General features: G+C 41.4%; 3 protein-coding genes across 19 annotated transcripts in view; 1 reads left to right on the forward strand and 2 right to left on the reverse strand.

The window, feature by feature from the left end:
- Positions 1-1,977: 1,977 nt before the first annotated feature.
- LOC126998907 (neprilysin-11-like) lies at positions 1,978-27,882 on the forward strand. 16 transcript variants are annotated; one of them, XM_050861132.1, is made up of 22 exons: positions 1,987-2,344; positions 2,480-2,535; positions 2,988-3,085; positions 4,695-4,807; positions 4,903-5,040; positions 5,178-5,327; positions 7,827-8,118; positions 8,236-8,344; positions 12,109-12,242; positions 12,775-12,977; positions 15,077-15,268; positions 15,698-15,793; positions 15,997-16,138; positions 17,210-17,424; positions 18,131-18,307; positions 21,401-21,501; positions 21,898-21,956; positions 22,963-23,082; positions 24,297-24,442; positions 25,699-25,863; positions 27,084-27,283; positions 27,530-27,882. In XM_050861132.1, the coding sequence occupies exons 3-21, from the start codon at positions 3,022-3,024 to the stop codon at positions 27,261-27,263; spliced, it is 2,796 nt and encodes a 931-aa protein (XP_050717089.1). In that variant the 5' UTR covers positions 1,987-2,344; positions 2,480-2,535; positions 2,988-3,021; the 3' UTR covers positions 27,264-27,283; positions 27,530-27,882. The 16 variants fall into 16 exon arrangements, with proteins under 16 accessions (XP_050717093.1, XP_050717092.1, XP_050717091.1 ...); XM_050861130.1 differs by having other exon boundaries at positions 1,992-2,344; positions 27,084-27,882; XM_050861131.1 differs by having other exon boundaries at positions 1,992-2,260; positions 27,084-27,882.
- A 135-nt stretch (positions 27,883-28,017) lies between these two features.
- Positions 28,018-36,870, reverse strand: LOC126998913 (rRNA-processing protein FCF1 homolog). Its single transcript, XM_050861153.1, has 9 exons — positions 36,852-36,870; positions 33,921-34,163; positions 33,809-33,890; positions 31,684-31,751; positions 31,037-31,105; positions 30,753-30,873; positions 28,972-29,160; positions 28,604-28,698; positions 28,018-28,220 (listed from the first exon to the last, which is right to left on the reverse strand). The coding sequence occupies exons 3-9, from the start codon at positions 33,809-33,811 to the stop codon at positions 28,181-28,183; spliced, it is 585 nt and encodes a 194-aa protein (XP_050717110.1). The 5' UTR covers positions 33,812-33,890; positions 33,921-34,163; positions 36,852-36,870; the 3' UTR covers positions 28,018-28,180.
- Positions 36,871-45,251: 8,381 nt separating this feature from the next.
- The window catches only part of LOC126998911 (enolase-phosphatase E1-like), a 51,243-nt gene continuing 24,405 nt past the window's right edge, over positions 45,252-72,089 (reverse strand). Inside the window, exons 4-7 of one of the 2 annotated variants that reach the window (XM_050861152.1) lie at positions 54,752-54,884; positions 53,844-53,967; positions 52,576-52,882; positions 45,252-47,205 (exon numbers count right to left, since the gene is read on the reverse strand). In XM_050861152.1, coding sequence (XP_050717109.1) covers positions 52,596-52,882; positions 53,844-53,967; positions 54,752-54,884 — 544 coding nt within the window. In that variant the 3' untranslated portion in view covers positions 45,252-47,205; positions 52,576-52,595. Of the gene's footprint in view, positions 47,206-52,235; positions 52,883-53,843; positions 53,968-54,751; positions 54,885-72,089 lie in introns of those variants that run through there. The other variant, XM_050861151.1, reaches the window with a different exon arrangement.

Here is a 72,089-nt window from a genome sequence, read left to right on the forward strand (position 1 = left end):
CTGGTGGAGAGGGGAAGGGTTGGTAATGGGACTGGTGATTAGGGGAAGGGTTGGTAATGGGACTGGTGGAGAGGGGAAGGATTGGTAATGGGACTGGTGGATAGGGGAAGGGTTGGTAATGGGACTGGTGGATAGGAGAAGGATTGGTAATGGGACTGGGGACCAGGATAGGGGGGGACTGATGTGTAATGGGACTGGTGGAGTAATGGAACTGGTGGGTGGGAGGCAGGGGGGGGATTGGACTGGTTGTGGAGAGAGGGAAGGGTTAATAATGGGACTGGTGAGGGGGAAGGAGGGGTTGGTAATGGGACTGGTGGAGGGAAGGATTGGTAATGGGACTGGTGTGGGGGGGAAGGGTTGGTAATGGGAGAAGGATTGGTAATGGGACTGGTTGGTACTGGGACTGGTGGAGAGGGAGAGGGTTGGTAATGGGACTGGTGGATAGGGGAAGGGTTGGTAATGGGACTGGTGGAGAGGGGAAGGGTTGGTAATGGAACTGGTGGATAGGGGAAGGATTGGTAATGGGACTGGTGGAGAGGGGAAGGGTTGGTAATGGGACTGATGGAGAGGGGAAGGGTTGGTAATGGGACTGGTGGATAGGGGAAGGATTGGTAATGGGACTGGTGGATAGGGGAAGGGTTGGTAATGGGACTGGTGGACAGGGGAAGGATTTGTAATGGGACTGGTGGACAGGGGACGGGTTGGTAATGGGACTGGTGGAGAGAGGAAGGGTTGGTAATGGGACTGGTGGATAGGGAACGGGTTGATAACGGGACTGGTGGAGAGGGGAAGGGTTGGTAATGGGACTGGTGGATAGGGGACGGGTTGGTAATGGGACTGGTAGAGAGGGGAAGGGTTGGTAACGGGACTGGTGGATAGGGGACGGGTTGGTAATGGGACTGGTGGATAGGGGAAGGGTTGGTAATGGGACTGGTGGATAGGGGACGGATTGGTAATGGAAGTGGTAGATAGTGGAAGGATTGGTAATGGGACTGGTGGAGAGGGGAAGGGTTGGTAATGGGACTGGTGGATAGGGGAAGGATTGGTAATGGGACTGGTGGATAGGGGAAGGGTTGGTAATGGGACTGGTGGATAGGGGAAGGATTGGTAATGGGACTGGTGGAGAGGGGAAGGGTTGGTAATGAGACTGGTGGATAGGGGAAGGATTGGTAATGGGACTGGTGGAGAGGGGAAGGGTTGGTAATGGAACTGGTGGAGAGGGGAAGGGTTGGTAATGGGACTGGTGGATATGGGAAGGATTGGTAATGGGACTGGTGGATAGTGGAAAGGTTGGTAATGGGACTGGTGGATAGGGGAAGGGTTGGTAATGGGACTGGTGGATACGGGAAAGGTTGGTAATGGTACTGGTGGATAGGGGAAGGGTTGGTAATGGGACTGGTGGATAGGGGAAGGGTTGGTAATGGGACTGGTGGATAGGGGAAGGGCTGGTGATGGGACTGGTGGATGGGGGAAGGGCTGGTGATGGGACTGGTGGATAGGGGAAGAGATGATGGTGGGACTGGTGTGTGTGTGTGTGTGTGTGTGTGTGTGATTCACCATCAAATTATGCGCTGTTCACGCGATTGCCATACAAATGTGCTTAAAACTCAAGTGACGGATCTCTTGGGGGAACTGGTAATCTCACATCACACCCACACACACTGATGGGAGAGAGGTCAGAGAGAGAGAGAGAGAGAGAGAGAGAGAGAGAGAGAGAGAGAGAGAGAGAGAGAGAGAGAGAGAGAGAGAGAGAGAGAGAGAGAATTTATATACACAAAAACAACAATCTCTCCACAACTTTATTAGTGTGTAACTGTCGTTTAATTTAATTTACACACACACAAAAAAAAAAAAAAATTATAATGCTTTTCGACGACCTAATGCCACATGCGATGTTCGATAAATGCTCGAGAGCTGCACTACACACTTGAAAAGGACTATATTTCATTCCTCCTGTAGCCCAATGAATGATGGCGAAAATATTCGCAAGTCTCTAACTCGAACCATCGTTGAAAATTTTCATTAATGTATCAAGAGCTTTCACAAGTGTGGGAAGCGAAACACTTGCGCTCCACCACACACTTGTTTATATACACGTGTGACCAGCTGGCAATTTAAGAACCCAGAATGTGACGAAATGTATAGACGCGAGTTTTACTGAGTCAAGGTAATGGCAGCGAGGGCGGAGAGCAGCATGCTGTGCATTGCTCTGCCCAAAATGTACAGTGTATGCTTCTGAGCTCACATATGGACGGCGAAGGTACCCGCTGATGCGTGAAAAAAATCCTATCGAAACAAGGCACCCATCGTGAAAAGTCTGAGCTGCAGCACTCTACCTCGCCTGGTAGCTGCTGAAATGTGAAATAGTAAACGTAGAAAAGATAATTATTAGTGTGGAAAGTTACAATTATGTCTGAGCTTAATTCTCCCATACTGTGCGGTCAGTGACCTCTGTCAGCTCAAAGTTTACCCCTCACAGGAGCGGCCGGAGGTTGTGGACACGTCTCAAGGGGATCGCCGTCTGCAACCTTAAAGGTAACCGTAATAGTAAGTTAGTAACTCATAGCTAAACAAACAAATAAATAAACAGGTAGTAGTCAAATTAATAAACAGATAAACAAAAAATATATAAATGTTGCAAAATAAGAAAAAAATATATATAGCACACACTGCAGCCGCATCATCGCTGCTCGCACTGCTGCACTTTTTTTTGTGTTCAACCTTACATTGGAACAAACACATCACGGCAGCATCCTAGAAGTGACGTTATGTGCCATTCAGATTAACGTCTGAAATGCGAAATGAGAGTAATTAATTATTAAACACTGGACATGATCTGTGATGTAAACATCATGCCAAGGAGATAATAATAATAATAAAGTGTTTTCACGCTGTAATAATACTAAGTTACATAATTTTATTCTGTCCTACTCAACTGATGGCAATGTGAATTCTAACCCCGAACACCATCACACGCCCCTCGGCAGTCCCAGGGGCCTTCAGGCGACAAGGAAAGTGGCCATGGCGGCCTCTCTTGCTGTTGTCGCCACTGTCACCACGCTCGTACTTCTTGCCCCAAACTCAGGTATGCAGAGGATAATGGACCAGTTTAAAGAAAAATAACGTCCAGAGCTTCCTAAATATTGACACCAGTGATTATTTACACACACACACACACACACACACACACACACACACACACACACAAACACACACACGCACACAGACCGGGCTTGGGTTCAAGTAGCTACATTTTTGTTCTCGAGTCCAAGTACGATTACATAACGATATTACGAAACCAGTACAAGTACAATTAGTCTACTCAGTTTTATAGTGAATTCGAGTCAAGTACGAATGCTTTTGTACTTTACTCGAATCCACTCACACGTACTTTTTACTGATTTTACCTTCAGATTCTTTTCTGCTTTTCTGCTTTTGACAAGTGGCAAACTGACAACTCCTCCTTTCCCTGAGTCACCTCACATGACCTCAGTGTCATCTCACCCTAGGGCCCAAGCTTAGGACACACCTTTGTTAATCCCTCACCCTGACCTCACATCCACCCAGGCAGGTCGTCAAACATCACACCAGCCACACGTTTTCATTTTTTTGTACTCGAATGTACTCGAAAATACTCGAAATTGTCGAGTATTTGACGCCCGAATCCGAGTATAAGTAGGCTACTAAGAAACTTTTGACCGCGAGTACAAGTACAAATACATGATATTGTGTATTTAAGTACGAGTATATGTACTTGGATCCAAGTCTGACACACACACACACACACACACACACACACACACACACACACACACACGGATCTTCGTAAGGCAGTAGTTAGCACGCTCGCCTCATAACCAAGAAGTTCCGGGTTCGATTCCCGGGCGGAGTAAAGACGGATGGGCAGTCTCATTTAATCAGTGCCCCCTGTCCTAGCACGCCCCATGTTTGGGGCTTGGGGAGGTCAGATGGCCTGGGGCCTGGGCCCTGGGGTGAGGTGACATGAGGTCACGGGAGGTGACTCAGGGCAAACAGAGGTTAGCAGATTGCCATTTGTCAAAAGCAGAAAAGTAGAAAAAATTCTGAGGTTTAAATCAGTAAAAGTTCTTGTACCTGGATTCGAGCACAGTACAAAAGTACTCGTTCTTGGACTCGAGCTCAGCAATAAAACTGAGTAATTGTACTTGTACTTGGATTCGTAATAGCGTAATGTAATCGTACTCGGACTCGAGTATAAAAATGTACTTAACCATATGACTTATTAACCCAAGCCTGCAACCTTGAGGTTCCGGGTTTGATTTCCGGGTGGGGTGAAGACGGATGGCGGGCTCCTTTAATCCATGCCCCCTGTCCAGCAATAAATGGGTAGCTAGTAGCTACCAGGTGTCAGTCAGGGGTTGTGTCCCGCCTCCCGTGTGTGTGTGTGTGTGTGTGTGTGTGTGTGTGTGTGAGAGAAGTTTCAGCCGTTCCCAAAGATCCCTCACCAGAGCTCCAAAGCTAATTCGTGGAGAGTGGGTACTGGCAGGCGATCGCGAGTCTAATGGGTGATCAGACCATGGCTAAATAAACACACACACGTATTGCATAATAAGCATATGCTCATTTGATGTCAATACAATCTCGCTACCGCGGCTGGTAATAAATAAGCAATTTCGACGTGATCTCACGCCTTTTTTTTTTCTTTCTTTCTTCAGGTTCTCCGGAGCAGCGTGGCGCGGCCCTCGCTCGAAACGTTGAGGGGTTTGACTTCAATCATCCTTCACCTGACACCATCTTCTCCAATGGAAAAAATAATAATTTTCGCAGGGTACACACATTATTATTTTCAGACAGCGGATATATGAATGACTTGACTTTGCCATAACCCATATCTATATTATATTAATTGCGCCCTTCATTCAGGCGATGGCCCAGTCACAATTTGCAGCACTTCCTTCTCTTCGGCAAGTACTGACGCATGTAAAGAGCGACAGGGAAAAGAAAATACGAGAAATGGAAAGAAGACATAGACAAAGAGATGCTTCTGCATCTAATTATGAGGTTTAGTAACTGACAATTTCGAAATTTTCAAAACTTTTAAAATTTTGTTAAAATACCTTAGAGAAAACTTTGCCATCCTGTGCCAGATGCAAAAATAAGTCAAATTTATTTTACAATAATATATTCAACTGTTGTAGGGAAAGGTGCAGCTCAAAAACGACCCCGAGCTCGGCTCAGGCCAACTCCCGTCCAGTGTGACCAGGCCGGTCCAACCTCCTTGGACCAAGCAACAGCTTCACCTGCAGTCCACTAACTTTACAAGGACGCCAGACTCACACCATGTTGAGGTACACCAACTCTACTTCATATTCTTAATTATAAATCAACGTATCTAGATACGTATTAGATCGTGGCTGTTCCATTCACTCACCCCCATTGTTCGTCCGCGTATGATCTGACTGGACTGCCTGCCTCTCGCGTGCCGGTGAAAATCGGCATGTTTGAATTATTTGTATATATAAACATTCAAATATAATATTATTTTTGTTTTAATATTAATCATAAATAGGCTACGATAACGGACACATTGATTTTCACACAAACAAGATTTAAAGAGGAGTTAAGATATGAAAGGAAGAGATAGGTGCTAGGACTGACCCGCTAGAGTCTAGAGTCTAGACTCTAGAACCAACGCCAAAACGATTTGGGCAATCCGGTTTCACTACAGCAATGCGCATGTGTCACATAAACGCTCGTGAGTCCCTTGAAGAACTCTACTCGTGAGTGGACAGATGCGATGAAACTTTTTTTTTTTTAATGGACCGTATTGGCTATACAGGCAGCGCCACACGTGGCCACTCAGTGAACTGTCAAAGCAGTACTTTCCATAGAACTCAAATTATGTGTAAGAGTGCGTCTGAGGCTGCCTCCAGGATAAAGGCCTTGGTGCCGCCACCGCTCCAAGCCAACGACTGCACACACTTTACTCCTACTCGATTTCCTGACTCTACTATTTGACATGGCGAAAAACTGAAATCGGGTAGGGGTGAAGAGTGTGCAATCATCGGCTTGGGGGGACGGCGGCATCATGGCCGTGTATCCCTGAGACAGCCTAAGACGCACTCTAGTCTATAACTTGAACTCTATGGAAAATTCAGCTTGGAGTTGAGTGGCCACATGTGGCGCTGCCTGTATAGCTAATACGGTCCAAAGACCTTTTCATTGATGTCTGTCCCCACCACCCCGTCCTCTTTTTTAACGTGTAGACCCTCCTCCTCAACTCCCCCACAACCTTTTTCTCGACCTTCACAGCCTCCTCCTCAAACCCCACAGCCTCCTCTTTAACCCTCACAGCCTCCTCCATGGTCTGAAGAACATTCTTTTCGAACTTAACAACCTCCTCCTGGACCTCCTCAGCCCCCCCCCTCCCCTCATCCTTGACCTTCAGAACCTCCTTCTCGACCTCCACAGCCTTTTTCTCAATCCTTACCTCCTTTACAACTTCCACAACCTCTCCTTGCCCTCCATAACCTCTTCCTCGACCTTCACAGCCGCTTCCTTAACCCGAACAACCTCCTCCTCGACCTCCACATCTCTACAATCCCCACAACCTCTTTTTCAACCCCCCAATCTCTTATACAATCCACACAACCATCTTCTAAACCAGCATGGTTCACAAACTGCGGGTCATGAGCCTTTTTCTGGGGGTCATGGAGGGTCCAACTGTATGTATGTACGTTAAGGTGACCAGATTTCTGAGACAAAATCCGGGGACATTTTCGGTTCAGAGGCGTAAAAACCTCCAAAACATGTAGTGTTCTTGTCATTGAAAAACTAAAACGGGGACACTACCCTTACCATTCATAAAGCAGCATTCAAAAGTATCTCTCACCCTATTTATCCTAAATTGCAAAGGAATTGAATAAAAATTCAATTGATTAACAATTTGTATGTTCTTGGCAGGGAGTCTCGCAAATTATGCCGTGCAAAGCTGTTTATCATTTCCTTAGTTATATACACTGTACACTGTAGGCTACAGTGCGAGTAGTACGGTGCGCAACTATACGTATAGTTTGGTCAACATTTTTTTTTTTCATTTTTTCCTTTATTCGAATTTCGGATCTTTCAGTCACAGTGAAAACAAGGGACATTTCCGGGGACAGCAGTAGGCGGGGACAGGTCACTGAAAACGGGGACTGTCCCCGGAAACCGGGGCCGTCAGGTCACCCTATAAATACGTACATTCAGCTCGCCGGAACGGGGCTGAATTTTCAGTCTCGGCGCTGGCTCGAACGCATGCGCGGACCGCTAGTGCATTGTGGACTTGGAGGAAAAATACAAGGAGAGGGCAAAGACGCACCTTGCATGGCCTTGGCCTTGACCTTGACCTTGACAAGTTCGCCCAGGGTCAAAGTTTCCAAAAAAAATAGAATTTCATCAAATTTTGAAACAATTGCTTCCATATGATGCACCTTGCATGGCCTTGACCTTGACCTCAAAAAGTTCGCCCAAGGTCAAAGTTTCTAAAAAAATAGAACTTAATCAAATTCCGAAACAAATGCTTCCATATGATGCATAGGATCACAGTTGATACCCATACCAATTTTCAGGACGATCTTTGGCGGAGGTGTGCACTCTCCGAGTGCTATGCGTCTAACTAATGATTACATCATGTTACCCACAATTTCATCACATTACACATGCAAACAGACACATACAACACAAACAAACACACCCACTGGTGTAACATTATCTTTTGATAACTCGACTAATAATATTTGGGGAGCAGTCATTGTTAGATACTTTGCTTCTTATTTCGTAACGTATATATATATTTTTTTTTCCAGGAAGAAATCACAGTTCAAGATAAGGAAGAGCAAGACTCCCTCCAGCACCCCCAGGATGAGGGGTCCCCAGCCACTAGTCAGAAGAATATCAATCCTGAAATTGTAGCAGTTGGTGGAAAAGAGGCGAATGAAAATCATGACAAAAAAATGCATGAAATGGATGAGACAAGCAGCAACCTGATCAAAAACAAAACAGCACAAAGATTACAAACAAAAGAATCTGATCGACTCCCAACAAGAAGACTGAAAAATGGCAGTAGGGTTTGTGAGACACCAGAATGCCATGAGGCAGGTGAGTTTCACAAAATCCTTTTTCCATGATGAAATTTATCCAAATACGTATGTACTAGTACTTTCCTATTATAAGATAGTAACATTTCTTTAAGAAAAATTATACATTGTCTTGCAGCAACAAGGATCAAACAATCTTTGGATCGCTCTGTCAGTCCTTGTGATGACTTTTATCAGTTTGCATGTGGTGGATGGATCAACAACCACTCACTCCCAGAATCTGGTTGGTAAGTTACACTCCCCTCCTATTATTTTAATGTGTAATTGTATTGGCGAAGCAGTTGCATATATCTTAAAAATCATATCAGAATAGATTCCCTCCTAATTTGTTGCAAAAATGTTCAAGTTTTAATCACCACACATCAGAGAAAGAGATTTGAAATAGAGAACTACACTGATATGGGCAACATAAATTATGATAAGTAAGCATGGTGTCTGCTCAACCATCACAAATTGTAAATCACCGCATATACCAGACTAGCCCAAAAAGTTTGTTAAAGCTAAAATTCATAATGTCGAGGTCTGTAAAAGTGAGGGTTTACTGAAATGTAATAAGAGATATGAGATGAAAAGGTTTCAAGAAAAATAACTAGTTTTAAATGATAGCCTACCTATGAGAGAGAGAGAGAGAGAGAGAGAGAGAGAGAGAGAGAGAGAGAGAGAGAGAGAGAGAGAATTACATAAAATTATATAGAAAATCAGACCACACAGACCCCATGGTCCAGACTAGGTGGTCTGTCCTTAATCCTAAGTGATTTTACATTAATCAGATGGCTCCAAAATGTTGCTTTTCTACTCTAGATAATATTAAGTTCAAGGAAGTGACGGTCGAGCTTGTTTTTAAAGGAGTCAATCGTGTTACACTGGACCACTGATGGTGGGAGCTTATTCCATTCTCGCACTACAACGTTGGTGAAGAAAAATTTGGTGGTCTGAATTTACTTGTTTACATTTGAGTTTTATGCCATTGTTCCTCGTTCGCAAAGTGTCATCGATCATAAACAATTTTGTTCTGTCTACATTCGTGAAACCATTAAGTATTTTAAAACATTCGATCAGTTTTCCTCGGAGGCGACGTTTCTCAAGAGAGAACATGTTAAGGGTGGAAAGCCTTTCTTCGTAGGATTTGTTGCGTAAGGAAGGGATCATTTTTGTTGCTCTACGCTGAACACCTTCTAGTTTAGCAATGTCCTTTGCATGGTGGGGAGGCCAAAACTGTACCGCATATTCCAAGTGGGGTCTGACTAAACAATTGTAGAGCGGAAGTATTACATCTTTATTCTTGAATAAAAAGTTTCTTTTAATGAAGCCCAACATTCTGTTCACTTTATTTGCTGCATCAATACATTGATGTGAGAATTTGAGGTTTGACGCGATTTTGACCCGCAAGTCCTTAACGCATTGAACGCTTGTGAGTTTAACGCCGCGCATTTCGTGATCAAACTTCTTATTTTTTGTTCCAACTTGAAGGACCTGGCACTTGTCTACGTTAAAGGGCGTCTCCCATTTATCCGACCAAGTTGAAATTTTGTGCAAATCCTCTTGAAGGCTTTGCCTGTCTTCGTCAGTGAGAACCGAGTTACCAATCTTTGTGTCATCTGCAAATTTACTAATGCGATTATTGAGTCCAACATCCACATCGTTGATGTAAATAATGAAGAGCACTGGGCCAAGAACCGAGCCCTGAGGGACGCCACTAGTGACCGGCACCCACTCTGAGTTAAAACCGTCAATCACAACTCTTTGTTGTCTGTTGCTCAACCAATTCGCGATCCATTGGTTTACTTGACCGTCAATGCCTATTTGCTTTAATTTATAAAGTAATTTATGATGTGGGACTTTATCAAACGCTTTCTGGAAATCAATAATAATAATAATAAATCCAATAATTTGGTTATGTCATAAACTGAGAAGAGATCATTATAAAAAGTCAGTAGGTTTGACAGGCAGGATCTTTTGTTACGGAAGCCATGTTGTGAATCCCCAATTAATGAGTGGCTTTCGAGGTAACTCACAATTTTGTCTCTAATTATGCTCTCGCGTAGCTTACCTACAATTGAAGTTAGACTAATGGGTCGGTAGTTACCTGGTATTTTTTTGTCTCCTTTCTTAAAAATCGGTGTCACGTTAGCCTTTTTCCAATCCGAAGGGACGATACCTTGTCGCAAGGACATATTGAATACGGTAGTGAGGAAGGAGAGTATATCGCTCTTTGTTTCTTTAAGCAGTATAGGATATACTTTGTCAGGTCCGGGACTTTTATTTATTTTAAGTGAATGGAGAGCTTTAAGGACTTCATCAGTTGTTATTTCAAAATTAGGCAATGCATGCTCGAGATTTACAATAGTACTGGTGTTGGTGGTAGTGGGAGGAAGACTGTTAGTATTAAACACCGAGGAAGAGTAATTGTTTAAGAGGTTTGCAATGTGTTGGCTGTCAGTCACTAGTGCACCGTCGCTGTTTGTTAAAGGTCCAATACCACTTTTGATCACCTTTCTGTTGTTTATGTAACTGAAGAAAGATTTCGGATTATTTTTACAGTTGGCTGCAATATTTTCTTCATATCTATGCTTTGCCTGACATACTAGTCTTATTACTCGTCGCCTGGCATCATTATAAAGTCTAATATTTTCGGGCGTGCTTTGTTCTTTCTTTAACCTGTAAAACAATTTTCTCTCATTGACTGATTGTTTAATTTCGCTATTAAACCACGGTGGGCTTTTATTAGTGTTAATTCGCTTCTCGCACAAGGGGACGAATGTGTTCTGCTGAGTGAGTAAGTGATTTTTAAAGCTTAGCCAGGCTTCCTCTACGTTGTTGTCATCTGATAGTTGTATTTCTGTTAGTTTTTGTCGGATTTCTACGAAGTTAGCTCTTTTGAAATTGGGCACCTTTACTTTATTTTCAGTCACTGATAATTGAGCTCTAATGTCGACGCGCACTAATTTATGATCACAAGAACCGAGGTGTTCTCCTACCGTGACATTACTGACTAGGTTATCTTGGGTCGTTATAACAAGGTCGAGTACCTATATTATTTTGTCAAGTTGGCTCAGAAACCATTTGGCTTAGATAATTTTCTTCTAGAAATTCGATCATCTATGTGACTCGCCTTCTGTACCTGACAGTGTCGCCCAGTCGATATGGGGGAGGTTTAAGTCTCCTAATATCACTATCAGTGAGTCGTTGTTATTAAGTGACTGCCTTAAGATGCTGTACATTTCAAGGTCGTCATCGAGTGATTGCCCGGGAGGTCTGTAGGTGACAGATATATTTAAATTGACTTTTGCAATGTTTACTCGCACGCACAAATGTTCAACGTTACTGTTTCTTGGTGTTTTGTCAGTGGGTTGCAAATAGCTTTTGACAAAAAGGACGACGCCACCGCCTCTACAGTTTACACGATCTTTGTTGAAGAGTCTGTAGCCATCTATGTTGTATTCGGAACTTAAATCAATATTTGTGGTGTCGATAAATGTTTCGGTTATAGCAATTATGCCAAAATTTTCTGTTAGAGCAAGACAACTCAGTTCATCAAATTTGTTTCTTAGGCTACGCGCATTGAAACTAAGGATTTTTAAGTTATCTAGAGGCTTGGTAATAGAGGTGGTGAAACTTGCGGGATCACGGTTACGGGTTTGTTGCGATGCACGGTGTCTATTTACACGGTCGGGGTGGAGGGACGTGGCTGAGAGTTGTTTTTTGATCGGATGTGTGTGTGAGAGAGAGAGAGAGAGAGAGAGAGAGAGAGAGAGAGAGAGAGAGAGAGAGAGAGAGAGAGAGAGAGAGAGAGAGAGAGAGAGAGAGATTACTGCTTTCTATATACCTAAATAGAATTAAGTTCATACATTCTTTACATTTACTTTGAATAACTACTAGTGCTGTATGAATTTCTGTGACTTGTCTTACATCTGAAAAATTATCAACAAGACTGATCTGAGGTCATAGTTTTCCATACACCACTAAAGATTTTCCCCACCACTATCTACAGGGCAAGTACTTACATTGACGCTGAGAAACGTTTGAATGACGCCCTCCTAATGATCCTAGAGAAACCTGCTGAACCAAGTGCTGCAGCGCCTCTCCAGGAAATCCGTAGACTCTATAACTCCTGCATGGACCTAAGTAAATTTCCATATTAGAAGATAAAAAATGACAGTTTCATTGAATACTTCAAACCAATATTCTCAAACCCGTTACAATAGAACATTACAAAAATATTTGTTTGAATTACACATAAATATCTCATACTGAATTCCTTATGGTATACCTTTAGGTTAATGTGAATGTTCGTATTCTGTATATGCTATGTCTGTTTCTTTGTCTTGTTCAGTTGCCAATAGTACTGGGAAGCTAAATTCAGTGCATCAGAATAAAACTGGAAGGAGCCTTAGACAATCATGGAAAAGTCTTTGCCTCAATCTAACCACTATATACATTTTACTGTACACCACTCTATTAAGATGGACTTTTTTATTTTTTTATTCAACCATCATGGGAATATCATGTGGACACATCAATGTCAGTATATAAAAAATGTATATAATATTATGCTTAGTTCTTCTACATGTTAGTGATTAGTAATGTAACTGCAGTGATCAGTAGCACAGCTTCAGTTCACCATACAACAATCTGTGAATATTTTATCTCATGACAGACAAACTAGATGAGATTGGCTTGGACCCCCTTGTAAACTTGCTCTCTGACATGGGTGGATGGCCGATGGTGGAGGAAGCCTGGGACCCTGACTTCTTCAATCTCTCCACTGCCCTTAACAATCTCCGCAACATTCATGTCTACCCACTCATCCATGTTTTTCTCAATGTTGACCTTTTCAACACTTCTCAATGGCTTATCTTTGTTAGTCAAAAAGATTCGTATTTCATATTACACTTAATGTTGATACTTAGTATCTGAACCTTTTGCTAATTCCATTCAGATTACAGTGCTGCTATTAACCTTAGATATTTTGTTGATCATATCTAGTTACCTATTTCAATGTATTTCATTATTTTTACTATACTACTGAGTTTGGGGGTTATCATAACTCATCTCTGACTACAGACAGAGAACTGAGCAAGGCTACCAGTGAGCTTTAGATATAAGGGAATATAAGGATATAAGGAATATAAGGGAAATACAGTAAACCCTCGCTTTACTAACCAATTTGGGGGAAGGGGGTGACGTTACATCTAAAAATCCATTATATCTGAGAGATTCAAACTTTTCATATTATAACAACTTTGTTTGTTATACGAGCTGAAAGTTCACTGTTTCAAACCATCTCCATATACAATGAAGTTCGTTCATTATATAAGATGAAGGACGACAGTAGAGGCATCTACAGTTGGGTGGACAAAGCTAAGCTGACCAGACATGCACTGCCCAGTCATCCTTGTTTCTACTGGCACCAACCGATGTACTTGTACATGCTTGCCATGCCCACCACCAAACTTAACCGTGCTCTAATTGAACTTGTTTGGTAAATCCCCGCATATACCACACTGGCCCCCAAAAGTTTGTTAAAGCTAAAATTAATAATGTCGAGGTCTGTAAAAGTGAGGGTTTACTGAAGTGTAATAAGAGATATGAGATATGAAGAGGCTTCAAGAAAAATAACTAGTTTTAAATGATACCCATGTGTGTGTGTGTGTGTGTGTGTGTGTGTGTGTGTGTGTGTGAGAGAGAGAGAGAGAGAGAGAGAGAGAGAGAGAGAGAGAGAGAGAGAGAGAGAGAGAGAGAGAGAGAGAGAGAGAGAGAGAGAGAGAGAGAGAGAGAGAGAGAGAGAGAGAGAGAGAGAGAGAGAGAGAGAGAGAGAGAGAGAGAGAGAGAGAGAGAGAGAGAGAGAGTTCTCAAGAGAGAACAGAGGGTAGAAAGAAATTTTTTTTGTTTGAACAGCTTTTCGCCTTAAAAATATCCTTTGCATGGTGAGAGACCAAAGAGAAAACTGTACCAATAATGGGGTCTGACTAAACTGTTGTAGAGTGCGAGTATTACATCTTTATTCTCTTAAAAAAAAAAGTTTTTTTTTAAGCCCAGCCCTCTGTTTTCTGTATTTTATTGCTGCATGCGATGCATTGTGAATTTGAGGTTTTGACGCGATTTTGACCCCCCCAAGTCCTGACGATTGAACGCTTTTTGAGTTAACCGCGCATTTCGTAATCAAACTTTTTTTCCTCGTTCCAACTTGAAGGACCTGGCAGAAATTTTGAGGACAGGCACGCAGGCTGTGACTCTGAGTGAATTAACCAATCACACTTGTCTGTTTGTGTGTTGCTTGCTCAACCACCATGATCCATTGGTTTACCTGACCAATCAATTTTAATTTGTTTTAATTGTAAAGTTTTATGATGCGGACTTTATCAAACGCTTGAAATCAAGATAGACTACGTCCAGTGAGTCATAAACAGTGAAGAGATAAAAGGTTAATAGATTTGATAGGCAGGAGTGAGTCTTAAAATTAATCTTTGTAACTCATTTCTCTAATTCTCTCCAGTATGCCTCCTACCCCCTTACCTACAAGACTAATGGGCCTGTAATTACCTGGTACTTTTTTTTTTTTTTCTTTCTCTTAAAAAAAAAAAATCGTTAGCCTTTTTTCCAATCTGAGAAGGACAATGCTTTGTCGCAGGGACATATTGAATATGGTTGTGAGGGAGAGAGAGCAGAGTTAGAGAGAGAGAGAGAGAGAGAGAGAGAGAGAGAGAGAGAGAGAGAGAGAGAGAGAGAGAGAGAGAGAGAGAGAGAGAGAGAGAGAGAGAGAGAGAGAGAGAGAGAGAGAGAGAGAGAGAGAGAGAGAGAGAGAGAGAGAGAGAGAGAGAGAGAGAGAGAGAGAGAGAGAGAGAGAGAGAGAGAGAGAGAGAGAGAGAGAGAGAGAGAGAGAGAGAGAGAGAGAGAGAGAGAGAGATTGAATTTACATGTGGCATCTTCTAACTTTTTAATCACTGATAATTTTTCAGGTTGGTACAGGTCAAGTGCCTATTGGAGTGAACTATATGGCATCGCTCAGCGACAATGAACTGACACCTTATCGCACTCTCATGACCACGGCTGCAACAATGCTGCGTAATCACGTGGGCTCTAATGTCACTGACCAGGACATTGATGATCAGGTGCATGGAGTCATTGAATTTGAAAGAAAATTCTCCCAGGTATGAGCATCTATATAAAGCAGTGTATAAACCTAATATGATAATAAAAGTGTGTTATTAGGTCATCATGTCTGTCTTGCTGTCACAACTTAGTTTCCCTCTTTGCAAACAGTATAACAATAATAATCTGTGAACACTAAACCACAGCTAGTTTAATTTGATAGACTACTTGAATTACTTTTATTTATTATATCATAATTATAAGCTATATTCTTTGATATCCTCCATAAGCACATTTCTCTCAAACTTCATTTTAGATCATCTACTTAAAAACTGTCAGCTCTCAAAATTGTTTGAAATGTTTGAATGGCTTCATCTTTCTGAAGGCAAACTCAAATGTGAACAGCAACTTTTACTATATGTAGAGTCCAGAGATGAGTTTTGTTAAATATGGTGTTTGATAAAAACCACTCAAGTGCGGTCTTACAGATTGTGATGACAGCTGTGAATGAGACTACTAACAATGCCTGGCAAACCACTGTGGCAGAGCTGCAGGAGGACACAGATGGAGGCACCCTGGGCCAGGTGGATTTTATTCCATGGGAATAATGTTGGCAATATCCTCATAGTACACCTACAAACACAGTTGTCAACAAAATTTATACATTATAGTAAAAAAAGTTTCAATTATTCAATACATATAAAAACAAAATTATAACTTAACATAGTACTATAGTACCTTATAACAGATTTATTTTTATTTTTATAAAAACAAACTTTCTCTACAGTTTAACTGGCTGGATTTCCTGAAAGAAATATTTGCAGAGACAGATGTTACAATCATAGAGGATGAGCCCCTGACAACCTTCAAGGGACCATTTTTCAAAGACCTCAGCAACATGCTGGCCATTACTCATCCCAGGACTATTGGTAAGTGGTTTATTGGGTAAAATTTTTATCATATATTAATCTCTATACACTGTAGTGACCCACCCAACACTGAAAAGTCACCCAAGGTTTATTTGGCCCTAATTGACTGAACGTCTTCTCATCTCACTGGTCACTGTTTGATTACTGGCCACAAAAAAAAGTTATTTCCCTCAGGCTTAGATGAATTTTTCATTTGTTTCAAAAGAAATATAAGTTTGCATTAGCTTGGTAGCTACCAGTGGTATCCTACAATCATGTGATGGATAGACAGTATGGATGCTATTATCCATGGGGTGCAGTGAAGGCCTACATTCTTTGTGATGGAGTCAGTGGTAAACTTAAGAACTGAAACACAAATTCATTTGGGTCAGGAAGGGAGAAGCATGGGGAAGCCACCCAAGGCTCACTTGACCATGGGTACCCTTATTAGTTGAATGGTGACTTTACATCTTGCTGGCTATAGTTCAATTCTCGGCCACGGAAAAGTTTAATGGTTGTCCTGGCTCATAAAATCAATGGAATGCACCTGCACCTTGGCTACTTTGGTTTCACCTATTATGCTGGTTCTCTGTTCATTCCAGCTTGTGTTGCTTCCCAGTCAGTCTCTATTGTGCATGCACACTTTAAATTTTTCTTGTTCATAATACCATTTATCATGTGACATTTAACTCATACTGCAACTGGTCTGTGTATTTATAGTGCCTTAATTAAAAACTTAAGTTTTATTATCTTTACAGTTTTGCTACAGTAGTATATGATGTGTTATACTGCACACTAAGATGTCATTTTATTTCTTGGAAAAAGCCCTATCAGGGTTGAAATTTAGGTTTTATACTTGTGAAGGGTGTTCTTAGGGGTCCAAGAATATATTACCCCTTATGAATTCCTCTTATAAGTGTTGATATACAATAAGTTGCTTTATGAGAAGGTTTCTAGGAATGTATAATTATTGCATAATGAACTTCACCTGTAGTATATGTAAAATATTTAAGGCAAACAAACTGTGACTCATACTTTGTCCATAGTTTTATATCAGAGGAAATACTAATATTTTTTTTGTTATGCACACAGCCAATGCTCTTGGGTGGTGGTGGGTGTACAACCTACAACAAGAGACCACTGAAGCCATGCGGGATGCCTCCTATGACTACTTCCACGACTTTTATGGCATGTCTCGGCTACCATCTCGACAGCCACACTGCTTAGATATAACCAATTCAAGATTAGGTTTTGCACTTTCTCGAGAATATGTGGATAAGTTTGTTCCAGCCTCAGTAAAACCTGAGGTAACTCTACAGATATGTGATACTACTACTACTACTACTTGTACTTCTACTTCTACTATTACTACTACTACTACTTGTACTTGTACTTCTACTACTACTACTACTAAAGATTTTATAAATGGTAAGGTGCACCGCTCTGAGGTTTTCCACTGTAATCTGTCTATGGTGGTGCTGCCATATGGCTGAAATTTAGATTTTCCCCTTTCTACTTTGGTGAACATGGTAACTCCCATCCTTTGGAGATAACTATTACCTTGATACTATCATTAGGGAGGACTTTGATCGAAAGTATTTACATGAGATAGTCTCTGTTGTTGGCTTGGTGTTACACATATCTTTACATTTGTGTTTCTTTTTTAATGATATTTATATTTATTAGTATAGAAAACACACACACACACACACACACACACACACACACACACACACACACACACACACGATAAAATCACATTCCACACAGCCATGAGCACTACCTTATGTCCCTGGATGAATACATACTGTACTTTGGAAAGCCCAAGATGCAGCTCAAACTTGACTTTCGTTATGGGGAAAAAAAGTGATTCCCAAGTCCAACATCCAACATCCTACTATGGAAGCACATATAAAAGCTTATGCTTATATACTTGTGGTGGCTAAAATATTACTTTTGTAAGGAGCACATATGATATTAGAATTGTGAAGGTGCGTTTTTTTTACTTGCCAGGTTACAGAGATGGTGGGAGATTTGCATGGGGCCTTCTCTTCACTGCTAGACAATAACACCTGGATGCTGCCAGGAGACCTTAAGGTGGCTCAGGAGAAACTGGCAGCCATGGACTCATTTGTGGCCTATCCAGATTGGATAATGGATGATGAAAAACTGACATTGGGGTATGAGGGGGTAAGCAATAACATTTTTTTACACCCTATGGATTTTCTGATGTTTTTAACATTAATTGAACCAATTAATTATATTCAATAGAAACATTACTAAAGTAAAACCGGAGCAAGTTGGCAAGTTGAGTGTGGAAGACCGAGGTCATAACGCCTCACAGTACTGTCATTTTTCCATATTTCCACCCGAGCAATCTCCCATCTTAACTCTATCACTCTTGCCACCTTTTCTGCGGTTTATTAAAACAACACATTTTATTGCCATGTTTGGAGATATATTCTTTTACATCATTTCTTTGATAATTTTTACTTTATTTGCTCATCCAAGAACTATGATGAAAGCCATATAAAATTACAAAGTACAGTACCCTCTCGAGTTTCGCACTTGCTTCATTCCGAAGGAATAGTGCTAAACTCTAGGTTCGCGAAACTCGAGGTATTGAAATCCATGAAAAAGCGCTTATTGGTTCCGACCCGTGGAAAAAGATGACTTTTTTTTCGACTACTCCTTTGTTATCACAATTTTTTCGACTTTATTCCCTTGTTATCCCAAAATACTTACCTTTGTAATAGGTAGTAAATGGGAAGTGAGAACAGGTCGTTTTGAAGCCGCAGTTGAAGGCGGCTGCCTTACAATGGACCGTATTGGCTATACAGTCAGCACCACATGTGGCCACTCAACTCCAAGCTGTACTTTCCATAGATTTCAAGTTATAGAATAGTGTGTGTCTGAAGCTGTCTCCAAGATACACGGCCATGGTGCCGCCATCGCTCCAAGCCGACGATTGCACACACTTCACTCCTACCCGATTTCAGTTTTTCTCCAGGTCAAATAGTAGTGTCAGGAAATCGAGTAGAGGTAATATGTGAGCGGTCATTGGCTCAGAGCGGTGACTCTGCCAAGGCCTTGTATCCTGGAGGCAGCCTCAGATGCACTCTAGTACATAACTTGAATTCTATGGAAAGTACTGCTTTGACAGTTCAACGAGTGAACACGCGTGGCGCTGCCTGTATAGCCAATACGGTCCATTGGCTGGCACTTCTGAGAACACGTTTGTGATCCACGTGGTGTCGTCTGCTAAAGTATAGGGGCGGTCGCTCGCAGTCACCCGTGGTTCAGTTGGACAAACCTAAAGCTTCTGGTAGTTTTGTATGTGTTATGATATAATCTGCTAACTCTTTCAGTTATAAATCATTAAATCACTATATCATGATTGACTTTTCAATGCCTATTGAACGTAAACTGCCGCCGCAGCCGCAAAATAGCTCGCAGAGAGGTTCGACTTGCTTACTTTTTCCATATTTCCCTCACCGCTCACAAAGATTACAAGTGGACAAACTAGAACAAAACCAGGAAAATTAATATTTTTAATGCTGTGTATTCCCACAGCGTGGTGGTCAGCAGAACGACTAATTTCATCGTGGGGATATTTCTCGCAACACCGGCCAGTGTAGTGGACCCGACCGTCGCTGCCATGTGATGTGATGGTGTTGGAGGTATTGCCTTTACAACGGCACCAGTGTAGTGGACCTTCTTCTTCTTCTTTTGACCTGTAACGCTTTGTATCGCTTCTTGAGTCCTCTTTCTCCACACTTTTATAACTTCACAACATGCACTTAGTTACTTCGCAGTGCGCACTTATTCACTTCACCCTGAACTTGGGTGTTTTTCTGTACTTTTCTTTCTCTGATTTTACTTTTCTATGCCCTTTTGCTATTTTCCACTATTACTTTTCACCGTCGCTGCCATGCATTACAGGTCAAAAGAAGAAGAAGAGGAAAACAGAGTTCTACAATTTTCGTAACGTGAGAAAAAGTTTTTTGAACTGTGGTTCCACAGCTCGGGGTGTTCTCTTATCTTGTTAATCAAGTAGTAAGCAAAGCAGCTCTGCCAGTCCATTTTACGAGTATATTGGTGGTCCATCTTCCACTGCTCCTCACTCCTCAGCCACTACCGACGTCTGTTTATTTACATACAGCCGTGAGGTACCCACATACCCACGCTCGTACCCACAACCATTTTCCATTCATACGGACACCCAAATATTAACTCGATCCCGGTTGGGCATACGGGCAACCGCGGTTGCCCATAGCCCCAATGGTTGGACACCGCCTTTTAAGGCAGCACGTATGATGCTGACGGTAGGTACACGCGACCCATACATGTCAAAGCACTGCGAAACTCGGGGCGGTAATGCGCGAAAGTCGGGATGGTAAGAATTTAGGACTAAGCGCTAAACTCGAGGATCGCGAAACTCGGATAGCGTGAAACTCGAGAGGGTACTGTATTCATAGCATAGCAAATATCTAACTAATTGAGTTTACTGTTCCTTAAAAATTCAGATATTTACATTAACCTGTGAACGTGCCAAGGTGGGGTGAGGTAATGACAAAAATACGTCAATGCACAAATGTGGTGTTCTTGTGTTGAGGGTGGTGCCCTCCTCTCACTAGCTTGGCTTGACAGTGTACAGTGGGGAAAAGGTCTCGCTCCTCTCCTCTCTGCCTCTTGTTGGCTTAACGTACGTTGGGGACATACCCATGGTTAGTGATACAGGATGTTGTCCACATCCCCATGATACCTGGGAGGGCGTACGAAGTTTTTTAGCCATGGAGGAAAAAGGTTTTTTTTTATGAATTTTTTAATTTTTGAAATTTTTTCTATTTTTAGTAACATTTTCAGTACCTGATTTTCATATTAAGAATACTTTTCCAGTTCTTCTTATTGTTTACATGGTGGTTAGTGGGTGTGACTTTTTTGAAGGTTATAAAACTGTATTGATGTGTTTATACTTCTTTTCTGTTATCTTATACAAGTGTCACAGCTGAACACAATTATTTTCAAGATGTGGCACATTCTCAATCCATACATTCTTTGCCCAAGCTGCCAGATTCAGATGGTCTGACTATACTTATATTAATGCCAAACTAATAAAGATTTAATGAATGTGAATATCAGGTAAAGATAATTCTATATTCTTGAATTATGTTCCATTTGAACAAATTTTGCTTTCATAATTCCAGGACTACTAAAATATTTATATTCACTATGGAAAGGTTCTCCTAACAAAAGTACTTAACTTGATATTTTGATGCACAGTTGGAGTTGAGGGATCAAGAACACATGTATAATTTGGTACATATTGGACGCTGGTATAACCTCAACTCCCTTGCCATCCTCAGAGATGTTCCTCAACACTCGTAAGTCTACCCTTTAAATTTTTGTTAATGTGATGAAGGGAGAGCTAATTAGTTTAATAGATTACAAATATGCAGACTAAATATATAAATGATAAAGGATGAGATGCAAAAACTACAAGGGAAATGTCAGTGTGGTGTGAAAAGGCAACTAATTAAGGTTTTTCAACAAAATTCATAAAATAAATGTAAAACTGCACTCAATGTATTCATGGATGCTCAAGTTATATATGAAAGCTATATAAGTAGACATACTATGACACAATTAGAATTCATACAAAATATTTTGGGAACACTTTATCTCTTCTGTCATTTTCCTTTGAATTGTTGTAAATAGTGGAAAGGTGTGATGGCATTATTTCATATAAAACTATATTTGTCATTTTCCCCATTTAACAGGTTTCTTTTTCCTTCAACCATAGTGAATGCTGTCTACAGTCCCGATCAAAACAGCATTTGTAAGTTTCAACATTATGTACTTACTTATCTCTCACTAAGGCCATCTTCTTTCCATAGTCCCATCAAAGGTGGTTATAACACACTTCCAGCCATCCTCTAGAACAGGGCTACTCAACTGGCTGCCCGCAGTTCGAATCCGGACATTCTGAATGTCGTAGCTGGACCCCAGGCTCCAGGAGTAGAAAAATATAATCAAATATCATGATGGTCCTGGATATGGATTCTTGACTAACTGCAGTCAGTCCAGGAGCTACACTTGCAAAGAATCCTCACCAGGATCTTCATGTTATGTAATTATATATTTCTACTGGAGCCTGGGGTCTAGCTACAATATTTAAGTGGTCATCTGCATCTTTGCAGACATTTAAACTAGTCTAACTGGACCTATGCTTATATTAGTTGAGTAGCTCTGCTCTAGAAGAAAGCAGTTTTTTCCACCTTTTGCACTCTTGTCCCATCTAATTTTGTATAAAATATTCTCAACAACTTAGATCACCTTTAGATTCAAATTTCATCAAGTAATTTATTTCACTCTTCATTCATTACTTTATGAAAGGTATTTGAGAGTTGTGATTTGAGGCTGTGATAATTAAGTTGCAACAACTAGCAATGTGTCCAGAGATATATATGGGGTTCTCATCCAACACAGTCTTAAAGGCCAATGTAAAGAAGTGAACACTAAAGCAATACACACCTTAGCTAGTATTACCAACATTAAATGATCATAGTTCAGCTTTTGGCAATCCTGAATTATTTTGTTAAATGCACATTTTAAAAATAAATACTTCAATTAATTTTCCACCTTTCTGCATATTTCATTATCTGAAATTTCCCATCTAATGAAATCCATCAATTATTATCTTTTGAAATAACTTAATCTAATAGAAAACCTTAGAAAATTACCTAACTTTTCCACTGAACACTATAAAGTATATGTCCTAATATAAAACAGAAACCAGACAGTTAGTATTCTAACCTATATATAATTTATTCTCTTGCTTCCAGCAATTCTGGGTGGCATCCTTCAGCCACCTTTTTATGCTCACAACTCCCTCACTGCCCTCAACTACGGAGGCGTTGGAATGGTCATCGGACATGAGATGACACATGGCTTTGATAGCATAGGTACAGTGCAGGCTGGTAGTTCTTTTCTAACCTATATTTTAAATAATTACTAGAGTGATTTATGGATCGGCACTTCTTGCTATAATTGTGAGCCTTGGTACCACTCTGAGGCAAGGCAGTTGATGCACTGCCCATCTTGTATTAATTTTGCCTTGTGGGTTGGTTAGCATAGGTGAGCACAAAGGGTAACCTGGGGGGCATGGGGTGCAAACTGTGATAAGTAAGTTGCCACAATTAGCAATGTGTCCAGAGATATATAAGGGGTTCTCATCCAACATAGTCTTAAAGGCCAATGTAAAGAAGTGAACACTAAAGCAATAAACACCTTAGCTAGTATTACCAACATCAAGTGATCATAGTTCAGCTTTTGATACACAAGTGCAAAAATAAATTCATAATTAAGGGATACCTTCCAATATCTTTTGTGATATTAATCCTGGTGTGCATGAGTTTTGGTATGGATGTAACAGCAAAGGGAGTGGATCGTGGAGTGATTGAAAGAGTGAAATGCGATACTTGGCGATGTTTTGGAAATGTAATAAGAATGAACGAGGATGACTTTGTGAAATTGGTGTATGAGAGCATGGCTGAGGGAGATAATATCAGGGGGAGACCACCTGTAAAAATTAACAAAAAGAGTGGATGAGTATTAGAGAAAATATTTGGCAGGCAAAAGAAATTGAAAGGGGGAACAAAGACTTTTCTGCTGTGGACACCTCAACTGGTGGAAAGTTCTTGTGAGGGGACAATGCATTGGAAATATAAACAGAATTCTGTAATAGGATATATGTACATTATGCATCTAAAGATATTCCTCATGATACAGCTAGGCTGCCTGAGCACATTTTTTGAGTTTCCATGTACATAATGCAATAGTTTTTTGCTATAAAATTTTTGTTGATTTTTATCAACTGTTAACCAGAACCTAGTTCATACAGCTTTTACATTCTATATTTTTATAAGCTAGGCTTATTGGGTCCATAGGCATATGCTTTCTTCAATTGCTGTATTTTCTGTTAACATAAGCTCTTGTCTAAAGGAATAAACATCCTCTGCTGCCTACCTTCTAAACTGATGCAATATATTTGGTGATTTGATGATGATAAGTGACATTATGGATTACATACAATAAACATTGTTTATTAAAGAAACCCAAATGTAGATTCTCCATAAAATATGTAAATAATTAACTTTTTTTACTATTTCTGATACAGGTTGTCTGTATGACAAATATGGTGACTTAGGCCATTGGTGGACTGATGGAACCATTGAAGCTTTCAACCAGCATGCATGGTGCTTTGTGAATCAGTACGGCAGATACATACCTCCAGAACTTTCTCAAATTGGCCTCAAAATACCAGTAAGTTAATGCCACTTTAAAGTTTCCCATTCACCAGGACTAGACAGATATTATCAGCTGGCAGTGTATGTATCATTGAATGAAGATTAATTAATCAGATATAATTTTATGTTAACCCGAGAACGTCGACCGACCCTTTTCAGGGCTTTCACGATTCATGGCTGTGGTACGGTGGACCCTAAAAAGGGATCGCCATAAAACACCTAATTCAAGCTAATTGTAGGCGGTGGTGGCATAGCACAACCCACCATGAATGCCCTAGGTCATTGTGGTGGGTGAGTGATCTTGAGGTGGGCTTTTTTGTCATAGGTGGTGCTCATGTCATGGCATACTAAATTAGCTATCCATACAGGAATCACTTGTCAAATTCTCTATAATAGACAACAAGCGACTCTCGGCTAGATGCCACGTGTCACGAGACTGTTTATTTTGTAACAAACACCACCCAAAAAGAATGGAGTTAAAGTAAAAGTAAATATTTTTAACAGCTTTATGGTTATGAAAGGAGTACTCAAAATGCAGTGTAATTTTGTCATTTCTCGGCCACTTCTTGGCTTTCCCATAGCCAAAGCCCACGGGTTAATAAAAGAGAGGTATAGTTGACCCATACACTGTTGTTCAAGTTTCTTCCACTTCATTCTGTTGCTCATCTGCTCTCTTGAATCCTAGAATTACATTCTTAAAGTGCATAACCTTCCCCTTTATCATTACATTGCCATTCATATTATCTCTCGCTCTCTCTCTCTGTATTTACTACCAGTACCAGTACAAAAAAAAGTATCAAGTACTGACTTGGTATTCAGTATATGAATATAAATAAATTTGCTCAGTATGCACTGAATTTTTTTTACTCTTCTATCATATTTACTCGGTCTTGCTGAGGTGCAACCAAGCGGGGACTGATGAGCATTTTTATTACGTAGGAAGTCATTGCTCGAGGCGCTGAGACAACACACGCCAAATTCTAATGATACTACCATACTAACTATATGTGGTCTTCAAAACATTTTTATCACAAAATTCGTGAAAATAGATAAATAAAATTTACCAGTACTGAGTATCAACAAATTATGCTTAAAAATGTGCAGTTGGCACCAATTTCTGTATATGAAAAACAGTGTAACTACTGCTTTCAGCACTTGAATTGTAACTCAGTGCTGTAACTTGGTACATTTGTACCCCAGTACTGCCAATCTATAAAAATCATGACATTTCAATCCATAATAAAATTAACAAAGTACATAATGTAATTCAAGGTGAATGGAATCAAAACTCTAGCAGAAAACATTGCTGACAATGGTGGAATTCGAGAGGCCTTCAAAGCCTACCAAACTTATGTAGACCGTTATGGAGAGGAACCCAGACTGCCGGGCCTTGAGGAGTTCTCTCCTGAGCACATCTTTTACCTTGGCTTTGCTAATGTGAGTATTTCACTTTTCTCTCATCAAACTGACTCATACACTGACATTTGAGAAGTACATCTGTTCCATGTCTTCCACTATTGCACAGAAGACAGGCTTACTTCGTAAGTGCTTCAAAATATTTGATTTTAACTCAACTGTAATTAAATCTTTTTATGCATTCATTTTGTCCCACTTTGACTATTGTGCTCCTGTTTGGATGTCTGCTGCCAATTGCTATTTAAAGTTACTTGACAGACCTATCAATTCAATTACATTTATTTCTCCTGCACTTGTTCTTGATCTTGATCATCGGCATCAAGTTGGTGCCCTTAGCATTTTATTTAAAGTTTTTAAGAATAATCCGCACCCTTACACAATGCTTTGCCTGATCCTTTTACTCCTGCCCGGGTCACAAGGTTTGCTCTTAGTCAAAACGATCTTGCTTTTAATCATATGAATTTTTGTATGACAGAATTCTCACAATGTTTTCTTCTGTCGTTGACAAGTTTATGGAATCAGTTACCCAATGAAATTGTACTTTCTGCAGACATTTCTACATTTAAGTCTCGTGTGAATGTCTTTTTGAAACAGTAATTCTATTTTTCCTCCTTTTGGCTTTGACTGGCCAGTTTCTTAACTATTCGTTGCCTTTGCTTTTCTCCAGTACCTTTTGGTATTTTGTGTGGTTCAACTTGTTGTACCTGCACCCTGAAGGGAGGCTTTGGAAGCTTATCATCATCATAATAATAATAATAATAATAATAATAATAATAATAATAATAATAATAAAAATAAACATCTGTGTAGCTGTAACAATATAGTTCACCTGAACCTTGTTCTAAAATGTATTTTGAAATACAAATGGGATTTCATTAAATGCTATAATTAGAATTTCCATACCACTGAAATATTTATTTCACATCCTTCAACAGAAATCCATTGCTTCATAAAATTAGCAGATGTATACTTTAAGACTTAAATATTTCTGCACTGAAGGTAAAGCTGTCGTTTTATATTTCATTTTGAGGTCAATATTACCCCACAATGACTAACAAGAATGTAAAGAAGACGGAAATTTAAATAGAACTTTAGGTGAAGTGGTAACAAATAGGTGATTTTAACCACTCAGTCATAAATTAAAATAATTAGAAATTGGTAAAAGTTCAAAGCATCTCTCTCATAATTATCTTGACCATTCAAGCACAAACTCTTCCTAATTCATATTTCATATATGTCAGATATGGTGTGAGCATAAGTCTCCATATATGGCCTTGGAACTACTGGCTTTGGATACCCATTCCCCGGGAAAGTTCCGTGTCCTGGGCTCTCTTTCCAACGATAAAGAATTCAGCAAGGTGTGGAACTGCCCGGCAGGATCACCTATGAACCATGACACAGACCGCTGTCTCCTCTGGTAGTCATTCTGTTACAAATCTGGGTAATGCTGAGCCTAATAACTACTGTTCTCAGGCAGGACATTTTTACACTATTTCATAAAACTAGTATTATATAACAAATGAGTACTGCAAATAAAATTAATACATTACCAGAGTTACTAATGAAGTTATATTATATACATATCTTGACTGTAGATTTTCAAATATATTCGGACTTATGACACTCTGTATGCAAATATTTTGAATTTAGTACTCCAGTCATTTTCATTATTTCTTTTTGTTCACAGAATAAGCCTCCTTATGTGAAAGTACATCCATTTCGTGAATGGGCCAGCAGGCCATGAGACCCTGTCAAATTCAACCAAGACAACAAAAATAACCAAAAAGTAGCTTAGGTAATGACAAAGTGAATATCAAGGTGGAAGGGAAAATTTGATAAGGCACTGATTTACCTTTCACTCTCATTTACATTTGATTGCATTTACTCCATAGTTGATGGATGACCACCCATATATATATATATATATATATATATATATATATATATATATATATATATATATATATATATATATATATATATATATATATATATATATATATATATATAACACACACACACACACACACACAGAGAGACACTCTCTATGGTGTGGTGGTGGTGGCGGCTGTGGTGACACTAAGGAGTATATTAGTATCCAGAATAAATACACAAATTTAATACTGGTCCTTAATCCTTGTAGTACACTATTCAATGATATGAAAATTATTGGTATACTATAGAAACAATTTTATTTTCCAGCCAACATGTCAACTCTAAAATAGCTATACTACATGGTCAGGATCTTGAAATAGCACTATCATATATTGTCTTAACACTAAAGATTTACCTGAAATGAATCCCTTGATATACTTAGAATGACAGGACAAGGTAAGTTTTACATTTGAGGAGCATCCGGCATTCGCTCGATTACAAACCTGAAAAGAGAGACTATTGTACATACTAGATATTTCAAAACTGGTTACGATTAATTGATATATTAATATTGTGAATCTTAGGAAGCAGCAAGAAGAAAATAGAAGGTAGAGAGTATAAATGACAGATGCTATGTAGTTAAAGTGTCATAGTGGAATCCTTTCATAAAATCCAAATTGCAACACCCAAATTCCATTTGATCTGTAGTGCTCACCTTTGAATAACCCTCTTCCTTTTCACAGTATGTACAATTTACTCGACCAAAGTTATTCACTATCTAATATCACTTGTACTCATGTTGGTTTTAGTATTGTAAAGTTTCTACAATTCTGTTCATTAGGAATATCATAAAATTAATAAGGTGGGTAGACACAAATCAACTTACTTGTGCTGGCCAACACTCATGATTGGGACACCAGGAATTTTACGTATTCTTCTCTTCAGGTCTTTATCACAAGTTCCTACAATGTAACACTTGTGCTAAAAGAGAAAATGATTGTGAAACTTAGATACATATAATTCCTACTGTTTCTATTAAGTTCAAATAAAAATTGCTGTAAAAGTGAAAGTTATTATGTTGCACCATTATCCTGTTTACTTGTTACATAAAATAATGATATATATAGGCAAATTAATATATACTGGATACCGTACTACCTGCATATGCGTGGCTCCTTCAATCAGTTCTACACTATTACTGAAAGTTATCTAAACCAAACATTTTATATGAAATTATATTAAATATTACTTTACCTGTGTAACACGTTGAACAAGGCAGTCATCGGCATATATTCCCTTGTGCAAGCATGGAAGCCTTTCTATCCTAGCATCCTTGATAACTTTCAAAGCCAAACGGTATCGCTCTCCCAACCGCTCCAGTTCTCCCTGCACACACTCAGTCACATATGGAATACACTTGGCATACAGACAATCCATCATTCCCTGAAAACAAAGTATATTGGTAGGACCAAAATGTTTTATGATATAATGTTGCAATCTCTGAATGGATCTGAGGCAAAATTATTTCCTGAACCCTTACAGAAGTTTATTAACCCTTTCATGCACCAAAAGTTTAATAACTTTCTCTTTCCACTGCGACATCCGTCTGGGGCTCCCTAGGGGCCTCGCGGAATGGATATAGTGAAATGATTATATATAAAAAAGTAGCTTTTTTAATACAAGATATTCAACATATTGAAGTGTTCAGATATGAATTTTTATGCAGATATATTAATTTTTGTGGCATCAGGAAGGTTTTTCGTCGTGGCGCGTGAAATGAGTCAGATTCGGCGAATTTTCGTCGCGACTTCTGGTAAAGCTCGAGCTAAAACTAATGAAGCTAGGAAGGCGTGGTTGATGGCAAATGTAAGCTCTATTAAAACAAATTAATAATAAGAAAAAAAAAATTGGAAAGCACTAAAAAATAAAAGAGTTATAAGCAAAAAGATAGGACGTGTCCAAATCGCGGCAAAAGGGCAGAAAAACAGGCTATTTTGTGACAGCTCGTTGACAAACTTGGAATCGAGCTATCAAAAAATCTTTCGAGCTGGTCAAAGTACATTGCCAAGAGGGGCTACATGCCAAAGTACAGCCTTCTAGAGGCAAGAGCAATGCCACACTAGACAAAAACGACAAAGTGTCTGGAGTTCGTCAGAATTGCTCTCAAAAGGGTTTACGTTTCGAGCTCTTGCGACGAAACTACTGGTAGTAGGGAAATGTTATGCATCATATTGGAAAGCACATTGGTAGGGCTAAAGTATTTGTTAAATAAGTTTTTTGAAATTTTCAAAAAATGAGTGGGTTTCAAGGTTGGGAACTCAAAAATAGTTTTTTTACAGAGCCGTTTTTTGCGAATTTATTCAATTTTTTACCCTTTCGAGTCGGCTTCTGAGCCCGATCACTTATTAAAAAATATAGCCCTTTCATTTTGCCATCGATTGATATCAAAAAGATTTCTGTAGCCCCAGAAATAAGGGAGTTATGGTGATTCGCACCAAAGCAGCTGATTTTCCAAAATTCGCAGCTTAAGGACAGGGCTGGGGCAAGTTTCCGGTCCATAGTGTAGGGTTCACTGGCAGTGCCCATGTGCCACTTTGCATATGATTTCATCTTCACCATTTATTATTCACCACCATTTACGAATAAGTAAAGTAGGAGTCTTGTGTCCACAGACAAACTGCAGATGGGTATGAGGACAGACAAAAGTATATTCCATGATAGAGGCTTGGGGAAAAAAAAAAAAAAAAAAAAAAAAAAAAGGTCAAGAAAAATCTGTAGGAGAAAGGACAACAGATGGACCAAAAAAGTGATAGGGTGGAAAATAGCTGATATAAGAAGACTAGAGGGTAGGCCATTCAGCAGATGCTGTGATGAAACTACGAAATTTTCGGACCGTTTACATCAAAATATGAAACTTGTGGCATGGGCCAGAAATGAACTGAAATGCCTGGGAGAGGTCTATGTCCTGCAGTGGAAAGAAGCAGGGTGATGATGATGATGATGATGATGATACAGGCAAATTAAAATATCCTTACCTTAACAATATCCACTTTGTTTTTGATGGCAAAGTTTATGAAATTGGTATCAAGGAGGATACGATAAGGAGGGCCAAGCTGGGTATTGTATTCAAAGAAGAGTGCTGAGGAGTACTGTGGCCTGTTGGAATTATAAGTATGTATCATTATGGCCCTATCATATAATACTCAGATATATTGATAAAAAATTACTAACAGGAATTTAAATGTCATTATTAATCAATAATAATATCATGCATGAGTATCACCAATCTGAATGTACAGTAACACAGAGGAAATATTACGCTTCAACAAGTTTGGGTTCATTTGGGTCAGGCTTTTTCTCCTTCTTAGGTTTCCTGTCTTCCGGTTTTCTGTAAAATTACAAATAACTATCTAAATTTGGAGACACTAAATAAATTTTACTAATATAAACATATAGTATACTTAACATTTAATATATATTCACATATGACCAAGGAACAACAAATGTGATAAAGCCCATTGGTATGCATTAAAAGAATAAAAAAAATAATGTAATGTAAGTATCTTTTCTTTATAACTGGACAAACTTAATTTACACCCTCTAATATAAAATCTGGAAATATAATAAGCCACAGAGCTATAAAAGGCAACTTTTTGCCATTGGATAATGAATGTATACAATAATGATATTCATTCTCTTAAAGACTTTATATACTAGTTTAAAAAGTGAACCATGAAATGTAAGTTAACAGTTGCTATGATGTAGGGCAACACATATTTTCTATTAATCTTATAATAATATACCACGGTATGGTAAGTTTGTTATAAGGCCATACGCCAATTCTTAAGTTTTAAATCTAGAATAAATAACCTGCTTGAGCCAAGTTAACAACTACATCAAAAATATGCTGGAATCTATTTGTTTACATAGTATTCTACGTTAAAATACACAAGAGTGGATACATACAAGCGAGGATCATTTGAACTAATCATCCTCTTCATCACGGCAAATTTTCGTGTCTTCTTTCCCTTTGGCTGCAAATGAAACACACAAGAAAATTTAATGATCAGTTATTAACAATGAAAATAAGTGAAATTTTATTTTTTCCTCCTCTCTAAATCAGTGATGAACATTTCTGGTGAAAAGACAACTGCAAATACTGGAGTTGCTTTTGCTTTCTTATACTGAGAACAAGAAAAATATTTCATAGAATAAAACATGAATAGATAAAGTGAAACACCACCAGAGGAAGCTCTTAGGGCAGCTCAACTGCAATGGTGATGAATGAAGTCACTACCAAGAAGGGGATTTGGAAATATCATGGGTACAATGAAATACAAGACCACTATGAAAAAGATGTGTAGCTTACTATCCCTTATTTTTAATACTTTGCCCATGGTGACAGATTATCATCTTAGTGGGAATAGGGGTGATAAGTTGCTATCCTTTAGGTGTAAAGGGGTCCTGTTAGTTTAAGAAAGCATGGCAAGGCAGGGAACTGTTTGGTGGTGGCCTTGATCCTCAATTTTGAATTGTGTGTAACCCTGGATATTTACATTACTTTCTGCATTTACAAAACAAAATAACACCTGTCCAAAAAGTTTTGTTGTGTGCTGATTAGATTTCTATCATTGATCTATTTTAATTATCTTCATCAAAGATTTAGTGGGAAAAATAAAATGTTTTACTGGTTATATTAGGGTTGCCTAGGTTAGGTTGGTTTCCAACCATGTGCACCTTCATGTTCTGGTTAAATTTTCACCCTTTCACCATATCATGAAGTTGTACTACATGGTATTTTGAGTTGGCAGAGCTAAACTACACATTTACCACATAAGTATATATGAATATATGGTAATTGCTGTTTATCAGATTGTAGACTGATCCTTCAATCATGTTGCACCCTTGTGACAGTGACAACTCCCTCACATCAATGCTTACCAATGCTTACCGTCCTTTTCATGAGGCACTTGGATGGTGCGGGGGGCCCATAGTAACTGCTTGTGTTCTTTATATTGGCTAAGACCAGGTCAGGTAAGGCTAGATTTAGTTAGGTAAGGTTAGACTTAGTGGTGAATTTTCAGAACGTCACCCGTGGGACACTGTTGGATGAAACTTTTTCTCTGGTAGTTTTCTGTGTCATGAAATAATCTGATAACTGTTTCTGTCGTGAATCATTAAATCACTAAATGATTGACCTTTCAATGCCTGTTTTATACCCGCCGCCGCCCGCCACCACAGCGGCAAAATAGAGCTTGCAGAGAGGTTCAACTCACTTACTGTTTCTATATTTCATTCACTGCTTACAAGGATCACAAGTGGACAAACCAGAACAAAACCAGGCAAATCAATGTTTTTCCTGCTGTGTATTCCCCTAGCTTGCATGTGTGGTGGACAGCAGTGACTTATTTCTGCAAGGAGGTATTTCTCGCAACACTGGCCATGTAGTGGGCCACCCCTGCCACCGCCCTGCGCTGTGTATTTCCGCTGCCCCACACTGCGTGTTGAGTAAAATTAAACTAACCTACCTAACGGACCCCCCCCTCGACCCCCTTATTGGAGAGTTTTGCCCCCTGGATCCCCCTAATGGAGAAGCTTTGCCCCCTCGACCCCCCTTCTATTTGCGACAGAAAAGCAATACGGCAGTGTGTTGTTTGGGCACAAAATATACTTCATATAGCACCAAGGTGTTCTTTGCTGTGAGACGGGTGACGTTCTGGAATAATACCGATTTAGTTGGGTTAGACTTGTCAGGTTTAACTGTTTATAGCTCTACCTAACGCAAACATCAAGGCAATCACCAGCTGCCCGATGATGTCACACACTTATCCTTATGCCGCCCCAAGACTGTACAATAAGCTCCCTCCTGACATTAGAAGAACAAAGGATATCTCCAAATTTAAGAACTAAAAACATTTCTGTTCTCTGACTGCTATGACATGGAAACATTGACAATTAACATGGCATATAAGTTGTGATCAATATTGAAAATTTAATTAATTAAATATGTGGGTCCTGCAGAGAGCTTCGGCGGAAGTGGGACCTGATAAATAAGAAACACAAGTAAGTAAGTATGGCAACTATCACTTACCATTCTGTAGATTTCTTTTTGTTCTTTGAGGAGAAAGATTCAGGTTGTTTTATGGAAGAACGAAGACCATGGAACTCCCACACTTCTTCTTCTTCGTGGGTGTTTTATGGGGCTATTAACTATGAGCCAGCTGCCCCTCCACGTGCAGCAAAAAGGTAAACAATCCTTGGTCTCGGTCTTGGTCTTGCTTCGTCTGTTTCTTTTTCTTTCTCCTTGCTCTTTTCCTCTTCATCTCCTTTTCTTCTTTCATCTTCTTTATTTCCTTCTATTTCGTCATCATCACCGTCCTTTTTTGTTGATGTTTTCTTGTTATTTTCCTCGTCTCCTTTCCCCTTCTCTTTTCTCCTTTCTGAAACTGAATGAATACAATTCGTTGTTGTTACTATACGTGTTTTTACTGTTTACTGTTTTTTGTAGGTACTTCATCTAAATTACCTACGTAAATCGCCCTTATTAATCCCTATCAGCTCATTATACGCCTCCGTGGTCTAGTGATCAGCGTGCATGGTACCACTCCGCGGGCCCGGGCAGTCGGCGTTCAGCTCACACAGCTATTCATCCTCCCTTTGAAATGTCAGAATTTTTCTCTTCCACACGACCACCGAGAAATTAATCCAGACAAGGAAAGGTTTGCCGGCGCCGGGGATCGAACCAGCGACCAGCGTAACGGGAGAGTCACTCCTTTACCAGTCGGCCAAAGAGGTAACCCACTGGCTAAGTGGGTTATGGGAGGCTCGCCCATCAGGCAAGTCAGCATTACACGTCTCCCCATTCCCATTTAGATTCATTTATGTGTGTCGAGTTCCCGTTTTCTATGAACTTCGGAGAGCATGGGCTATCACTCTACCTGTTACCCTCTCGGGGTGACACAACAGAACCACAGGAGAGGATGCCACCGCCTTGCCACCAGTGAAATGCCAGAATTTTCTCTTAACTCCACTCCCACACGGCCACTGCGTGTAACGAAACACACGAGAAGTTAATCCAGACAAGGAAAGGTTTGCCGGCGCCGGGGATCGCACCCGCGACCAGCGTAACGGGAGAACCACTCCTTTACCAATCGGCCAAAGAGGTACCCCACTGGCTAAGTGGGTTATGGGAGGCTCGCCCATCAGGCAAGTCAGCATTACACCTTTCGGACTGGTCGATAACTGGGGAAGATAAACTGTGGTAATCCGAATGTCACACTGGCCCTGTGTCCCGGGGTAATGGGCTCCCTCCCACCATAGGCTCAAGGGGCAATGCGACAGAGATGAGCACCGAGGCCACGCCCAACTATAGCGTATGCCCCCGACTTTATCTTTACCCAACTCAGAAAATTTTGGGCTTTACGGTACCTAGTCTTTCTCTGTGCGGTCTCTTACTAAACCCAAGGATTATTTGTGATTTTTCTCCAAACTGATTCGAAAAAATATATATATCCTTTCTGTAATAATGGCGCCATAACTGGAGAAAAAAAACATGATCAAGCCAATGCAGAAATTAAATTCATTATATCAACTGAGCTTAGAGAGCAGTACAAAACATTCAGAATCTTTACGCATACGCTACATTTATTGGAAGGGAAAAAGAGTATCACAGAGTTTAAGGTCTCCCGTTCCAGACTTCTCAAAATCTAGTGTGCATGCTCACAGCGGCCCATATTTTGAGTTGCGAAATACAAACTTTTCACTGCGCGTTCGCTCGCTTCTTTCCAGTTCCGAGCATATTTTTCTTGCAAGAACAATCGGCAAAATGATAGTAGAACAGTACCCCAAGCTTTGCCCATAGAGTTTTTTTATCAGCCCTGCCGAAACCGCGAACATGAAAGCAACCGAAAACGAAGGACACCTGACAGGTATACCTCTTACCAGATTGGCGAAAAAAAATAGAGAGGGGCTACTAAGATGTTTCACGATTGGGAACTGTGAAATATATATCTTACGGGGGCCGTGGGGAGTAGTAAAAAAATTCAGGGGGGAGCATAGTGAGGTTAGTTTTTTTATCAATAGATTCTAAAGTAGTGGTGGATATAAGAAGGGGAGTTATAGGGAGTAGGGTAACAGATTTAGGGATGGAGATAGTTGACTATGTAACATCACATGTTATCTATGTGTTTTGTTCATAGGAATATCTAAGCTAGTCCACTCTAACCTCTTATACTTTTCAGATTCTATATTTGTTCCTTCAATCAAGATTCGTAGGGTTCGTGTGTGCACAATGACACCGAGGTTCAATGGGCAAGGAAGCGATTTAAAAGTCTTACCATTTGATATTATTAAAAAAATACGCGTTTTTCTGTCGTATAATAAGAAACAGTCCTTTAGGTGAAGCCCAGCAGGGATTTTGCTAGCTGGGCTCCCCGAGTGTTGCAATGGTGAACGGCTCCGGCATGAATGTATGTAAGTACTGGTAGACATGTCGGAGAATAAGCGTGTGTGGGGGGTGGGGGTGGAGGTGGGGGGCAGACAAAATAACTGAAAAAATAAATAGATAGAAGCATGTAGGTACAGAAAAGGTAAAAAGAGAAAAATACATACAGACAGATCGATTGATCGCTCGATCGATATAGATAGATAGATTGATAGACATAGATGATTTGATTAACACAAACAAAGAGGGTACATATACACACAAAATTATGTAAGAGCACGCAGCAATGGGCACAAAATGGATAGCCTATATTCAGATTCAGGAAGGAGGTAAGTGAAGTGTCTCAAGAAGAGGGCGGTAAATGAGTGGAACAATATGAGCGCTTATATAGTTGATGCAAATGCGACTGAAATTTTAAAATAGAGGTTAGGTAGTTTTATGGATTGAAAGGGAAAGTAAAGTTGGGGGCATCCGCTATAGCTGCGCGTGGCGGCGGTGCTCATCTCTGTTTCGTTGACCCCATTAACCCGACACAGGGCCGGTGTAACATCCGGTACCACACTTTACCCTCCCTAGGTTTCCCCAGGTACCCATTTATCGCCCATCCCGAAAGGAAGGATGAGCAGTTGAATGGACTGCACGTCGACTGCCCAGGCCGGAATTCGACAGATTCGTAGTTAGAGATACTAACCAATGCATCGAGAAGCTCAGGAAGTTGGTAAATAATTCATTCTCAGGAGGTGCCATGCATGTGTAGGCCGTCTGACCTCTTGTAGTCTCCTTGTACATCCTGCTGGAACAAAGGACAAACGTAATTCTTAAGATTCATGTTTGGTGATAGCAGCAACAACGATGCATATCTAGAGCGTGCACGTAAAATCCTTCGAAGAGAACTGTTTCGGAGATGAAAAAAAGCCATATAAAGCCATAGTTCACCTTTCTCGTTTCGTTCCCTCCCGACAACGTGTTCCCAAAGGCAGGCAACTTCCTGAGCCACACTCCTTCCTTTGGTTGCCGCGCCGCTCACCGTGTGGCCGCCTCTCCGGAGCATGGCAACGAGCAAACATCACGTGCTAATCCTACACAGCCCCCTCGCATTTACTGAAATTGTCAAGCACGTAAACATACCTATTTTAATTTTTCCCAAAATTGATATATATATTCTAGAACTAAATATTTTCCGGTGCCATTTCTCCTGAGACATTAATCTGTGCCTTTTTCGGGTGCCATTTTCCTGGTGACATAAATCTGTTCTTAAGATTTTTTTAGCGACATTTTTTTTCCTGTGCCACTCTTTCCAGTAACATCAGTTCCTGTGCCACTTTTTCCCGTGATATTTATTTTTGTGCTAGTTTTTCCTGTATTATTTTCCCTGTGACCATTTTTCTTATGACACTTTTTCTGCGACCTTTTTTCTTGTGATGTACCCGGGACCCTTTTTTCTCCAGATACCGCTTGCAACATGCCCTCTACACATAAAATTTTGCAAGGGAGAGCTTTGGTTAAGAAAGTGCTTTAGTGAGAAGTGGATTGTAGGACTATGAGATCATTTCCTATATTCATCTTTTCTTTCATCATCGATTCGGTGTCGGATTGCTGAGAAAGTGGACGACAAATCGTGTCACGTTCAAACCCGTGGCCTATATTTTACTGCCTCAGCTGGCTTGGTTCAGGTAGCGACACATCACACTCCTCCATAAATCACTCTGTGTTGACGTGCACAAGTCCGGCAGCTGCTCAGTCCACAGTTGTGTAACCTGATTCCTATAATACTATAACCTTGACTCACGCCCATAATAACAACAACCATGAGACCAACGACACACACACACACACACACACACACACACACACACACACATCACATCACATCACATATATTTAAATCCCCAGCACATACAAAGACGGTCAGTCTTTGGAGAAAGTTGGCAAATGAATTCAAGCAGCCCAGACAACTCAGGCGCTGTGTCCTGGCGGTCGTCCATCCAGTTCAAGGTGTCTTTCCAGTTTGCTTTTATTTTTGGACAGGTTTAAGGTGCTGTTGCACTGATCCACTGAAGACCGGAGCTTTCTGCATTCCTGGTGAACTCGTTGCTTACTTAGATATTTCGTGAATTTATTGTGTCAATATATATGTCTACTGTGTCATCTATATGTGTATGTATGTATGTAAGTGTGTGTAACCTAAAATGTTTAGCATTTGCAAGTGAAGTTTCCTTTATAATTCTACTCAACTGGTGACACCTTCGATATAAAGTTTGTCCAACAGGATTAGGGATTAATTGTCAGACAGTGTTTGTTGGCTTATTTGGTGAAATGATGAGAACATTAAGGTAGCTAACTGCTATCGTGTATTGTGTTATCTCATTATGCGTACTCTTGCAAAGATTCTGGAGTATGCACACATTCGTTCATGAGGGAAATAAAGTTCATAAGAACTAGCATTGTACTCTCTTCTGTTTCGTTGAGGTGAAAGTAGAGGGTGAAAAAAAAAAAAAAAAAAAAAACCGGTAGCTATACATAGGGAAGTGCCACCTTGTCGAGAGAGAGAGAGAGAGAGAGAGAGAGAGAGAGAGAGAGAGAGGGCAGCGTAGTGGAAAGAGACGTGCCTGAGGCGGAGCGAGGACGGGGCAAGTGGTGGTGAGACTTGGGTAGGATCATCTGCGGGGCGGGGAGAGTCTGGGAGGGGCAGGGAGGGGCGTGGCAGGCTGAGTGGAAGAGTCGGTGGGTGGGGTGGGCGCCTCACCAGCCCAAGCCAAACAGACCCCCTCTGTTTTGAATTTGTGAGGCTCATTATGGTCACATTGTCACGCCTTTAGTGGTGCCTCTCTCTCTCTCTCTCTCTCTCTCTCTCTCTCTCTCTCTCTCTCTCTCTCTCTCTCTCTCTCCACACATCACATCACCTCACGTCACTTCGGTATGAACATCTGAGTAGCAGTTTCCTTGCATCTCCAGACTGTTTATTCGCACTCCGTCGTCTGCCTCTCGTGCTCCTCCGTCCGTCACTCACAGCCAATGAACGTCGCATCTTAGCACTTTCAACATAACCAGTGGTACAAAGTATATGATGATTACATATAATGGCGATAATGATAGAAATTCCGTAATTGATTGGTGTAATAAAACTCGTCCCGTCCTATAACACACACACACACACACACACACACACAACCTGGTCCATGTGCGAGGTCAGTCACCCTTGCCTCTTTCTCTTTAGTGTGTGTGTGTGTGTGTGTGTGTGTGCCAAACAACAGGACATGCGGGGTGCCCTCTTTCCAAGACAGCCACAGAGGAGGAGTGAGAGGCTGGTGGAGGCTGTATGGGTAGCCCTCTTTCATCACGTGGCCGATAGACTTAAATAATAATGCTAATGAACGGCAACTCCCCCTCAGAACGATCGGCGGTGATTACTAGCATTACTCCCTAACATAATCAGTACCAGAGCAATTATAATACCATGAGTTGAAAGTTTTGGCCAATGATTATATAAATTATATGATAGTTTGATCCCACGACATTCCGTACGTGTGGGAGGAGAAAAAAAAGTTAGAGGGAATGTGTGTGATAGTAAGCTTGTAATAATAGTAGTAGTAGTAGTAGTAGTAGTAGTAGTAGTAGTAGTAGTATAGTAGCAGTAGCAGTGACAGTAGTAGCAGTAGTTTAATTGTTGTGGTTGTAGTAATAGTTGTTGCTGTTGTAGGAGTTATAGTAAAGGGTGTGTTTGTTAGTGAAGGCGTTGCACGTAATCTCGCACTAAACATCTTATTCCCGTGCTAATGGCTAGATGTTACTACGTATGACCACATGTCTTGTATTTTACAGCAACGGAAGCAGCTTAGGGAAAAGATAAAAAAAAAAGGCTGCTAAGCGCTGTTCCTAAGGTGTCTTGATACTCGCCTCTCGAAAGAGATCGTCGTAAGCAGGAAGAAATGCAGACGAAGGAAGGCTGTTCCCGAGTGTACAAGCGTTAGAGATGAAAAAATTAAGATGCTGATAAACTCTTGCATAAAGAATTTGGATAGCATAGTGATAACATAGAGCAGAAAATCATATGCAACGTGGCCTTGGGAGGGATGGAGGCAGGTAGTTAGCAAGTTCAGAAGAGCATTTAGCATGAAAATATCGATAGAAGGTAGAAAGAAAGGCAACATTGTTTCAAAACTCAAGTAGAAGACTGACTCCCCCCCCCCCCCCCCAACCCACATATGAGATGCATACTCCATGCAAGGTGGACAAAGCCCCTGTATATGGATAGCATTTGGGAGGGGAAAATGATGGAGACGATACAGAACGCTAGACCTCGAGAAAAATGATGTAGCAGCATGAGATATAAAGTTTACAGTTGATAATTTGAGTTAAGGATAGTGTAGAAAAAGGGGACAGCTGAATATTTTTGAAGAATAGGGGTAGGTGTTAGGAAGATTGTGTCGAGCTGACAGGTGGAGAAGTTGAGTTTTTGAGGCATGAGAGGGCACTTATATAGTTCCTTCTCCCCATTCAGAAATGAGAGCAAGGTCAGAGTTTAAGCGTTTTGTAGCATTCATCCTGTAATTCCTGTTGGGAGGGACTTGTGTTAAAAGATGTTGAGTAATGCAGAGTCGTCGGCGAAGGAGTTGATAGGGCTGTTTGTTTTGGAAAGAAGATACTTAATGAAGAACAGAAAAAGAGAGGGAGATAGGACAGAACCCTGCAGGACACCCCTGTTGTTAGAATTAGGGGTCGAACAATGACAGTCTACTACAGCAGAGATAGATTGGCCTGAGAGGAAACCGGAGATAAAAGTGCAGGTAGAGGGATAGAATCCGCTGGAGGGTAGTTTAACAAGCAAATATTTGTGCCATACTGTCAAAACCTTCCGAGATGTCTAAGGCAACAACATGTGTGTGTGTGTGTGTGTGTGTGTGTGTGTGTGTGTGTGTGTGTGTGTGTGTGTGTGCCACTGAGTTCAACTACACGACAGTGGCACCATGTAACCATCCCGCCATGAAGCCCACGTGTGAGGCACCAACACTTCCGGTCCATTGGCAGTGATTATCGTCAATGCCTGGCCCACCCCGCCCCCCCTCCTGCCCCACCCCGCCTCATCATCATCCCCCGGCCAGAATCCCACCCCGACTTCATTTCAAACGCAACTCCAGATCAAGCTAATCTCTGCTTCCTCTGCCTCACACTGTATGTTTTCTTTCCCCTCACTTCGCTCCTCCCCTTCTCTTTCCTTCCCCTCAATTTTACTCCCTCTATTTCTTCCTTGCCCCTTACCCTAACTTCTTTCTCGTTACTTTACCCTCATCCTATTTACTTTCCCTTAATAAGTTTACCAACTCTACTCGTCACCTCACCTCTACTCTGTTCCGCTCTGCTTTTTAAGTCACTTCACCCTGCTTTTCTGTTTTCGGCCCCTTTGCACCCTACTGTTTCACCTCGATTCTTTCCCCTTTCCTTCACACCCTGCTTCACCTCTCCTTTCAAGAATCACCTCGTTTTGCTTCTCATATTAACGTAATTCACCACACACATGAATAGCTGTTTCCCTTCAGTTTATCCTCGTCACGTTTAGCTTACCCTCTGATCACCCTCTATGTTACTCCTCCCAGCTTCACCCGATCCCACTCGTTTCTCCACAGTGAACTAGGAAGGTCAAATTTAAGCAAATGGACTGACAAAATTCTTAACGTTATCTATCCAGCTTTCTCTCTGACACTTGGTTGGAGAGAACAGCGCCATTACAAAGCACTCAGTCTCACTTTTATTATTACCTACATCATTCACGGTAACGGCTATCATTGGGGACATGATTCCCTCCCCTCCCCCTGAACCCTTACATGAACCGCGGGATAAGTGAGTTGGGGGTCGGGATGGTTGCCACGCTGTGTCTCGCCAGCCAGGGAGAAAGATGACCTGTGAGGCAGCAGAAACGAGATTTACATAGATTTACATAGAAAAGCAGACCACACAGACCCCATGGTCCAGACTTGGTGGTCTGTCCTTAAACCTAAGTGATTTTACATTAATCAGAAGACTCCACAACGTTGCATTTCTACTCTAGTTGATATTAAGTTGAAGGAAGTGACGGTCGAGCTTATTTTTGAAGGAGTCAATCGTGTTACACTGGACCACTGATGGTGGGAGCTTATTCCATTCTCGCACTACAACGTTGGTGAAGAAAAATTTGGTGCAGTCTGAATTTACTTGTCTACATCTGAGTTTTACGCCATTGTTCCTCGTGCGCAAAGTGTCATCGATCATAAACAATGTTGATCTGTCTACATTCGTGAAACCATTAAGTATTTTAAAACATTCGATCAGTTTTCCTCGGAGGCGACGTTTCTAAAGAGAGAACATGTTAAGGGTAGAAAGCCTTTCTTCGTAGGATTTGTTGCGCAAGGAAGGGATCATTTTCGTTGCCCGACACTGAACACCTTCTAATTTAGCAATATCCTTTGCATGGTGGGGAGACCAAAACTGTACCGCATATTCCAAGTGGGGTCTGACTAAACTGTTGTAGAGCGGGAGTATTACATCTTACATCCAACATTCTGTTTGCTTTATTTGCTGCATCGATGCATTGCTGTGAGAATTTGAGGTTTGACGCAATTTTGACCCCCAAGTCCTTGACGCATTGAACGCTTTTGAGTTTAACGCCGCGCATTTCGTAATCGAACTTCTTATTCCTCGTTCCAACTTGAAGGACCTGGCACTTGTCTACGTTAAAGGGCATCTCCCATCTATCCGACCAAGCTGAAATTTTGTGCAAATCCTCTTGGAGGCTTTGCCTGTCTTCGTCAGCGAGAACCGAGTTACCAATCTTTGTGTCGTCTGCAAATTTACTAATGCGGTTATTGAGTCCAACATCCACGTCGTTGATGTAAATAATGAAGAGCACTGGGCCAAGAACCGAGCCCTGAGGGACGCCACTAGTGACCGGCGCCCACTCTGAGTTAAATCCGTCAATCACTACTCTTTGTTGTCTGTTGCTCAACCAATTCGCGATCCATTGGTTTACTTGACCGTCAATACCTATTTGCTTTAATTTGTAAAGTAATTTATGATGCGGGACTTTATCAAACTCTTTCTGGAAATCAAGATAGACTACGTCCAGTGACTTGGTTACGTCATAAACAGTGAAGAGGTCGTTATAAAAGGTTAATAGATTTGATAGGCAGGATCTTTTGTTTCGGAAGCCATGTTGTGAGTCCCCAATTAATGAGTGGCTTTCAAGGTAACTCACAATTTTGTCTCTAATTATGCCCTCAAGTAGCTTACCTACAACCGAAGTTAGACTAATGGGCCTGTAATTACCTGGTACTTTTTTGTCTCCTTTCTTAAAAATCGGTGTCACGTTAGCCTTTTTCCAATCTGAAGGGACGATGCCTTGTCGCAAGGACATATTGAATACGGTTGTGAGGAAGGAGAGTATTTCGCTCTTTGTTTCTTTCAGCAGAGTTGGATATACTTTATCAGGTCCAGGACTTTTATTTGTTTTAAGTGATTTGAGGGCTTTAAGGACTTCATCGGGTTTTATTTCAAAGTTAGACAATGCATGCTCGGGATTTACATTAGTACTGGTGTTGGTGGTGGTGGTGGGAGGACTGTTATTATTAAACACCGAGGAAAAGTAATTATTTAATAGGTTTGCAACGTGTTGGCTGTCAGTCACTAGTGCACCGTCGCTGTTTGCTAAAGGTCCAATTCCACTTCTGATCGCCTTTCTGTTGTTTATGTAACTGAAGAAGGATTTCGGATTATTTTTACAGTTGGCTGCAATATTTTCTTCATATCTACGCTTTGCCTGACGCACTAATCTGTTTATTCGTCGCCTGGCATCATTGTAAAGTCTAATGTTTTCGGGCGTGCTTTGCTCTTTCTTTAACCTGTAAGACAATTTTCTCTCCTTGACTGAGTGTTTAATTTCGCTATCAAACCAAGGTGGACTTTTATTAGTGTTAATTCGCTTCTCGCTCAAGGGGACAATGTGTCCTGCTGAGTGAGTAAGTGATTTTTAAAGTTTAGCCAGGCGTCCTCTACATTGCCGTCATCTGATAGTTGCATATCTATTAGTTTTCGTCGGATTTCTACGAAGTTGGCTCTTTTGAAATTGGGCACCTTTACTTTATTTTCAGTCACCGGTATATATATATATATATATATATATATATATATATATATATATATATATATATAGAGAGAGAGAGAGAGAGAGAGAGAGAGAGAGAGAGAGAGAGAGAGAGAGAGAGAGAGAGAGAGAGAGAGAGAGAGAGAGAGAGAGAGAGAGAGAGAGAGAGAGAGAGAGAGAGAGAGAGAGAGAGATTTTGACACGGGTGCGACATGACTATTGTAAATGTGCATTGTGAATACTAAAAAAAATAGTATATATATATATATATATATATATATATATATATATATATATATATATATATATATTTTTTTTTTTACGTTGTTGCCTATTGCGCCGGTAGGCATCTTCCCGGTGGGGCCTGATGGTCGGCCCAAGGCTTCTTCCAGGTGGGGCCTGATGGTCGGCCCAGCCCGTTCTGGCGCAGGCGAGTGTTTATAGTGGCGCCATCTTGCATTGGCTCATGCTGCCCCCCGGAACTCGTACTTGATTCGCTTGGACGGCTTCCTCTAGAGTCCGGGTTGATGGGTGGTCTTCAGGACAGCATGTGGGTAGTTTTAAGCCACTCGGCGGTGACCGAAAAATCCGAGTGGTAGCGTGAGGATTCGAACCCGCGTCGTCCATCACGCGGCGAATGTGGGTCCAGTACGCTATCACTTCGGCCACCGCCTACCCTATATATATATATATATATATATATATATATATATATATATATATATATATATATATATATATATATATATATATATATATAAAACGATTATATGCACATTATATTAATGATTATATGCATATATGCACTAAATATATCCGCGTATTATTTTTTTCTTTGGTGAAGGTATCTAAATTCACGAGTGCCACCTGCAATATGAAAAATAAATAATTAAATGCCAAACTGACATCTCTCTCTCTCTCTCTCTCTCTCTCTCTCTCTCTCTCTCTCTCTCTCTCTTCGTTCCCTTGGGTATGAATGGGGCGGGAGTGGGCGGGCGTGTGCTGCCGTCGCTAGCCCCGCTGTGCCGGGTGAGTGTGTGGACTGTGGAGGCGCTGCTCCGAGGCTGGCATGCATGCTGGCGCACACTCAGCCACCACCGACACATTCGCTCTTTGTAAACGGGAGGGGTAGGGAAGTGAACGTTAGCGAGGCAGGGATGCGTAAAGTTATAATGTATTGAGGAGACCCAAAACTCCTACTGATAACCTTACCAATATCACTAATAACAATAAAAACACATATACACACACGCGCGAGCGCAGTTTTCCCTCTTCATCCAACATTTGGTCAATATTATAGATGATAAAATCATATACTATTAAATATAAACTACTGATTAACGCGATTGCAAATTTACATTTAATAAATACATGAAAATATATCATCCTTGACAAAGGTATCCAACAAAAAATATAAATATTAATGCAGTTATATTTTTACTTTACGAAATCTTGACGTGGGAATTAATTCTGAATGCTATCTGGCAAATATTTATTATGAATGAGTTAGTGTGTTTAAAAGGACGACGGTCTCTTGTGGCCTTGAGTACTCTCCGGAGGGGGGAGAGGCAGGAGGAGGAGAAGGGTGGGGATGATGATGATGAGGTGCCGCGGAGGAAAAGACGAGGAAAAGTAGGTTCTGGCAACACTGAAGGATTGAGACTGAAAGTTGAGGGATTCAACCAGAACGATGAGAGAGAGAGAGAGAGAGAGAGAGAGAGAGAGAGAGAGAGAGAGAGAGAGAGATGCCAGTCAGTTTTGAATTATTCGTACGTAATTTGTATCAGAAAAAGGCGCTTCTCATTACCTGTAATATTAAGGCGGTAGTGTGCCTGATGGATCGGCATTAACTGGTCATTAATTCAGATGCAATTCCTTGTCCATTCATATCCGCCGAAAATAAGTATAATTATTGTGAATATATAAAATACAAGGTACAAGGTTTCTTTTATTATACTTGCCATTTTTTAATAAGGATTTTTTTTTACTGATCTTTTTTTTTTTTTTTACAACAAAGGAGGCAGCTCAAGGGCACACACAAAAAAGAAAACAATAATAAAAAAAAAGCCCGCTACTCGCTGCTCCTAAAGTAAAACAAAAGAGAGGAATGAACATGCAAATCTATAATCACACCTTAATCTAATTAAGAAGAAAGCCTGACTTCCGTGTTGGTGCATCCTCTTTGGTTGGCCAGGCCGCGGGTGGAGCGAGTATCGAGGGTGACGCGGTGGTTTGTGGGGCCCCGGCACCGCGCCCGTCACTCTGTATCCGGGATAGTGACTGCGCCGGAGACGTGGTGGCCCTGCTGGGCGATAAGGGCCATACACATGCACTGCCTCACAGGTGTGGGAGAAAACACCTCAATTGTTCTCTTGGTAGTACCTCGCAACGCCTGTTTTTATTATTACAATTCCCCGCACCCCCCAATAGTAAATACATAGATATATGGCGCGCGGACGGAGCACATTAAAATCAACACGAATGATGTTGGTGATGATAATAATAATGAATACGACGATTATCATGATGTTCATAATAATGATGATACTACTACTACTACTACTACTACTGCTACTATATAATAATAATAATAATAATAATAATAATAATAATAATAATAATAATAACTTGATAAAACTCCCAAGAAGACTTCTCTTTCCGTCTCACGTCAGGGAACGAAAGCAGGTGAGGCGACGGCGGCGGCGGAAGTGAAAACTTCAAGGCACACGATGAGAAGCGGCGGGCATAACACAGTAACATACCTAGGCGGCGAGGATGGGCGAAGTGACACCACTTGAGAATGGAGTGGCGGGCGCCGCGAACAGCCAGCTGCGGCAGACACATCATCAGGTGTCAGCGAGGAGCCTGGCGCGCCCGTGATGACTGTCAGAAACGTGGTGTGCATTCACTGCATTGTGCTGGCTCCTGGGGGCTGTGGGGCGAGGAGGGGGGCGGGGAGGGTAGTTGCATATTGTAGTAATATGTTCTGGCCCGAGGCAGTAACTTCATACACATATGGTGCTTTGTCAGGTATGAAATAGTGATCACGGGTCAAGACAGAAAAGACTATAAGGTGGGATGTCACAGGTTTGAAACGGGAAATGTGAAGAGAGGGAAAGCTGTGTTGGTATTCAGAATGCAGCGGTGGGCACGGTCCCGTTAATCCGCTAACCGCTAATTAGCGAAGCTAACTTTTTCGTTAGCTGATTAGCGTTTTAGCTAACGTTGGAAACAGTTAGCGGACCAATTAGCTTCCGCTAAATGTACTTCCTCCTCCGCTAACTTTAAGTCCACTAAAAATATCATACAGGGTTGTTCTTGTCCGTTGTGGGCAGACACAGCACCAGAGTGAGCCACATGGCGCAATAATTCCAGGGTTTCCACTTTTGGGTAAATTACGCCTTAATTTATAGGTTCAGGCCTTAGTGTTCACGAGTAGTTATTGTTTGTCAGAAAAAAAAAAACATATACTGGCTACTAAAGGACGAAAAAAATCTCAAGGGGTCGGAACGTATAGGGTTAAAGCAGGGTAATTGGGAAACTATATATTATGGATGGTCTATGTCTAAGCTACAGCATATTGAAATTCCAGGTCACTAGGTCTGTTTTTAAGTGTTTTGAGGCAAAATACTAAGCCGAAGCTATATCCATACAAAAAAGTTAGTAGTTAGTGGTTAGCGTTAGCTTCCACTAATTTCTTTAACAGGTTAGCGGTTTAGCGTAAGCGAAGCTAACTTTTTAGTTAATGGATTACCAGTTAGCTAAGCTAACTTTTCGGTTTGCGGTGCCCACCAGTCAGAATGGATTGCGAAAGGAGTGGAGGGAAAAAAAAAGAGGTAGGTACAGGACTATGCAAAATCAGTTGAAGCGAGGGGTAGGTTCAGGAGGGATTGAGGAAAGGGTGGAAAGTAAAGCAAGAGAAAGTAAGAGGTAGAGGACAATGCAAATTTAGTCAAATGGGAGGAAGCGGGAGGGCCAGCGGGTACAATGTATGACTGTGGTGGTGCCCCTACCCTCCCCCTTTCCCTCGCCTGACTTGTTCTCGCCTTGAATCTTATAATAAAGTCTTGCTTTGGTAAAGAGCACACTGTCGATTCGTCCTTTGTATACTTTCATACACTTGCACACTGTATTTACATATCCCTGAGAGAATCTTACTCGCCGGAGAGACGGACCAAGTTTAGTGATAACCTTCCCGTCTGAAGATCCCGAGTCTTGCTGTAATACGAACACACTCCCGAGTCTTATATTATACATTAGTACAGTGTATATTTGCATAATGCTGACAATCTTGCTCATCGGAGAGCCTGAAAAGATTGGAACATAGCCTACACACTCCCGAATATTTAATTAATAAAAGTTCATCGCAGATTTCAGCTTAGCTTTTACATGTGAAGAGGACTGATCATTGTGGTTTGCAGCCTTGCATTCTGAGAGCCGCTCTTCCGTGGGGGTGAGGCAGAATAATACCTAACACGCCTTTTATACTGATACCACGAGTGATATGATAAATGAGTCTAATCTGTCAACTTTCAATAATTTAAAAAAAGTATTTTCTATTATGAATGTATATATATATATATATATATATATATATATATATATATATATATATATATATATATATATATATATATATAGCTATATACATATATATATATATATATATATATATATATATATATATATATATATATATATATATATATATATATATATATATATATATATATATATATATATATATATATATATATATATATATATATATATATATATATATATATATATATATATATATATATATATATATATATATATATATATATATATATATATATATATATATATATATATATATATATATATATATATATATATATATATATATATATATATATATATATATATATATATATATATATATATATATATATATATATATATATATATATATATATATATACACACACACACACACACACACACACACACACACACACACACACACACACTAGAAAAGTCATTTCAGAGACAAACGAGAAAAAACTGTTTATAATCGATGACATCACGAACGAGAAATAATGACGCTAAACTTGAGTATAAACAAATAAATTCAGTCTGCACCTATTTTTTTTCACCAAGAATAAAAAATAAAAAAAAGGTCTTTCCTTCAGTGCTTCAGTACAACACGATTGATTCACACACTAAAGAAAAAAAAAATGGCCGCCACTTCCTCCAGCTAAGGATACGATAGGTCTCTGTGGAACTTTGATATCGTTAGACTTATTTATGGACAGATCACCTACTCTGGACCATAGGACCTTTGTGACTTGAACATCTGTGTAAAGCTATGTAACTAAACCATGTGTCTTACGATAACTACAGGAACATGACCATTCATAACAACATGAAAAGCATTGTTGATGAGACTATAACCTTGCGCTCGAATAGCAGTTAAATTATTTTGATCTGAAGCCTTTACATCCAGGAACTCCAACACCCTGAGCAGTATGTCCTACAGTTTTCTAAAAGTAACACGGGAGATATGATAAACGAGTGTCTGGTTTACGATTATTTTTTTTTAATGAACTTTCACAGATAGGGTTATCAGAAATTTGTGTTAGCTTTATTTTACTCTCTCTCTCTCTCTCTCTCTCTCTCTCTCTCTCTCTCTCTCTCTCTCTCCTCCAAACAATCTTAAACACCCAAAAGGAACATTTGAACAGGTGATGCCACGGGAAACTGAAGGTTGCGATGCAGGAAAGACGAGAAAGTGGATACCCTGCAACACACACACACACACACACACACACACACACACACACACACACACACACACACACACACACACTGGACAAACAGGTGTATGGTCTCCTTGACAATCGCAGTGCTATCGTCGTGTATGCTGGATCTCGATAGATCAATAGATAGAAAGATGGATGGATAGATAAATAGTTAGACTGATAAATTAGTAGATAAATAAATATAGATAAATAGCTAGCTATCTAGATAGACTAAGGGTGGAAAGAGGGGAAATATGACAGTAAAAGTGAATAAAACATGAGAGAGAGAGAGAGAGAGAGAGAGAGAGAGAGAGAGAGAGAGAGAGAGAGAGAGCGAGCGCATAGGTATTGAAGCTCCACCATTGAGAGACGAATGTTCGAAGACTCTTTTTCACAACATTCGTGGGTGACCTTCAGCGTGAACTTTACCGCGTTGCGTCCCTCCTTCCCTCCGTCTTTCAGCCCAGCCTGACACACTTTTCTCCGCCTCTATTAACACCACAGGGGCCACGTCAATTAAGCTCAGGAACCTTTCCGAGCACAGACGCAGGAATAATGATAATAATAATAATAATAATGATGAGCAAGGGGAGAAGCAAAGAGTCAAACTGGGTTATATTATTAAACATTTCGTCGCCCATGCAAGCACACACATTTGACATGGCTTTCGTAGGAGTTGTGGGCCTTTCCAGAGGTAGTTGTTTGACCCTGGTGGAAGTTTGACAAGCTTCTATACCATAAACTCAAAAATACACTCACGAGAACGCATTTTACTTCCCTTTTGGCCTTTAGAAATTATTAATGTGAGAGTCGGTACTCGGTAGTGTTTAAAAAGACTACCCACCAAAACCACGCTCAACCATATACTGCTATCGCTTCTATAATACTTTCACAGCTTAGCATTCACGCTGTGCTCTACTAAACTGATGATGTTCGTGTCTCCCTACTAAAACATCTCTGACCAGGCCGATGTTAGTATTCGTTACGTAGCTTTATGGCACGCAGATCGCCTATACTGCTATTACTACTTCACATCTTCACTGGTCAACGATAACTGATACAAAGTGAGTAACTACAGAATCGTTGAGTATTTAGGAATCAAGATGAAGATAAGGAAGAAGGAGAAGAAGAAGAAGAAGAAAAAGGGGGAGAAGAAGACGGCGAAGAAGACGAAGAAAAGAAGACGAAAAAGATGTCGACGAACACAAACAAGAACAAGCAGCAGAGAGAAAACCGAGAGAAAAAAAAGTAAGCTAAGTAAACAACAGTAGAAAAGAAAGGTGTGTGTGTGTGTGTGTGTGTGTGTGTGTGTGTGTGTTGATGCGACCTGCCTTTCTTGAACAGCACCGTGGCCGACCGACTCCTGATGTAAATGCACAGGAAGAGGAGGAAGAAGCGGTCAATGAGTGTACAATATTTAGCAGCAGGGCAGCGCCACGCCACTGAAAAGCGGCAACGATCAGGGCATGGGACGGCACAGCACAACAGGTAGAGATGGAGAGGTGAGGAAGGTGAAGGGGAAAGGAAAGGAGGAAGGTAAGGAAGATGCAAGACGGGTGGGTTGGGATGGGGTATGTGAGAAAGAGAGAGAGAGAGAGAGAGAGAGAGAGAGAGAGAGAGAGAGAGAGAGAGAGAGAGAGAGCGCAGTGGGTTCCTTGGTTTTGGGGAGGGCAGATAATGTTATTGCAGCTGTTCGTGACCCACTGCGGCCACCCCAGCCGAGGCCCGTGAGAAAGGCCGCGCCCGCTCCCCCCCCTCCCCCTCCCACAACTCCCACCCATCCACACAGGAGGGGAGATCAACGTCCTGAGAGTGAGTAAAAGCTGGCTGAGATCGAGGATGTTGGTGATAGTGATTGTGGTAGTGGAGGTGGTGATGATGATGGTTGTGGTAGTGGAGGTGATGGTAATGACAGTAGTGGCGGTGGTGGTTGGTGGTGGATGGAAGGAATTATTGATGTGGTCTATTTGTTTGTATGTTGTTTGGCTTTGTTGCTGTATTTGTTGTTACTGTTATTGTTACCGTTGTTGTTCTTGTTGTTGTTGGTGGTGGTTGGTAATGGTGTTGCTAGAGTGATGTTGAATATTTTACTTTGCGATTTTTATTGATCTGTCTGTCAACTTATTTTATGTATGTATTGATTGTTTGCTTTTCGATACGCGTTTCCTGTTACGTATTGTGTGTGTGTGTATGTGTGTGTGTGTGTGTGTGTGTGTGTGTGTGTGTGTGTGTGTGTGTGTGTGTGTGTGACTGACAGGCTGGCTTGTCGATTTGCCTATTCTTATTGTGTTGGTTCTGTTGCTCTTTTTGTTATTTCTATTACTGTTGTTGTCTTTCTTTGCAAGCATTTTTTTTGGAAAATCGAGATATCGTGGCGACTTCAGCTTTAGTTATTCACGAGTTTGAATAAAACATGTCTATTTTCCATGAATCTGCCTCTCTCTCTCTCTCTCTCTCTCTCTCTCTCTCTCTCTCTCTCTCTCTCGTTACATTTATCCCCATTTACCGCTCATTACCTTCCTCTCAGAAATTATCCTCATTTTTTGGCTGTCTTTTCCTCGCGTTTCCCTTTCCTAGAATCAACCTCCTTAACTTTCCTCTCCTCCGCCTCGTCCAGTGTGTCTGCCTCTCCCTCCTTCCCCTCCTCTGCTGCCTCTACTCTCGCCCTCTTCGGGGATGGCGGGGAGTCCGAGTCTTCCTGGAACAGCTCGGCGAAAGACGTGATGGTACTGAAGACGTCGAGGCAGGCTTTGGGCAGGGGCATCGTGCCTTCCCTCACGGAGAGTATCACATGCATCCCAGCCTCGGCAGCAGCGTAGGCCTCTGACGAAGATAACAAATGGGCCGATAAGCAGGAGGACATGGCCATCAAATTCGGATAACTTCTTTCTTCTCTGTTTCATCCTTTCTACGACTTAAGTTCTTTCAAGAGGAATGTATGAAGACTTCTATTATTCTTCTCTGGCATCTATCCTATTTTGTAGAATCTGGCCTATTGAAGTCTTTATATCCTTGTGTATCCTTGCCGTTACTTTTATTTTAGTTTTCTTTTGCTCATGGCCTGTTTCTTTTACCCTAAAAAAAACTACTCAAAATCTGATAATAAGAGATAGGCGGAACCTGAAGAAGCTAACTGGTCAGAGAAAGAAAAGCGAACAGCGACTGAGAAATAGCGAAAGCAGAGACAGACAGTGTGTCATAATTATAGGCGGTGACGTAGTGGTTGTTCAAATACGGGAGCCACAAGACGTGCTGGTGATCAAACAGACGCTTGTTTGTTCACAGGGCGACGGTTCCACGAGGCAAACGTTTACATGCGTGTTAATGCAAGGTTGCGAATGACGTTTCTCCATCATACATTAATTAAGATAGAAATGAAAGGCTTACAGTATCACAATTTAATGATTTACAAGGAAAAAATATTATTGACAATGACTAAACGGTAGTGTAAGTAAATGAATGAATATTGATAATGATGGCGATGGAAACTACCACCACCACCACCACCACCACTACTACTACTACTACTATTACTACTACTACTAATAATAATACTAATAATAATAATAAATAACAATAAAACAACAGCTGCAACATATAAAAAAAAAACAATCTTTCAATGACATCTTAAGTATATGTACAAAAAAAAATATGGAATCAATAAAGAGGCCTAAACACACACACACACACACACACACACACACACGTATACACCCCCACCCTCACCCACACACGTCTTCATTCACGCTCCCCTCACTCCCTCACTCCCTGCATGACAGCTCACCTTTATCCACATCGGTGAGGAAGAGGACCTCGCCGGGGGCACAGTCGAGCTGGGAAAGGATGGACCTGTAGCTCTGGGCCTCCACCTTGGATCCCACGGCTGTGTCAAAGTGGCCGCTGAAGAACTGGACAGGTGGTGGCGGTAGTGGTGGAGGGTGAGGCGAGTGTGTGGATGGGGAGGGAAAACAAGCAGAGTAAGAATTGGACGAAGTATAGAGATTCAAATATAGAGTGACAGAAATATAGTATGAGAATTGGACAAAATTTAAAATGCGTACTGACCAGGTGGAGGAGATGGTGGTGGTGGTGGTGAAGGAGGCGAGGCAAGTGGGCGGGTGGGCGGGGTGGTTGGGTGGAGGAAATATACACAGGCAAGTGAATGGGTGGGTGGGAGGGGGAAATATCAAGGCCTTGGATATATACACAGAGCGAGAGGGTGCAAGGAGGAGGAGGAGGAGGCAGTGGTGGTGGTAATACGATCACACACTTGTCGCACTGGGCTGGCTGGTTACTCGCCGCGAAGCAAGATGGTAATACTTTCAGATTGTTGGGGTAATTTTTTTAGGGAAAGGAAAAATAAAAGAAACCTAGCATGTTTTATATAATGTATATAGTTGAAGAATTTTATGTTTTTAATGTGTGTGTGTGTGTGTGTGTGTGTGTGTGTGTGTGTGTGTGTGTGTGTGTGTGTGTGTGTGTGTGTGTTGTTTGTCTACACATGGAAAAATGAGAAGCGATGTCACCTCAGGGACATCGCTGTGTGTGTGTGTGTGTGTGTGTGTGTGTGAGAGAGAGAGAGAGAGAGAGAGAGAGAGAGAGAGAGAGAGAGAGAGAGAGAGAGAGAGAGAGAGAGAGAGAGAGAGAGAGAGAGAGAGAGAGAGAGAGAGAGAGAGAGAGTACTATACCTACATGTAGCAGGTCGCCGTGACAGGAGTGGGCGAAGAGCAGTTTCTGAGCGGCGACGCTGCCGGAGGAGTAGATGTAAATGCGCTTCCCAAGGGCGCGCCACTTCTCCAGGGCGGGGAGCACGTCGTCGTACACGCTAGGGAGGACAAAGACACATGGAAGCATGGATTAGTGGGCACCATAAGGTCTGCTGGCTTATGGCGAGGCTGCCTGCTTTAGTGATTTAATGTATTCGTCAGGCACTCCAGTGACCTGCAGAACAGATTAGAGAATACTGAAGTGACGATCAATGCTATGAATATATACCAGAGAGGAGGAGGGAGAGGAGAAGGAGGAGAAGAGGAATGACTATCATATAAAAACGACACGACAGTAAATTATACTATAAATAGCTATAATAACAATAACAATAACATTAGTCATAATAATAATAATAATAATAATAATAATAATAATAATAATAATAATGATCATAACAGCAGAAATGATGATAAAAATAGCAATGATACTACTAGATGAAAACGGCAAAGTTTAATTCTGGTGGTGACGTACAAACTATAACAATAACATTATAATACTGTTGCTGCTGCTGCTGTTACTACTACTACTACTACTACTACTACTACTACTACTACAACAACAACAACAACAACAACAACAACAGTAATACTAACAACAACAAAACAACATTCACCACACCACCAATAGCCCTACACCACCACCAACGACAATAGCAATAATAATGAGGCCAATACGCACCAATAATCATCAAAAGCGCGCGCTCAAACACACACACACACACACACACACACACACACACACACACACACAGCCCCGCCGCCACCTGCATTATCACGTGCCAGCTACACACTACAACAGTATAACACACACACATACAATGCACCACACGCTGACACAGACATTACACTTAGGGATATAAAATGACCGCCAAATTAACACAGATGCGCAACATTCAAAACAACACCAACAAAATCACCACCACCACCAACGACAACAACCACAACCACAACCAGGCCTACCAGTAATGGCACAACCACCCCTAACATCACTGCCATTATTGCCACCATCACCACCATCACCATCAACATCAACGACTTTATATCACGAACATTCCACACATTACCAGCCCCATTACCAGCAACACCACCACAGCAACCACGACCAGAGGAGGAGGAGGAGGAGGAGGAGGAGGAGGAAAATAATGATAAGAAAAAAAGGCAGAACAACAGCAGCAGCAACAACAACAACAACAAGATCAATACAGCAAAAGCAACAAGATTTATAACCACAACAAAGGAACAGACTGACGGCCATGTAGAAGTAGTAGTAGTAGTAATAGTAGTAGTAGTAACAAAAGTAGTAGTAATAGCAGTAGTAGAATCAGCAACACAACTAATAGCAACACCACCACCACCAAGAACAACCATACCACCACCACCACCACCACCATTACCCACCACCACCAACAAACAAACAACAACAGAAGTAACAACAGCACCAGCCCGCGCCGTCCGCCTGCTGCTTCGTGGGCCCACCTAATTGACCACGGCTCTTCTCCCTTACGAGTCTGGCCTTGACGAACAATAGCCCCGTCAGGAGAAGGCCAAGGCAGCCACGCACAGAGGGGAACTTTGCAGGGTACGGGGACAGGGTCAGGAGGAGGAGGAGGAGGAGGAGAGATCATGAGAAGAATATATAGGAGTGAGGAGTGAGAAGGGACCCAAGAAGTATTGTATAAAATGAGTGGGTGTGGAGGGAACTGGGGTGACACAATGGGTACATCTTGTGAGTGTGGGAGAGTAAAGGGAAATATACTACTGAAGGACAGGCTAAGGAAGTGGGGAAGAGGAGGTGGAAGAGGAGTAGGAGGAATTAAAGTGGAAGGAGGTGTGAGAGGAATCATGAAGTAGTGAATGCAGTGAATGAGGAAATGAGAGGGAAAATTCGATGGCTATATCTTGGAAGTGAGGGGAAATAGAAAGAAATATACAACAGAGAAAGCTAGGGAGTCTGAAAGAGGGAGAGGAAAAGCTACTGAGGGGAAAATCAAGTGACAAAGAGAGAAAAAAGATATAGAAAGAGGAAGCTGTAGCGAGTATATTCTGGGGTAAGATAACAACAGAAAGACACAGACTACGGCCAGGTATATAGGAATTTTTTTTTTTTTTTGGGGGGGGGGTTACAGCAAGTGAAGGGATGTGGAGGGAGGGGGGTAAGGCGAGGCAGAGGAAACAGGTCAAGTGTGTGAGGGGGAAGGAAGGAGTGGACTTCAGAAAGCAAAGGATTGAAGTGAGTGTGACTGAGTGGAGAGGAGAGGGAAGTCAGACGGTGGAGGAAAAAGAAAAAGGCTGTTAGGTGGATGAGTGGAAGAGAGGGAACTGGAGGTGAATGAGTAGGTAGATTGGAATTTGAAAAGATGGAGGAAGAGAGGGTGTGAATGAGAGAGAGAGAGAGAGAGAGAGAGAGAGAGAGAGAGAGAGAGAGAGAGAGAGAGAGAGAGAGAGAGACTGTGTGTGTGTGTGTGTGTGTGTGTGTGTGTGTGTGTGTGTGTGTGTGTGTGTGTCAGGCAGGAACAGTGGTTGGATAGGTGGGTGAATGAGTGGGTTGGTGGGTGAGTTGACTGGCTTGCACGAAGTTCTGGCATACTCAAATTACGGGTGAGGCGAAAGTCAAGCTGACCTTTCGACAAAAACACGAAACACAACATGGAGGATAAAATAACAAGAGCAACAACAAGAGACTGCAAATCTCCGCCAAGACTGAGCAGTCCACCCATACTGCAACTTTCCACGGAACTTCATGATAACAGGGCCAGACGTTTTTGCGTGAACCTGCTAACAGACAGACAAACAGACAAAGAAACCGTACCGGAAACATTACCTCCTCCAATTACGTAGGCTGAGGTAACAACAACAACAACAACAACAACAACAACAAAAGCAAGACTAAATTCGTAAAACTGCAAGGATAAAGTACAGGGAATTAGTGACAAAATACTTGATTACTACATCGCTTGATAACGAAAAGGGCAAAAAGTAAACGTAAAAAAAGGTACATTTAAAGATCAAGTGAAATAACTGAGTATTACTGAGATAACCGAAGGAATGATGAACTAAAAACATAAACAGTAGCATGGTGTGAAGCGTACACCTGGTCTTCTAATTAGTATTGCGGTGATATTGCCCTACCTGGTGACGGTCGAGAGAGAGAGAGAGAGAGAGAGAGAGAGAGAGAGAGAGAGAGAGAGAGAGAGAGAGAGAGAGAGAGAGAGAGAGAGAGAGAGAGAGAGAGAGAGAGAGAGAGAGAGAGAGAGAGAGAGAAACAGGTTAATGCAGGGGTTGCGTAAGAGACACAGACGTATTCCTCCACCACTTCCACCACCACCACCACCGTCACCACCACCACGCACCACGACCCTGATAACTACTACCCCCTTCACCACAGCCATCATCATTGCATCACCACACACGTACACACCATTACAAGCAGGAAGAAATATCAGTCCGCAGGATAAGTTGAAACTCTTAACAGAACTTCAAAAAACATGAATTAAGAGGACAAAACAGCATCTTTCTTAATTTCTTTGGGAGGCAAGGGGTTCATACATCGTTATTTAGTATTTTCTTTTCACCCAATAGCATTTTCTTTTTACAGTAAAGGAGGCAGCTCAAGGAAAACAAAAACAAAACAATACACAAAGATGCCCACTGCTGATGCTCCTGTGAATAGTGTTTAGTAAAAGAGTTCCCTTATTTAACATTATCTTTTCACTCAACAGCATTTTGTCGGCATTTTCTTACGGGAAAGGAGGCAGCTCAAGGACAAAAAGGAGGAAACAAAGATGCCCGCTGCCACCACTCATGCAAACAGTGTATCGTAAAAAGTTCCAAAACAGAGAGACCAGAATGATTTGTAGAGGAGTTACATTTACCTTTACTTATCAAACACATATTTTCACCTAACAACACCACACTTTCCCAGTAAGCCTTCCCTATCAAAACCATTCCAAGATCTGACCATTACTGAAAGAGGAATACAGGTCATTTTTCTTGACACTTCAATTTTCTTATCCTTATATTTTTTTTCATTATCCTCTACCTTCTGTAACTATTGATTCCTAAGTACTAGACACGTTCCCAACTTCCCAACAAAGCCAGAAGATAAGCGGTAACGGGAGCATCAGCAAGAAGCGCCGTGAGACAGACATGGATACGGCCTGGAGTGTCTGTCCCTTGTACGTAATGCCCACGACCTTGCCCACGTCCTCGACCTTGATCGGTGGGAGACGCTGATGCGGGCTTGAGGGGGGAGGGGAGGTGATAGGCAGATGATTAGGGCGGCGTCTGAGGGTTACGTATGAGACGAGCCACGGGGAGAGGAGGCGGCCGGCGAGCGTCCTGGCGTTCCTCGGGTGCACCGGACTGATCTAAACGGGAAGGGACGGGACGGAATGGCCACCAGCAACCTGTTTCTAGCTGGCTTCCTATGAAGGACCACTACGGCTATCTTTAACGGCCTTGATGGTGTCTATTGTTGCTGCTATCACGACAATGATACCAAAACCCAAGTACTACCACCACCACCACCACTACTTCTACTACTGCTATTTCCGCTACTACTACTACGACTACTACTGCTATCTAATCTCACGGACTATTGCCGCAGAAGAAACAGATTAAACTACTCATAATTGTGACCAATTGTTGCCTGTTGAACATTTATCTCGAGTTTTCCTAGTGTCCACCCTCACTCACACACACTATTACAATCAACAAAACTACAACTACTACTAATACTAATACTACTATTACTGCTACTACTACTGCTACGACTATTACGAATAATAATAATAATAATAATAATAATAATAATAATAATAATAATAATAATAATAATAATAATAATAGTGAGAAGGGAAAACATAATTACAGTTTCTTATCATTCAAAATAGCAACCTCCATCACGAGCAGAAATAACCCCGATATTATACACTTAATTAGAGGAACATTTTTTTCGGTATTATGCTTATGAATAAAAATATATGTTAATATCATTGTTGTTTTTTGTTGTTGGTGGTGAATTGGTGATGCTATTATTATTATTATTATTATTATTATTATTATTAGTAGTAGTAGTAGTAGTAGTAGTAGTAGTAGTATCATCCATTGCAGTAGCAGCAGCAGCAGGAGCAGATGTAGTAGTACTGATAATAATAGTAGTAGTGGTAGCAGCAGCAGCAGTAGTAGCAGTAGTAGTAGTAGTAGTAGTAGTAGTAGTAGTAGTAGTAGTAGTAGAAGTAGCAGCGGCAGTAGTAGTAGTTGTTGTAGTGGTAGTAGTGGTAGCAAAAGTAATAGTGGTAGAAGGAGTAGAATGAGGAAGAGGAGAGGGAGGAGTAATTGTTGTTGTTATTACAGTTACAGTTCAGAAGAAAAAAAAACGAAGAAAAAAACCCCGAATACTAAGATTATGGTGAATGTTGAAGCACCACTGAAACCGAACACCCACATCATGCCAACACCAGGCCTCTTCTTACTGACGGCGAGGCAAAGGAAAGGTGAATAGACGGGGAAGGGAGCTTTGGGTAGGGTACATGTGACGGTGAGGCGACGGAGAAAGATTATGGAGCAACATCTTTACCCCGTGCATGTAAATATATACTTAAAAAAAAAAAACTAGCTTGCCACATTCATCTATCTGTGTTGCAATAATAAATACCTAATCTAATTCCCCTAATAATCTGATAAAAGTAAATCTCTCTTTCTTTAATACTAAATCTGATAAGAATATTTACGTAAGCTTTTTCTCTCTCTAAAAATAAAGGCCAAATAAATAAATGAAATGAGTAAATAAATGAATAAATAAGTAAATAAAACGTCATTCCCCAGAGGTAAGGAAACGCTCTTGCTGTTCTGTATCCTCCGACGAAGGCTTTCCTGTCATGAGGATGAGGCAGGAAACACGTTCTTTTTTTATTCTCTCCTTTATCGAGCTGTCTGTCCCTGTCTATGTTCTTTTTGTTCTATCACTTATTCCCGTCTGGTCCTTTCTTCAGCTTCCTTCCGTCAAGCTTTTCTTTGTCTCACTTCCTTCGTTATTTTTCTTTCCTTCCTCCTTGTCATGCATATTTTCATTTTCAATTTATTCACCTTTTTTTTTCCCTGTCCCTGTCCCATCTTCTAGCTATCTTCACTAACTTTCTGCTTTCTTTCTTCTTTTCTTCTGTCTTTTACCGATCTTCCCTATCTCTGCTTTTTCTTCCTCTGCCCTCTACTTATCTTCACTAACTTGCTGCTTTCTTTCTTATTTTCTTCTACCTTCTGGCTATCTTCACTAACACTGCTTTCCTTCTTTTTTTTCTTCTATCCTTTACCTATTCTTCACAAAATGTCTTCTTCCACTCCCCTGTCCTGCCATCTTTGCCCTCGTCCTTGCTGTGAGCCTTTTCTTTATTCCTCGTTCTGTTCCGTGTTCAGTTCCTTCCCCTTCACCTTTTCCCAAGCCCACGCTCCTGTCCTGTCCCGGTTTCAGTTTCTTATACACACTGGTTCACCTATAAAGTCCAGTCTATTAACACCTCCGCCCGTCCCCGCCCGCGCCTCGATCCACTATAGCTTGGTGAACTGTTCTCTTGCATGCGTGTTCATCCCACACAAAGTTAAGACTGCATGGAGAACGAAAGAACGAATACACACACACACACACACACACACACACACACACACACACACACACACACACACACACACATACACACACACACTTGCTCATCGTTAATCTTTCCTCCGTTTTGGTCTTCCTGTGAGTGCATGGAAATCTAATGGGAAGGGTTGGCCAAGGTGTCTCCGTGCGTCATATGGGAAGGGTTGGCCCTGCAGCGTGTCTGTCTGTCTGCCTTCCTTGGTTAAATGGGAAGGTTGGTCTAGATGTCTGTCTCTCTGTCTGTCTTCCTGTGCGTAAATGGGAAAGGTTGGCCAAGGTGTCTGTCTGTCTGTCTGTCTGTCTTCCGTGCGTCAACGGGGAGGGTTGGCCAAGGTGTCTGTCTGTCTGCCATCCGTGCGCCATTCCGCAGACCCATTCCGCGTTCTCCCCACGTGGGCCGTATAGACAACATGTGTTTGTACGTGGATGGAAGCGACACGTGTTCGTAGGCAGGAAGTTTGCTGGCTCCGCGAAGAGGTGTGTCAGATGTCCACGTGTACCGTTCGTTCTCGTCTGGTTCAATGCCCTGCTGCTGCTTCTTAAAAATTCAGGTTTTGGCGCATATACATGATACTGATTTGGGTATATCTCGGTTATATTTATTTTTGCTGTAAGAGGAGACAGACCAAAAAGCAATGGAAAAATGTCCAAAACATGCAGGATACATTAAAAGTGGATCTCAATAGATTCATGTAAAATGTTGGATGTTAAAGAAAAAAAGGAGCATTCTACGATATGCCAACCGTCCTCAGCATTAAGAAGGCTCTGTATCGATGCCCGTTGTTATTTTATTATCTTCACCGCCTAAGAAAAAGCATGTTAAATGTTGTGAATGTCGTTAAATTTTGTTAATGAAATGGTGTGAATATTGCCAAGCAAACCGTTTTAAGCATTCTGAAGGCTCTGGATAGATATGCGTTCGTCAGTATTTCTCAGAACACGCGTCAAATATAACTTAGCAAGATACTAAAGTTATAAGGAAACATTTTCACATAGGCGAACCGTTCAGAGCATTAGAGTGTCTGTATAAACACCTTTCGTTGCTCACGCAAGGCCACGCATACTAACACCTTATTAAAAACATATTAATATTTAATCATCAGTGCTGAGGATCCGATTCGGCCTACTCGCATCTATAAACGTAATAATTTTCAAGTCGTAGAATTTTAAACGAACTATTAACTTACACTGGTTTGGTTTGATTATAGGTTTGAAGAATATTTTCAGGGTTATAATTAGAACATTCCGTTAGCATCGCCTCGTTCTGCCTTATATAGCCTTCATTCGGTAACAAATTTAAAGGGACCTATTTTGAGAGTTGAGCGTTTCCTAAAGAACAGAATGTCTCGCGTTTCCTTTATTACCTTAAGGAACACTGATTTCCGGTACGTAAACCTAGCCATCTACATCCACAACCACCCCAACACCCACAAATTTAACCACCTACAGCAACAACCATCTTCCACCACAAAATTCAACCACCTCCATCCACAACCACTCCACCACCCGCAAACCCAACCAACTACCTACAGTAACAACCTATATACCCACCACCCACAAACCCAACCACCTCCATCCACAACCACCTCGCCACCCACAAATTCAACCACCTACATCCACAACTACCCCACCACCCACAAACCCAACCACCTCCATTCACAGCCACCCCGCCAGCCACAAACCCAACCACCCATATCCACAACCACTTCACCATGTACAAACTCAACCACCCACAGCACCAACCCCCTTCCACCCCCACACACGTCAACCTTCCTATGAATGTACTCTTTTAAAACCTTTCCTTTTCACTCTCATACATCTGTACCAGACGTCATCTATTCACCGACTTAAAATAAACTAATCTCAAACTTTCATTAAAAAAAAGTCACACGGCTGCTTACGTGCTTCTTCAAGTTATATAATCTTGCAATATTACAGAGTTTATTTAGATTGCCTATATTTAGTAAGAAAATACAATGTACACTATGGAGGGTGTAATGTGTGTGGGGAGAGGGAACTATAACATGAAGAATCAGACGAGGAAAGAGAACAGGAGGAGGGGAGTGGAGGAGAGGAGGGCTAGAGGAGTAGAGGAGGTGATTATCTAAACACCTGTGCCGGGCTACAGGTGCGGAGAGTCAATGTGGAGAACCGGTGGAGGTGGAGGTGCAGAGTGTGTGGTTGGCTGACAGGACTGACGGGGAGGGGGGGGGGGTTACTTCTCGACGCTGCCTACACCTGTTGTTTGTTTGTTTGTCTGCCTGTCCGTCTGTCTTTCCGTGCATGACTCTTAGCTTGCGTGATTACTTGTGGTGTGTGTGTGTGTGTGTGTGTGTGTGTGTGTGTGTGTGTGTGTGTGTGTGTGTGTGTGTGTGTGTGTGTGAGGCTATTCCGGTCTGTCTGTCTGTCTGTCTATATGTATGTATGTATGTCCATCTCTCTACCTTATTTCTCATTAGTATGAACTCCATCCCCTCCACACACACACACACACACACACACACACACACACACACACACACACGCATTCTCTCTCTCTCTCTCTCTCACAGGGACGGATTGCACCTTTCTCCCATCGGGGCAGCCAGATTCGGAAGGCTCCTCAACGACGCAGTACGTGTCATCCGAGCAAAAAACGATTCACAGCCACGTCCCTCCACCCCGCCCGTGTAAATAGACGCCGTGCATCGCAACAAACCCGTAACCGTGATCCCGCAAGTACCACCACCTCTATTACCAAGCCTCTAGATAACTTAAAAATCCTTAGTTTCAATGCGCGTAGCCTAAGAAACAAATTTGATGAACTGAGATGTCTTGCTCTAACAGAAAATTTTGACATAATTGCTATAACCGAAACATTTATCGACACCACATATATTGATTTAAGTTCCGAATACAACATAGATGGCTACAGACTCTTCAACAAAGATCGTGTAAACCGTAGAGGCGGTGGCGTCGCCCTTTATGTCAAAAGCTATTTGCAACCCACTGACAAAACACCGGGAAACAGTAACGTTGAACATTTGTGCGTGCGAGTAAACATTGCAAAAGTCAATTTAAATATATCTGTCACCTACAGACCTCCCGGGCAATCACTCGATGACGAACTTGAAATGTACAGCGTCTTAAGGCAGTCACTTAATAACAACGACTCACTGATATTAGGAGACTTTAACCTCCCCCATATCGACTGGGCGACACTGTCAGGTACAGAAGGCGAGTCACATAGAATGATCGAATTTCTAGAAGAAAATTATCTAAGCCAAATGGTTTCTGAGCCAACTCGACAAAATAATATACTTGACCTTGTTATAACGACCCAAGATAACCTAGTCAGTAGTGTCACGGTAGGAGAACACCTCGGTTCTTGCGATCATAAATTAGTGCGCGTCGACATTAGAGCTCAATCATCAGTGACTGAAAATAAAGTAAAGGTGCCCAATTTCAAAAGAGCTAACTTCGTAGAAATCCAACAAAAACTAACAGAAATACAACTATCAGATGGCGGCAACGTAGATGAAGCCTGGCTAAGCTTTAAAAATCACTTACTCACTCAGCAGAACACATTCGTCCCCTTGTGCGAGAAGCGAATTAACACTAATAAAAGCCCACCGTGGTTTAATAGCGAAATTAAACAATCAGTCAATGAAAGAAAATTGTTTTACAGGTTAAAGAAAGAACAAAGCACGCCCGAAAACATTAGACTTTATAATGATGCCAGGCGACGAGTAAAAAGACTAGTAGGTCAGACAAAGAGTAGATATGAAGAAAATATTGCAGCCAACTGTAAAAATAATCCGAAATCTTTCTTCAGTTACATAAACAACAGAAAGGCGATCAAAAGTGGTATTGGACCTTTAACAAACAGCGACGGTGCACTAGTGACTGACAGCCAACACATTGCAAACCTCTTAAACAATTACTTTTCCTCGGTGTTTAATACTAACTGTCTTCCTCCCACTACCACCAACACCAGTACTAATGTAAATCTCGAGCATGCATTGCCTAATTTTGAAATAACAACCGATGAAGTCCCTAAAGCTCTCCATTCACTTAAAACAAATAAAAGTCCCGGACCCGACAAAGTATATCCTATACTGCTTAAAGAAACAAAGAGCGAAATACTCTCCTCCCTCACTACCGTATTCAATATGTCCTTGCGACAAGGCATCGTCCCTTCGGATTGGAAAAAGGCTAACGTGACAATGATTTTTAAGAAAGGAGACAAAAAAATACCAGGTAGCTACCGACCCATTAGTCTAACTTCAATTGTAGGTAAGCTACTCGAGAGCATAATTAGAGACAAAATTGTGAGTTACCTCGAAAGCCACTCATCAATTGGAGATTCACAACATGGCTTCCGTAACAAAAGATCCTGCCTGTCAAACCTACTGACCTTTTATAACGATCTCTTCTCAATTTATGACGTAACCAAATCAGTAGACGTAGTCTATCTTGATTTCCAGAAATCGTTTGATAAAGTCCCACATCATAAATTACTTTATAAATTAAAGCAAATAGGCATTGACGGTCAAGTAAGCCAATGGATCGCGAATTGGTTGAGCAACAGACAACAAAGAGTTGTGATTGACGGATTTAACTCAGAGTGGGGGCCGGTCACTAGTGGTGTCCCTCAGGGCTCGGTTCTTGGCCCAGTGCTCTTCATTATTTACATCAACGACGTGGATGTTGGACTCAATAATCGCATTAGTAAATTTGCAGACGACACAAAGATTGGTAACTCGGTTCTCACTGACGAAGACAGGCAAAGCCTCCAAGAGGATTTGCACAAAATTTCAGCTTGGTCGGATAAATGAGAGATGCCCTTTAACGTAGACAAGTGTCAGGTCCTTCAAGTTGGAACAAAAAATAAGAAGTTCGATTACGAAATACTCGGCGTTAAACTCACAAGCGTTCAATGCGTTAAGGACCTGGGGATTAAAATCGCGTCAAACCTCAAATTCTCACATCAATGCATCGATGCAGCAAATAAAGCGAACAGAATGTTGGGCTTCATTAAAAGAAACTTTTATTCAAGAATAAAGATGTAATACTTCCGCTCTACAATAGCTTAGTCAGACCCCACTTGGAATATGCGGTACAGTTTTGGTCTCCCCACCATGCAAAGGACATTGCTAAACTAGAAGGTGTTCAGCGTCGAGCAACAAAAATGATCCCTTCCTTGCGCAACAAATCCTACGAAGAAAGGCTTTCCACCCTTAACATGTTCTCTCTTGAGAAACGTCGCCTCCGAGGAAAACTGATCGAATGTTTTAAAATACTTAATGGTTTCACGAATGTAGACAGAACAAAATTGTTTATGATCGATGACACTTTGCGAACTAGGAACAATGGCACAAAACTCAAATGTAAACAAGTAAATTCAGATTGCACCAAATTTTTCTTCACCAACGTTGTAGTGCGAGAATGGAATAAGCTCCCACCATCAGTGGTCCAGTGTAACACGATTGACTCCTTTAAACACAAGCTCGACCGTCACTTCCTTCAACTTAATATTAACTAGAGTAGAAAAGCAACGTTTTGGAGCCATCTGATTAATGTAAAATCACTTAGGTTTAAGGACAGACCACCTAGTCTGGACCATGGGGTCTGTGTGGTCTGATTTTCTATGTAAATCTATGTAAATCTCTTTGATGATCTACGTAATGCCGCGGTGGTATTGCAACATGTAGAGTGAAGTAGAGTCTTGATAGAATGGAGAGGCCCAGCAAGACGCATACACACACACAAACCACTCCAGAGCGTTGAGAAACAAACACATGAACAGACAGATAGAGAGATACAGGAAACCACTGAGAGGAGGGAGATAAAAAGAAGGAAAAAATATATTGGGAAAGATAGTTTAAATGATATGTGTGTAATGGAAACGATAGACACGATAGTAAGGTTAGTCGACTGTAAAGTTGGTATGCCGTTAGGATGGCTAAATTAAGGTCGGTACCGTTAGTAAAGTTAGGTTATTTAAAGTCGGTACCGTTAGTAAGGCTAGATTACTTAAGGGCAGTACCGTTAGTAAGGCTAAATTTAAAGTCGGTACCGTTAGTAAGGTTATATTGAGGTTGGTACCGTTAGTAAGGCTAGATTAAGGTCGATACCGTTAGTAAGGGTAGGTAACTGAAGGTCGGTACCGTTAGTAAGGCTAGGTAACTTAAGGTCGGTACCGTTAGTAAGGCTAGGTAACTTAAGGTCGGTACCGTTAGTAAGGCTAGGTAACTTAAGGTCGGTACCGTTAGTAAAGTTAGGTAACTTAAGGTCGGTACCGTTAGGAACACAAATTGACCAACAGGAGACATAGAGAGTGAAAGACAAGAAATACAGAAGAATTAGGAAGAAAATGGGAATAATTGATCATAAATATATGTGCAAAAGAAGAAATATAAGCGAAATTATGACTAGATTATTTAAAGTATCGTTATATAAGTAAGGAACATATATAAACCAACAGGAGACAGTGAGGGTGGATGATAAGAAATACAGAAGAATAAGGAAGAAACTGGGAATAATCGATCATAAGTAGTTGTACAAAAGGAGAAATGGATTAGGGAGAAATTAAGGATAGATTGTTTAAGTTACCGTGAGTATGAAACTTATCCTAACAGACGGGAGACAACGAGTGGCAGAATATAAAACTACAGATGAACTAGGAAAAATAAATGGGTATAAACGATCATAATTATATGTGCAAAAGAAGAAACAGATTTAAATTTAAAGTAAGGCTAGATTATTTTAAGTACCGTTAGGATGGAACATATAACAGTGGCACGAGACATAAGTGAAAAAATAAATAAAGAAGAATTAGGAAGAAAATGTGTGGGAGGGACATACTTAACAGCAGGTGGAAAAAGAAAAGAATTAGGAAGAAAATGTGTGGGAAGAACATAATTGACAGCAGGTGGAAAAAAAATGAGGAAGAAAATGTGTGGGAGGAACATAATTGACAGCAGGAGACAGTGAGTAGAAGAAAATATAAGCTACAGAAGAATTAGGAAGAAAATGTGTGAGAAGGAACATAATTGACAGCAGGAGACAGTGAGTAGAAGAAAATATAAGCTACAGAAGAATTAGGAAGAAAATGTGTGGGAGGAACATAATTGACAGCAGGAGACAGTGAGTAGAAGAAAATATAAACTACAGAAGAATTAGGAAGAAAATGAAAATAATCGACCATCAGTAGCTATACATGCAAAGGAAACAATGCACACAAAATTAAAGGCAAACCATTGAAAAAAGATAAATGAGAAAAGAAAAGATAATAGGGAAGCAAAGAAATATTAAATACGTATAATTAAAGAAAAATTACTGATACACTACATGGCTGGGCATATAAAAGAAGGGAAGAGGTGTAGGAGAGCTTGTAGGATGGTATTCTCAAACACTTTCACCTCTTATATCAACTATTCCCAAAGACCAAAAAGGAAATCAGTCGGATTCAAATGTGCGTTTTTTTTTTTGGACTGACATACAGAAGAAGGGTCAAACTACTGACATACAGAAGAAGGGTCAAACTACCACCAAGAGCATGATAAAACAACCCATACATGTTTTTTGTTGGCCCAGCGTGCAGAAGAAGGGTCAAACTACCACCAAGATCATAATAAAACAACCTATACATGTTTTTCGTTGGCTCAGTGTACAGAAGAAGGGTCAAACTACCACCAAGATCATAATAAAACAACCCATACATGTTTTTATTGGCCCAGCGTGAAGAAGAAGGGTTAAACTACCACCAAGATCATAATAAAACAACCCATGCATGTTTTCTTGTTGGCCCAGCGTGAAGAAGAAGGGTTAAACTACCAACCAGGTCATAAAACTACCCACGTAAAGGCCTAAAATTCCTACGAAAGTCTTGGGTGTCGAAATGTTTAAGAATATGTCCCTTACTGTCCGTGCATCCAGGATAACAATACGTCTCATCTAAGTTAAGTGATCAGCTCAGTGATGTAAACCATAAGTAGGGGAGTGTCGGTGACGGGGGCGATGCGGGGGAGGGAAATACTGAGCTTCAGTCGTCATGGCGAAGGTGTGGGAGGTGAGCAGGTAAGCAGGTAAGAAATAGTTAAGGATTTATAATTTTTTTTTCTACCAGCAGATTGTGGCTATTAGGGGGTATTGGAGGAGGAGGAGGAGGAGGAGGAGGTGGTAGTGGAGATGAGTAAGTGAGCAGTGAAGGAGGAGAAGGAAGAGGAGGAGGAGGTGAAGGTGGTGGGAATGGAGGTGGGTTAGGCTAGAGTCGAGGAGGAGGAGGAGGAGGAGGTGGTGGATGAGTTTACAGTTTACTTCACTCCCCCCTCCCTCCACCAAGCAAGGCGCCGCAGTCCGCCTCTCCCGTCTCTTTCACCCACTTCCTCCTCCTCCTCCTCTTCCTCCGTCTTTGAACATGTATTACAGCAACCCAACTCTCATAGTCCCTTCAAGTACACACACATACTCTCTCTCTCTCTCTCTCTCTCTCTCTCTCTCTCTCTCTTACCACCACACACACACACACACACATGGAAACATAAATTCATACATTCCTCCATTCATCCACTGGCTTACTATTACCACCACCACCATCACCACCACCATCATCAGAGAGGGAGAGAGCGAGGATAACCACTAGGCATGACAAGCACGAGTTTAAAGTCTAGCCTCGGCCTGACTTGACAACACACACGCAGCGGGGGACGCGGAGCCAATCAGACCATTATGATAGCGAGAGATGTGGCCAAGGGAGCAGCGTCAGGCCAAGATAAGTCTGGCTGGTTGGTCTCCCTGATAAGATAGCGAGGACAGCACAGGTATTAAGGGGGTAGGGGGGGGAGGTAGGGGAGAGATCAAGTGGAGTCGTGGGAGAAAGAGGAGGAGGAGGAAAGTTAAGAAAAGAAAGAGATGGGAAGAAAGGATGGATATAAAGAAGGGAAAGAAAAGGTGATTAGGTAAGGCCGCGGGAGGAGGAGAAAAGGGACGAAGAGGAGGAGGAAAGTTAAGGAAAGGGAGATGGGAAGAAAGAAGATGGAAGGAGGGAGGAGGGAAAGTAAAGGAGGTCAGGAAGAGAAGGAGATTGGAAAAGATGGGTCAGGAGGAGAGAGTGGAAGAAGATATGGAGGTAGAGGAGATGATAAGAGATGGAAAAGGACGAGGAGGAGGGAAAGAAAAGGAGGTGAGGAAGAAGAAGAAATGGAGGTGGAGATTGAAGAGGAGATGGGAAGAAAAGATGAAAATAAAGGAGGAAGAGGGAAAGAAAAGGAGGTTGGGAGGAGGAGACTGGACGGAGAAGGAGGTGGAGGAGATGAGAAGATGCAGAAAAGAAAGAGGAGGAAAAGGAGGTGAAAAAGAGGAAGAGAAAAGAGTGAGGTGGAGGTCGAGGAGGAAAAGGAGAGGGGGAATAGAGGATGAGGAGGAAGAGGAGGAGAGGAGAACTAGAGGAGTAGGAGGAGGAGAAGGGAAGTTGAGAAGGGGAGTAAGAGGAGGGGGCTAACGAGTAAAATACAGTTCTTATACGGTGTATTTACCTGGCACACAAACAGGAAATGAACACGTTTATCTTAATTTTGGTTGAATTTGCGTCTAATCTCCATCGGTCATGATACTGGTGATTTTATTTTATTTATACAAGAGGAAAGCGACCCGACAAGGAGGAGGAGGAAGAGGAGGAGGGCATAAGGAAGAGAGGAAATGACGAGGGGAAGGATGTCGAGAAGGAAAAGGATGAGGAAAAGGAAGGAAGTTGGGGACGAGGAGGAGGACAAGGATGAGTGGTCGAGGGAAGGACAAGAGGACGATGGGGGAAGACAACAAGAGGAGGAGGAAGAGGAGGAAGAGTGGGAGGATGAGGAGGAGGGGAAGATAAAGAGGGAGGGGAACAGCTACGGTGAATGACGTGGGTGCTATTACTGGATAGAGATTCTAGTACGGGAGGAAAGTTCACACACACACACATCCGCCTCGCCCACAGAAAACACCGTTACGTAAATACGACGACTACGAGACGAGAACACACACACGCACACACACACACACTGGAATGCCACCGGTCAGGCCGAGGTTCGCGTCTTGCTCAGGCTGAAGTTTTTCGCTGACAGAACTTGTTACAGTCCCCACCACAGCAAGGAATACGGCGGTGTGTGTGTGTGTGTGTGTGTGTGTGTGTCCATAGATCCGGAGAGTACTGGCTGGCGATCACGAGTCCAGCACGTGATCAGGGCATGAGGGAATGGCATAAAGGTTACGTAATAGACTGTCAATTGGCTGGCAAATAGCAATTAACTACCATGAGAGAGGCGTAGGGATGGGTGGCGGTGACAAAGGGTGCGTGCGTGGCTAAGGCGGTGAAGGGGTTGGTGAGGGAGTGGGTGATGAGTGAGAGTGGATGGAGGCAGTGATGGAGGTCGCCCACCGCCTGCTGCTGTGAACAAGTCCAGAGTCCGGACATACTCGGCAGGTCTCTCTCTCTCTCTCTCTCTCTCTCTCTCTCTGACCGAGCCTGCAGTCGCCTGAACCGCCTTTCTCTTTGATGTTTCCCTTGCTCTAGGTCAAAAGAGAGAGAGAGAGAGAGAGAGAGAGAGAGAGAGAGAGAGAGAGAGAGAGAGAAAGCAAACAGAGGCCAGACAAAGCA

This window comes from Eriocheir sinensis, chromosome 15 (genome assembly GCF_024679095.1).
Source record: "Eriocheir sinensis breed Jianghai 21 chromosome 15, ASM2467909v1, whole genome shotgun sequence".
Taxonomy (NCBI): domain Eukaryota; kingdom Metazoa; phylum Arthropoda; class Malacostraca; order Decapoda; family Varunidae; genus Eriocheir; species Eriocheir sinensis.

Coding starts and splice junctions, on each gene's coding strand:
- LOC126998913 (XM_050861153.1), bottom strand. Junction 28,699..28,971: donor TTGTTCAACGTGTTACACAG/GTAAAGTAATAT, acceptor TTTCTCTTTTAG/CACAAGTGTTACATTGTAGG. Junction 28,221..28,603: donor ATGAGTGTTGGCCAGCACAA/GTAAGTTGATTT, acceptor CTCTCTTTTCAG/GTTTGTAATCGAGCGAATGC.
- LOC126998907 (XM_050861132.1), top strand. CDS start 3,022: ATGGCGGCCTCTCTTGCTGTTGTCGCCACTGTCACCACGCTCGTACTT. Junction 15,269..15,697: donor TTGAAAGAAAATTCTCCCAG/GTATGAGCATCT, acceptor GCGGTCTTACAG/ATTGTGATGACAGCTGTGAA. Junction 24,443..25,698: donor AAATTGGCCTCAAAATACCA/GTAAGTTAATGC, acceptor ATGTAATTCAAG/GTGAATGGAATCAAAACTCT.